At 37.4% G+C, this 72,089-nt stretch overlaps 2 protein-coding genes and 1 non-coding gene across 5 annotated transcripts; all 3 read left to right on the plus strand.

The window, feature by feature from the left end:
• Positions 1-1,613: 1,613 nt before the first annotated feature.
• On the plus strand, positions 1,614-23,542 carry LOC141719889 (protein PTST, chloroplastic). Of its 3 annotated transcripts, none has more exons than XM_074522250.1 (9): positions 1,614-1,748; positions 2,630-2,689; positions 3,363-3,633; positions 6,717-6,809; positions 7,835-7,903; positions 10,429-10,534; positions 22,619-22,707; positions 23,036-23,148; positions 23,237-23,542. In XM_074522250.1, the coding sequence occupies exons 2-9, from the start codon at positions 2,643-2,645 to the stop codon at positions 23,337-23,339; spliced, it is 891 nt and encodes a 296-aa protein (XP_074378351.1). In that variant the 5' UTR covers positions 1,614-1,748; positions 2,630-2,642; the 3' UTR covers positions 23,340-23,542. The 3 variants fall into 3 exon arrangements, with proteins under 3 accessions (XP_074378351.1, XP_074378353.1, XP_074378352.1); XM_074522252.1 differs by having other exon boundaries at positions 6,720-6,809; XM_074522251.1 differs by lacking the exon at positions 1,614-1,748 and adding an exon at positions 1,800-2,546.
• On the plus strand, positions 20,398-20,504 carry LOC141722686 (small nucleolar RNA R71). The gene has a single exon (XR_012575692.1). It is a non-coding gene; the product is annotated as a small nucleolar RNA R71 (small nucleolar RNA).
• Positions 23,543-29,770: 6,228 nt separating the features above from the next.
• LOC141718996 (uncharacterized) lies at positions 29,771-31,147 on the plus strand. The gene is made up of 3 exons (XM_074521373.1): positions 29,771-29,875; positions 30,029-30,604; positions 30,728-31,147. Exons 1-3 carry the CDS (start codon positions 29,771-29,773, stop codon positions 31,145-31,147), a joined length of 1,101 nt encoding a protein of 366 aa, XP_074377474.1.
• The last annotated feature ends 40,942 nt before the right edge of the window (positions 31,148-72,089 follow it).

Here is a 72,089-nt window from a genome sequence, read left to right on the forward strand (position 1 = left end):
AATTCTCATGCATTTGTACTTAATATTTTTGACATCATCAAATATCTGTTAAACTTGTATATTATGCTAATTTACAAGTCGGGGGAGATTGTTAGATATATTTGATAATGTCATGACTAATATGATTTATGTTTAGTTTTCAGATCTTACTTAAACATGACAAATCAGTACTTAACTGAAATCAACACTTATACTGAAATCAGAACTTAAGTCATCGGTACTTAAGGTTCAGGAGATATTTATCAGAAGATAATATCAGGACTTAAAGGAAACGTTCAGATAAGGAAGACGACTGATTAAAGGAAGAGAAGATCGAGACAAACGTAAGAAGAGATATGCATGAAGAAGGAATTCTATGAAGAATAGAATCAGGACTTAAAGGAAACGTTCAGATAAGGAAGACGGCTGATTAAAGTAAGAGAAGATCGAGACAAACGTAAGAAGAGATATGCATGAAGAAGGAATTCTATGAAGAATAGAATACTTGGAAGAAAAGATATCTGATTGATATATTTTAGGAAGCAGAATTATATTCCATATCAATTAGCGATTATCTTGTAACTGTGTAGTATATAAACACAGACAAAGGGTTTACACTATAAGTGTTATCATTATCGAGAATATTATTCATTGTAACCCTAGCAGCTCTCGTGATATTTGTTCGTCACTGAGAGAGGACACATCCGCATTGTAACAGAGTTTATTGATTTGAATAAAGTCTGTTTTTCTGTTACTTGTGTTATTAGAATTCGATTTGATTGTGCTATACACTGTATTCAACCCCCTTCTACAGTGTGTGTGACCTAACATGTTTTATGTTACTTGTGTTCTTTGAATTCGATTTGATTGTGCTATACACTGTATTCAACCCCCTTCTACTGTGTGTGTGACCTAACAATATGTATCTTTATAAATAATAATATAAATATTGTTGTTGACGGGATTCGAACCTGAGAACTTGTGTAGTGTAATTTTTTAGTATTTGGATTTAACGGCTTTGATTATTTGTCGAAGAAGATCCGACGGTTAAGATGGAAAAGAATAACTAAATTGAGGAAATAACCAAACTACAAATTATACCGCATTCCGGTTATTATAATATCATACATGAGTTGTTCCAAATGTTTAAGCTAAATTCATGAATAATCTATTAGCTAGTTTCAAACAATAGATAAAATAAATTATTGTGAAACGCCTGAACAAACACTCATTTTTCATAGTTTTATTTTATATATTGGGGCAATATACATACGATCTGAAGTTATAAATTGCAGTACTCCCTCCATCTTATAGATGTGTCATGTTTTGACTAGTCAACACTTAATTTATTTGAATTTTGACTGTAAATTATACTCAATATATAATTAAATAAATGTCAAAACTTATATCATTAGAAAATATATTTTATTCTCTTTAAAATGTATTTTTCAATTTATAAAAGTAATAGATAAATTTATCTTAATTATCGGTCAAAATATGGTCAACTTTACTATATAATACTTAAAAGAAGGTAATTTAGTAAAAAAAAAAAAAGATGGACAGACTAATAATAATGTGCATGGGCTATTTCATTGTGGGCTTAAGTGTAGCCCCAAGCTCATCAAATGGGCTACATGGGGTCCAAAATTCAGTCCAACGATATCTAGTGATTTGTGTTCCACGTGGCAGTATGTGACTCAAACTGGGTGAAAAGCACTAGTGTTGGCTCAACCACAACTAGCTCTGCAAGAACCATCTGCTCTGTGGTAGTAAGTGTTGATAGTATATTATGCATATACATATTCTGAGTTTTATCTGTTTCTCTCTGTTTAGTAGGTTTTATTGATTAACATTGTTTGTAGATTTACTTGGAGATGTTTATGTTTGTTGTTTGGTTAATTGTCTGTTTGAAATACATGAATTTGTTTGAGCAATTTAGTCCTCTAGAAAAGTTTTATTTTTATAAAGAAATCTTGTAAAGATAATATTACCTTGGGTCTTGGTGGCATTCTTCAGTCTGAATTTAGTTGAAATTGCTATCTTTTACGGGTTCCCATATTATTTTAAGAAGTAAATGCTTTGGAGTCTTTTGTAGTGTTATAGTCTCGACTTCAATACTCTGTTGCAGAATCGAGTTCGAATTGCCAGACTGGGAACAGTTTTGTTATAACTTTGAAGAAATTAATTATTCATTTATTAGCAGAATGCTTTAGGATGACTTCTTTGTAAAACAAACATACTGCTAGAGTTTTATGTAAATTAACGCATTGTCTAGTCTTAAATTGGGGGAGGGGTTGCCTTTTTTTGCCAATTTACCTTTCACTATAAATACCTAATGCCTCCTGTGAAGCTCTTTTCTCTATGTTAAATTAATATAGAACACATAATTACTATATATAGTATGCAATTGAATATGATTGCAGTGCGAACTGCGAACCTTGCGAAGAACTGTTTTTGCTCGAGCCTTCTATTTCACGACTGTTGTTTCTTGGGTTGTAGTTCAATTTGCCTGTGCATCAGTCATTTGGTTTTTGGTTATTTAATGTTTCCTATCTGCTGCTATATAGGTACTCTGGAACTTTTTTATTAAGATATGTGTCAGTCATTTTATTATTTGGAATCTGACGTAGAAATATTCTTTGTTTGGCAGTAAAACATATATCATGGATTGTCATACAGTTCCTCCGGCAAAAATTATATTTTTGTCAAGGTAATTTTTAACTTTTGGAGTGCATAAATCCAAAGAATTATGTCATCTATAGTGTATATGTTTCATGAATTTATCGATAGATTGTGTTTTAAATGGTGTACTTTATTCAGTATCTTAAAGAAGCACAATTTCCTTCTGCACTCTAATTTCGGTGGTTAATATTTTGTTCTTTATCGTATAGGACACTTATACTCTATTACTAATTTCCTCTGCCTGTAAAATTTCATTTTAAATAATTACATCGACTTTGCATGTTAAATTTTTTTGTGGAGAAACTGTTGAATTATGGTATGAATCTGTTTCCTTGAGTGCTTGGGGTTCTCCATGCATATTATGGGTTCAGTTGACTCGTGTACAATATAAATAGTCATCAGACTCTTTATGAGTAGAGAGATCATGAAGATTTAAGCAAAAAGAGAGAGGATGTATCTGGAGTTATAGAATTATGTTGGCTTCCAAACAAAAAATCTGTACTAAATTTCTACTTTGAGCTCTGTATACACAGGAAAAAATAATTCTCTTATTAATAATTATTCTATACATATTACTGGAGGCAATGTGATATAAATCTTCTTTAAGAGGCAATATGATCTTAATCTTCAGTAGGAAATATAAATTATAAGCTTTATGTCATCAATGTGGTTTTTATTATTTTCTATTTCACTTCATGCAGTCATTGTTCTAAAAAACGTGTACCATGGATTTTATGGCCATTGCGAAAGCTGGATCATGGATACATCGATAGACTTAAATATATGTGTTATAAATACCAGTATTCCAAAGGAAGACAGTCTATTCACCATATCTCTTGGCAAACATGCTGCACACAGTCTATTCCGGAAGAGGAATATTCATCTCCACAAGCTGCAAATAGTTCAAATCCGATGCATGTTGACGAGTTTGATATGGAAGAGGTTCTTTCACAACCACTAAGACGTGCTGAGGTGAGTACAATGTTAGCCTTCGTTACAAGTTTCTTAGAAGAAATGAAACTGATTATGCTTTGCTTTCTCTACGCCAACCTTAAATCCAGAGCTATAACACCCATGTGTATCATATCATCTTTCTCCCGCCTTTAAAGTTATTAAAGGTAAAAAGTGCAAAATTACTAGTCTTCTTAGGCATAAGAGACAAGTCAAGCCACATGACTGAAAGTAGACCCGGCCAAATGAGCGGTAGTGGTAGCCGTGAGTAGGCCAGCTGTGCCGGGTTGTGCCGAATCCGACATTTTTCAGCTCGTATACGGAACGCGGGGTTGGTGGGTTTGCGGTTTATATACAAATTTTTTCCATGATGATTTTTCAAGTGTTGGTCAATTGTACCGGTCCCCATTGTCTGAATAAAAGGGGCTTGTTGTCGACCATTTTGAATAAAAGCAAACAAAAAGTTTTAAATCGATTTTGATCTTCCAGTGCTTCTCTCGAAAAATAAGTCCAAATGTGTGTTAATGTCTCGTACTAGAACTACTTGCAAAATTGAAATATAAAACGATTAAATCGAATTTTTTAAAGGTAAAAGGAATATTTTAAAAAACATAAAAGCGAATGTTTCTATAAGTAACGAATATTTTTTTTTAAAAAAATATTTTTAAAAACATGAAAAAGAAATGTTTTTATAAATACCGAATATTTTTAAACAGTAAACAAAATTAAAAATGCAATAAAAATGAAATTAAAAACGATTTAAGTACCGGGTTCCATAAATCGAGGTGGTGGCACCGAGGTTGCTAGCTTGAACTTTAAGATGGTAGTGTGCCACTTCTTCCATTTTCTTTACCTTTCACCGCCGGAATTTTTAGTTAAGAGACTAAGGAGAGAGTGAGTGACTATTAAAAAAAAAATAGAGACAGTAAAGACGAGTGAGTGAGAATGCGAGAGGAGAGTGAGATTTGAAAAGAGATATTAGAGATTGGAAAAGCGAGAGAGTGAGAGTAGAGAGAGAGTCGAGAGTGAGAGACTATTTATTGGCAGACAGTCGACCATTGGAGACTTGAAGGGAGGTGGGAGACGTTGCTTGCAGTTGCCGGTGCAGCAGGTTTCCGTCGCTGTTGCAGGCTTGCAGACCGCTGCATGTCGACCGTTGTTGCTGAGCTGGCGAGTCACCACGTGCCAAACGAGACAGTCCGTGCTGGTTCTATGCGAGCTGGTGGGTTGGCGAGCTGGCGGGCCCGTTCTGGTTCCAAAAACGAGAACTCGTAAACGCCTCGTTATTTGTAACGGTTTGTGCCGGTTCGGACCCGGCCCGGTTCGAGCCGATTTCAGCAGTTTTTTTGGCAAGCTGAGGCGAGTCGGTTCCTGCCCTTCCGTCCCACTCGTTTGGCCATCTCTAACTGAAAGGGATGACTACATTTGAAAGTATGCATGCATACATATACACACTATATTTATAACACTTTCTATTAGGTTGGAAAAAATGGATTGAAAATATGTTAAGGAAACCTTAAGGTGAAAAAGAAGGATGGAATAGAGGAGCGTATGGAAAATGAGGGGTAATTTTCCTTTTATAAGGTTGGTTAAGGTGTGAGCATTTGAATTGGTGGCATTGACCTCTACTTTAGATTTGTGTGTATTGGATGGAGAATGGAATGAAAATTATATATAAATGCCCAAGTAGGCAAGTAGTTCAAAATTATGAATTCACTAAAAATGTCCTTTTCAACCGATCAGAGCATATAAGAAGTTTAACAAGCGGATATAATTTGGTTGGTTAACACCTTCCTAAAATGTTTGGTAGCACGAAAAGTAATATAACAAATATGGATTAATTTATTAAAGATTAATTCATTATGCATCACACAAAATTACAAACTCTATTTATTATAATGCAATTAGAAGCTATACAACTTACACTCAACTTCTTTCTAAACTCTAATATTCAAAGTTAAACTCTTCCAAATTTATAAATTATCACAAATCTATACTATTTACATTCAACTTCTTCCTAAACTCTTATTTTAGTTTTTAATCTTGGCATTTTTTTATTTATTATAAATTATTTTATGAAGTCAATTTTATCTTCAAACTAATTTTGGTAAACCGTAGAGCTTAACCCTAATTTAAACGTAGACCCTAAATTTAAACATTTTTTTATTAATTTAGTGTTCAATAATTCCCTATTTGGGTTTTAGAAATAATACAAAAATTATGGGCAAAACACCACATAAAGTAGTGTTTTCCCTAAAAAACTACTTCATCTACCGCTTTAGCCCATAAACTCGGCTTCAAGTAGCATTTTGAACCTACAAATTTAAAAAATAAAAAATAAAATTGGTGCAATATAGGGCCAACCTCCGAATACCTGAAATTTATTCATAGAAAACTTCAATAGCTAATTCCTGCTGTATGTCACATAAGGAACTGGTAGTTGATTATATTAGCCATTAAAACGTTGTGCTATAGTCGGGCTTCTATTATACCCTCTTATGTGGTATACCAAACGTCATTGAGCGTGGAAAAGATCTACAGGTGTAGGGAGTTACTGATGCAAGATCTAGATTGAAAGAACTAAAATTAATAAAGATAGTAAGTCAAGACGTTAAAAATATTGTGTAGATCAATTATAAAGACTTCTTTACAGCAGTAAAAAGAAAAGTTCATAGTTGCTAATTGAAGATTAATAATGAGAGGGAACATCTTTTTCAAAATTTATCAAATTACAAGTTTATCCTATATGTAATGATTAGATGTGTTTTTAAGGATAAAGGAGACTTGGGTCGCCTGGAAACTTTGTAAATATCAATTTGCAAACTTCCTAGACAAAATCTTAAAAAGAAAAAATCCTTATGATATGGTCCTGCCAATTAATGCTCAGATTAATAATGTACATCAAATATTACCATTACATATGTAAATAAATCTCAATTATGAGTAGAAAAGAATGTTTTTGTCATTGGCCGGGTTCCGAATCATTGATGTTCTTGCTTCATTCTCTGGACATGTCGTTCTTTTTTATTTTATTAAGTCTTTATCTGGCTAATGGATGGTTTGCATTTTTTTCTTAGTTTTGAGCTAATAATTCCAGATCCTAGCAGTTAAAATCATTGATGGCTGATTCGGAGAGAGCAAAGCTTATCTCTAAGCTAAGTGAAGCCAATCGAAATAATCGTTTTTTGAAGCGACAGGTATGCAATACCAACTAGTATAGTATCCTTGAATTTAAAGAGATTTGTTTGTATTTTAATATTTATACATTTTTTGAACCACAAAAGAATCTGATGAACTAGTTTAACTTAATATGTCCATGTGTCCAATCAGTCTCCACGACCCTCGTTCCCCTCCCATTCCAAACACCTACATTTCCTTCCTAGAATCAATTTGGCCAATACTAACAAGTAAATATGTTTTAATTCTATCAAGTAAATATGTTCACTTCTTCATGTTTGCTCTAATTCTGGGGAAAACAGAAACAACACATCTAGACAAGCTTTGTATGTCAGGGAAGAGGTAGATACAGCCTGAAAGGGGAATATTCCAGATTGTAAGGGCTCTCAGCCAAATGGATAGTTCAATGTCCTCATCAATTATATATTGCAGTCAACGAACCAGGATACCAATCCCTCAGATTGTAGCCTAGCAGATACCCCTCCCTCTTGGTAATTACAGGGTCAGGGATAGAACTTTAGTGGAGGTAGGATGTGTGAGTATTTATATTTCTGTAATTGACCATTACCGAAAAACAACAAAAGTATGCAATATATATGCAGAGATTACAGTGTCTTAAATTATGATCCTAAAGTTTGCAAGGTTGCAGATTTTTTGGTGTCAACGTTCTTCGGTCCATCACGGAATCTCGATATGTGTATCTGCAATCAAGTAACTGACCTTAAATATGGTCACTCTGACCCATTCCTTCTTTTTCCCTTTTTTAAAAAATTGAATGCAGTCGCCTAGAGGCAAATCCAAGTTTGCAAAGTTATCCTTTTTATTTAAGTAATTTTTTTATTTGATTGCAGAAGTACCCAAATATTGGGTTCTACTTACAGAACATGTATGGTATGAAATATATATACTAAATAATAAAAAGAAGAACTGGCATCTGATAATGGAATGCCAAAAAAACTAGGAGTAGGCAAAGAAGGGTTCCTAATCCTGTTTCACTTATGAAAAATTCAAAGCAGGTGCTAAAGTCTCATCTTGTTACATACAGTTGCAAGAAAAGGACAATGAATTGGTAAACTTCAAAAGGGATCTTGCTGCATTGGACTATGAAATTCAGGTTTGATACTGTCTGAGATTAATTCTATATTTATGTATCTATTATTACAACATATATACATATAACCTCTATGATAAATATTCCCACAGAATATGTCCTATCCCCGCCCAGTTTCTCCAAGTCCCAATGGTTTTAGAAATTATCTTGGAATCTTTAACATGCTAAAACATACTTCCCAGGATTTGTACTTTATTTTTAGGTTACTTGTACATTTAGGTCATGACCACATAATCTTTGATTGATGAAACTTAATGTAATTTTCTTCTGCTAATTAACTTAAAGGGTTTTTACATGCACCAACCATAAATATTGTGCTTATTTGGTTTGGAAGGAGCAGAAGTTTGAGTTGAATGAAAGTGAAGGTCATGAAAGGAGACGAGAGTGTCACAGTGAAGAAAATGATAGGTGGTCATTAAGAGATAATAATATATGTAAGTGTAAAAGCATCTCCAAAAGACTCTTTAGTGAATCCTTAGTGAAATATAGAATTGATCATTAATTTTTATTTAGAGTTCATCCCATACCATTGAAGCAAACCAAATGCAGCCTAACAAGTCTTCTCGAATCGTGAAGGAGGGCTATAGTAATGAAGAATAGATGTAGAACAGAACAACCAGTGTTGGGTAATAACTAACACTACGCGCAACAAGGGCATCAGGATTACACGAAGGCAAAACATCAAGATATAGTCAGTAACTGAATTGAAAAAGAGAGGAAAGAAGACTTAGCTCTAACAAAAGTTTTAACAAATATGAAAGAACCAATAATAGCTGAGTCGCCTAGCATTAGACTGTTCTTGAAGAGATTATTTCCCCACTTACGCCGTGTTGGGCTGCGGCAATATCACTTTCAGAATAAAACAACATAGAACACTCCGTTGACAGTCACGTAATGCTCAACAACGACCTGTACCTCAGTTCGCCCAGAATACCTATGCAAAGATATGTATAATGTGGTGGAGAAAAAGAGAGAAAAAGCATCTAGGGTTTTCACAAGTCTGTGATGTGAGTATATATTTCTGAAACGTTCAGTTCTGTATATAACACATAACAAAACGTAACTGAAAATATTCATTAATTAAAATAAATATTCTGACTTAATATCCATTTAATAGAATATATCTCAGAATCGGAAACGTAAAAGTCAGTATCAGTGTTTGTCAAATCCTGATACAGATCGCTCAGCCCATCAATATTTATCAACAGCAAATCATGATCCAGGCATCAGGATTTATTCAACCTCAGCAAATCCTGATCCAGGCGTCGGGATTTATTCAAATCAGTATTTATTCCAGCCATATCCGAGTTTGTAAATCTTGATCAACAAATACTGATATTCCCTTTTACACGGACTCAATATTCATATTAAAACAATATACAATATACTCGGCATCTCCTGATCCAGGCGTTAGGATTCATCCAAATCAGTATTTATTCCAGCAATATCAGAGTTTGTAAATCCTGATCAACAAATACGTATATTCCCAGTTACACAGACTCAATATTCATATCAACTCCAAATCCAGACGTTAGGATTTATTCAAATCAGTATTTATTCCAGCCATCTCAGAGTTTGTAAATCTTGATCAACATATACGGATATTCCCTGTTACTCAGACTCAATATTTATAATAAAACAATATACTCAGCAAATCATGATCCAGGCATCAGGATTTATTCAAATCAGTGCATATCAGAGTTTGTAAATCCTGATCAACAAATACTAATATTCCCATATACTAAGTCAGTAATTAGTTTAATTAAACAAGCAGTAAAATTCATCGCCTAGGTCGCCTCGCGTACTTGACTCGTGTCGTGTCGTGTCAAGACGGCACACAATTACACCATGCACACCCACATGCCTTAGTAGTTGTACACTGCCTTAGTAGTTGTACACTGCACTTGCACATGGTACTAAATAAAGTACTCAAACTCTCTTTACCTTATCAACACTAACATTTTCAAGTTACAAACTTCAACTCAATTTCTATATGGATTAGACTAAGAAAATGACTTCGATCTAATCATGAAAGTTTAAGTCCTCGTTATAAGGAATAACCTCCAACAATTAGGAAATTACATCAAGAACATATCTAAAACATGCCTCAGACTTTCCATTTTCCAACAACCAGTTCAGAATTGTAACTAGCAAGAACCTTGGACAATGCTTAGCTACAAATTTGATAGCAAGATTTGATATAAATTTTGTTATGCATAGTTTTCTGACATTTTTACATGAAACGACATCAACATACTATGTTCTTTAAAGCGAATTTGCTCAAATGTGTCCAAGTGTTTAAAGAAACTTATTTTACTGAATACACACGTGGACACATGCATGTTCGACAATTCTACCATATATGTGGATTGTACTGAACTTGATTTCTCTTTTCCAAACCCACATGCTAGAAGAAATTTGTTCATATTTACTATCAAGTATCAAGTAGTTAAAGTGTACTAGTTTTAGTTAAAATTCTGAAATATATTATTTTATAAATGAGATATAATTGGTTTTCATTGATGCAGACATTAGTGCCATTGGCCGAAGAAATTTCCAAATCTCCCATTCCACAAGGTTCAAGAAAGATTAACGGAAAATACATTCAGTCTCACCTAGTCTTACAGTTACGAGGTACAATAACTTATGCTTTTTAAAATTGCTAGATTTTTGTTTATTTGCTTGTTCGAACCTTTGTGGCTGACTCTAGGCCTTTATTTTCATAATAAGGTAAGCTTTCAAAGTTCTTTCCCTTTTCTTCCTCTAATGAGATTCGAAACCTAAACCTCTTGTTACTATGAGATAACGGTATCTAATATGCTACAGTGGTAGAGTCTAGCTTATTTCTTCAGCCGAGTGTGCTTAATTTCGCCGTTGGTCATAAATTATAAGGAGTATTGAATATATTGAAGTGTACTAAAGATTGTACGACAACAATAGACTATGTAGTTGCTATCTGTAAAGTTAATAATATAGAATTATAATGCATTTTCTTTTTTCCTTGGTCATAATGGAAGATAGTTCTGTTCTTTAGCTGCCCATGTAATTCTCCTTATTTTATATTTTGATAAGGTGATTTGCTAGTTGAATTTCTATAATTTATAATATGATCTTTTATTTATTTAATTTGTTGGACGAGAAGCTAGTAAGGTCTGAGGGTGCATACTTCGATTTCAATGCACTTGTGGTTTTGTTTGCCTCTGATGTGACTTATAAATCGCCTAAACCTTTTTTTGTTTGATAAGATGTGTCACATTAATCTTGTTGCCTGCTCTTATTCAACTATTGATTTTCCCTCTTTAACTAGAGGTTTTTAGCCTCTAATTAGTAAGGCATATTTAGATATTAGGTTTCAGGCAGGCAGCATCTGTGAATGTTTTTATCATGTTACTTGGAACATCAATTGTTGTGATTAAAAGTTTATATGCAACTTTTAGATGGAAATGATACTGATAGGCACAAAACACGCACTAATAATTCACGTAAGTATACGCGTTCGCAAGTAATATAGAGTAATTTCTAGTTCGTTCCACAGAGACTCAGACTAATTATGTTCAATTAACACTTACTAACCAATTTATGATTATTTCTCAATGTCAAGACAATAACACTTAGATTTGATTAACTAATTATTAACTATAATTAACTACGAGAATTAACACTTAATTGATACTTGAATTAACAATATTAAACACACATGAGAGCATAACTTCATTACTACTTCCTTCAATAATTATTGTTATTACCCTTAACATGTAACGATGATGATATTAATCAAACACGAAACTGATAAAAGCCAACTTTCGTTGTACCAATATTATTCTACCAAACATCCAAAATTAAGATATAAGTTGAATATGCATGAATTATGTTGAGACCCTATATGTCTACAGAATTTGACAACATAACGATTTAATCACAAGTTATTCCTTATGATTACACAGGGCAAGTAAAACGGTTAGAGTTACCCACTAATCATGTATACACATACATGAACCTATGCTAGCATGACAAGTTCTAAACCTCAAGATCCACTGTCGCTTCACAAGAGATTAACACTCTATCTTATATGTTCGCGACGCACATAAGACGAATAAGCGCAACCTATGCTAGATATCATACAACATCACACACTAAGGTATTAAACAACTAACTAAAGAATTCCATAGTAAATCCGTTACAAACCCATGATCACGATTAGCCCATGATAGAACTCATCGTCACCATGGGTTCATATGAAAACATGATAATAACACACAAGATAAACTAATAAAAATACTTATTAAAACCAGAGTACGTCACAAGAGTAATAAGGTTCAAAGTAAAGAAAACTAGCATCCACTGATACAACGAATAAAAGAATCACAAGAAAACGTATGCTTCCACTTCTTCGTTGCGATGTGCTAAAACGGTGTTCTTCCTTCTGTCCTTGCTCCTTGATTGATACCACGATTCATATGTGAAATGTCTCTGAAACTACTTATATAGAAGCCCCACAAGACCCAGCCATCTCAGAAGTCAGAAGTCCAACAGAATAAGAACTCTAAAAATCAGTATTAAAAATTACGCCCCTGAGCGGCCGCCCAGCAATCCGGAGCGGGCGCCCAGCTTCCTGAGCGGCCGCCCAGCTAGGCTGAGCGGGCGCCTAGCTGCTTACTGGAAAATTCTTCAATCTGCTCCCGTTTTCTGCCGCGTTCTGCTCCTAACTTCCCACATCCAATGCCAAGCACTCCCCTAGGCTTATTCCTAATGAAATCTCCCCACAAACGCAAGTTATACCCTGAAATGCACAAACACTAGAAAAACACATCAAATAAACAAAATACTTGATTTCAAGACATCAATTCAAGCCATTATAAGACGTTCTAAGTGGTATAAAATGCCACTTATCACACCCCCAAACTTAAATCGATGCTTGTCCTCAAGCGTCACAGACTCAAAAACAAAACAAAAACATGCATGAATGCAATCTACATGAAATGCAGCGATCCCCCTTACAATGACTAAACCAACCAACTCATGACACCTCAACAAATGCAATTAGGCGGATAAAGATCAATCAAATCATGCACACTAACATACAACTAGAAACGTGGTGTGTGCGGATGCTTAACAGATATGCTTCAAAACTAGATCAATTATCATAACTCGACTATCCTCAAGGCAATCACATGATTATACGAAGAATAAATCTTAGGCACAAAATGACTTATAACACTTCAAGATTACTGGAGCTTATTACGGAATCATGCTTTTATTCGATACAACAACAAATGCTTATTTGACCGTGCAATGAGTGAGGTCCACAAAAGACTTATGCAATGACATCCATTTAGCAAGCGTTAGGTTAGTGGATCCCAGACTATAAAAGCCTTAGGTCACTAGGCACAAAGTCCCCTAATAACTTAATAACTCGAATACCAAAGAGCCCACTCGTGATCAATTAAGCATTAACTCTTTTTACCTTTTTTTTCTAATTTTTTTTTCTATTTTTTTTTATCTTTTTATTTTTTATTTTCTTTTTTCTGAGCAAGTGCGTTTCGCTCCATCTTGCTCAACCCTAGATTACTCGCATAAAAATACGAGCCGACTACTAGCCATTTGACGCCTAACCACAATTAGCAATGAATTCCAATTTTTACTCCATTTTTTTTTCTTTTCATGCCTTTTATCATTAAGAGCATATTATAAATTCTAAGCATAATCAATAGATTAACCTCAAAAACCATTAAACCATGACAACCATCTAGTCCTTAAGCATACTCTAAGACTTAGTGAAATTACAAGTGTTTCTAGCATGCATGTTAACCTACAAGACTCAATCATCACTCTAACGTTATCACTACACTTGCGTCAATATCACAAATCAATCGGTAAAGCAACGCAAAAGGGATCATGGTATATGCATGAGCTAAATGACATGATAAATAAAGCTATAAAATAAAATAAAAAAACTATATATGGCTAAAATATGCAATTATATGAACTAAACTATCATGAATATGCAACTACATGACACACACACAAAAATATTCCTTAACTACCACTCCCAAACTTAAAATCTTCACTGTCCCCAGTGAAGGTAATAGAAAGGAACACAGGGTATACCTACTCGGAGAAATCATCATCATCACCCTCAGAGGGTGGAGTATCAGGAGGCGGATAAGCAGAGTCCTCACCAAAAACGGGCCACTGGATGTCAGCTCCAAGGCCTCTGAAAGCAGTCCAAGCGCAAGGGTGAGCTCCTGAGCAAACCTACTCTGTGACTCATAAATCGCATCCATCCTCCTTGACAGCCTCCTATGCTGGGCATCAGCCATCCCAGCACCTTCCTGAGCTCTAGAAGAGCCTGCCTCATCACGACCCTGACTGGGCCTAGCCATGGTAGCGCCAGCTGCTGGACGTCCTCCTAGAAGACGATAACCCAACCCATGCTCCTCGGGCTCTCCACCCGTCCACTCCTGCATCGCATTCAGAGTCGCTGAGTCAATAGGAGCGGCCGACATCTGCAGCTGCTCGTAAGAAGGCCAATGGACTCCCACTGCTCTGCACAGCTTCGTGACAGTAGATGCATAAGGGATGTTCATGTGCTTTGCTCCCCTCAAAAAATTCAAAATCCCTTGGTAGATAAACTCACCAAGGTCCACAAAATACTCCTCATTCAAGATCCCCCATAACAACCTTGCTCTCTCGACTGTAACCTCATGTGCATGTGAAGTAGGCAAAATATTAGCACAAATAAAGGCATTCCATGCACGGGCATACCTATTCATCGCAATCGCCGGAGAAAAACGATACTCGTTAGATCCAGTCTTGAACCTCCACACCGTGCCCGGCTGACAGAGAGTAGCACAAATCAAATCCAAATCAAAGTCCTCGGGGGTTTTCTCATTCCAATTCTCCTCCGTGGGCTTCCGCTGTCGCTGTCCAATCACACGGCGAATCGCCTCCGGATGATAATCCACAGTAAGCCCACGAACAACAGTAAACCCATTCTTTTTAGCCTTTGCGTTCGCATAAAACTCGCGAACCACGCTCATCGGAACCGCCTCCGGCGACTCACAAAAGAAATCCACCCCTTTTCAGCAATCATCGACAACAACTCACCATCCCTCCCCGAAAATTAAGAATCCCCTCTCCTTCAAAATCGGCTTAGCCAGAAGCCTAGTATACTCCTCCTCAGCAGCCCTATCAAACAAACGAGATCTCGCAGCAGTTCCCCTTGAAGAATCAGCAGTAGGAACGGTGCTGCTGCTATCAATAGTTCGGGATCTTTTAGGTGCCATTGAATTGAGAAAAAGTGTTTAAGAGTTGTGTTTTGAGTGTAGGATAGAATTTTGAAGTTGAAAGTATATGGGAGTGTATATGGAGGAGTTGTGTGTATATATAGGCTAGGAACTATGGTTAAACTTTGAATAGGAGTGGGGTTTGAGGGAGATAAAACGTGGGTAGTGGAAAAGAAATCGTGGGTTGAGGGTTTATATTTTGATTTTGTGTTTTTCTAATTTTTTTGGATTTTTTAGAAGACAATTTTTTTTTCTAAAAGTCGGGTCCTGAGCGGCCGCTCAGCAAAGCTGCGCGGGCGCCCAACATCCTGAGCGGCTGCCCAGCAAAGCTGCGCGGGCGCCCAGAGGGTCTCTGGAAATTTTTTTTCTTGCCCAAATTTTTCTGATTTTTTTGTGGTTTTGGATAGGTTACTAACTTCTAAGGGTTCCTATAGTCACAAATCTTGGGTTGCCTCCCAAGAAGCGCTTCTTTTACGTCATTAGCTTGACGTAGAGTACTCCGATCAAGTTGACAATAAAACGACACTAACCACTTCCCGGGTTGTCGTGTCCCCATAGTAATGTTTCAATCGCTGACCATTAACCTTGAATGCTTGGCCCGGATCATTCTCAAAAATCTCCACCGCTCCATGTGGAAACACAGTTTTGACAATAAAAGGTCCAGACCACCTTGATTTCAACTTTCCAGGAAAAAGTCGGAGACGAGAGTTGAATAAAAGAACTTGTTGTCCCGGCACGAATGACTTAAGAGATAGCTTCCTGTCGTGCCACCTTATCACTTTTTCCTTGTACATTTTGTTGTTCTCATACGCTTAAAGTCGAAATTCATCAAGTTCATTTAACTGAAGCATTCGCTTCTTCCCAGCTGCATCTAGATCAAGGTTCAACTTCTTCAACGCCTAATAAGCCTTATGCTCAAGCTCCGCAAGTAAATGACATCACTTACCAAAAACATGTTGAAACGGGGACATCCCAAGTGGAGTCTTGTATGCTGTTCTATAAGCCCAAACAGCTTCATCGAGCTTTAAAGACCAATCCTTCCTTGACGGACAAACAACTTTCTCTAGAATGCGCTTGATCTCTCTATTAGACACTTCAACTTGACCATTCGTTTGCGGATGATAGGCAGTAGCAACACGATGATTCACATTGTAGCGTTGCATCATAGAAGTGAACTTACGATTGCAGAAACGCGACCCTTCATCACTTATGATTACTTGTGGCATTCCAAACCTTGTGAAAATCTGCTTACGAAGAAAATTCAACACTACCTTTGCATCATTCGTCGGTAGAGCCTTGACTTCTACCCATTTTGAAAGATAATCGACTACCAGCAAGATGTACTGATTATTGCAGGACGAGACAAATGGTCCCATTAAATCGATTCCCCAAACATCAAAGACCTCGACTTCAAGCATCACATTTAAGGGCATCTCATCCTTCCTCGTAAGATTCCCCACTCTTTGACAACGATCACACCTTAAAACGAACTGATGTGCATCCTTAAACAAAGTAGGCCAGAAAAAACCTGCTTGCAGAATACGAGCTGCTGTCTTTTCACCACCATAATGTCCACCATAAACTGTGGAATGGCAGTCTCGAAATATCCCCTCCGTCTCACAGAATGGGATACATCTCCTGATGATCTGGTCAGCTGTCATGTACCACTTCACCTCATGCAGAAACTTCTTCTTTTGAACTGCATTCATATTAGGAGGCATTATATTGCTGACAAAATAGTTCACAATATCGGCGAACCATGGTTCTTCCTCCTGAACTGCGAACAACTGCTCATCCGGAAAAGATTCGTTGATCAATGTCGTATCATGTGAAGTAGAATCGGGATTCTCCAATCTAGAGAGATGGTCAGCTACTTGATTCTCAGTACCTTTTCGATCTTTGATTCCAAACTCAAATTCCTGTAGCAAGAGCACCCAACGAATAAGTTTAGGCTTCGAATCCTTCTTTGAGACTAGATAGCGAATGACAACATGATCAGTGAATACTGTCACCTTGGTCCCAAACAGATAAGATCGAAATTTTTCAAAACCAAAGACAATAGCCAAGAGCTCATTCTCAGTAGTGGTGTAGTTCATTTGAGCTCCATTTAGAGTCTTACTAGCATAGTAGATAACATGAAAAAGATTATTCTTGCGCTGCCCAAGAACTGCTCCTACTGCATAATCACTCGCATCACACATCATCTCAAAAGGTTCTTTCCAATCAGGTGCCGTAATAACTGGTGCAGTTATCAAAATCTTCTTGAGAGTCTCGAATGCCGCCAAGCATTCATCATCAAATTTGAAAGGCACATCTTTCTCGAGCAAGTTGCACAATGGCTTAGATATCTTCGAGAAGTCCTTGATGAAACGCCAATAAAAACCCGCATGACCAAGAAAACTACGGATTCCTTTCACAAAAATAGGTGGTGGAAGATTTTCAATGACTCCTACCTTGGCTTTGTCCACCTCAAGACCCTTGCTAGAGACCTTATGCCCAAGAATAATGCCTTCACGCACCATAAAGTGACATTTTTTCCAATTGAGCACCAAATTAGTTTCCACACACCTTTTGAGCACCGAACGAAGATTATTCAAACATTCATCATACGAATTTCCAAAGACGGAGAAGTCGTCCATGAACACTTCGACATTGTTTCCAATCATATTAGAGAATATAGCCATCATACATCTCTGAAAAGTGGCTGGTGCACCACATAAGCCAAACGATACTCTGCGAAAAGCAAACGTGCCGAATGGACCAGTGAAGGTAGTCTTTTCTTGATCTTCTGGTGCAATGCAAATCTGATTATACCCCGAATAGCCATCCAGAAGACAATAATACTCATGACCAGCCAACCTGTCAACCATCTAATTAATAAATTGAAGAGGGAAGTGATCCTTCCTTGTGGCTTTGTTCAACTTTCTGTAATCCATGCAAACCCTCCATCCTGTGACTGTTCGAGTGGGGATGAGCTCGTTCTTCTCATTTGCTACCACAATTATACCTCCTTTCTTAGGTACACATTGCACGGGGCTCACCCAAAAACTGTCAGAAATAGGATATCTAATTCGTGCATCCAGCCACTTCAGAATTTTTTTCTTCACCACTTCTTTCATGATAGGATTAAGTCGTCGCTGTTGCTCAACAGTCAGCTTACTACCCTCCTCTAGCAGAATTTTATGCACGCAGTACGAAGGGCTGATCCCTTTGATATCTGTTATAGTCCATCCGATAGCCGATTTGAATTCTCTCAAGATCCTCAAGAGCTTGTCCTCCTCACTACCTGAAAGGTCAGATGCAATAATAACAGGTAAAGTAGATGCATCACCTAAAAAAGCATACCTCAAGTGTTCAGGCAATGGTTTAAGCTCCAAAGTAGGTGCTTCCTAAATAGATGGTTTGAGCTTTCATTCAGCATTCTTGAGATCAAAAGTACCAAGAGATTCAAATGGCATGTCTAGCTTTCGCCTCCAAGGAGAAGCATTTAGATATTGTAGTTGCTCATTGCCATCCTCATCGTCACTATCAAACTCCCCCATTAAGGCTTTCCCTAAAGCGTCAGACATTAGCATATGATCAAGTTCTGAAGTTACCGCAAAATCAATCAAATCCACCTTTAAGCACTCCTCGTCTTCTGTAGGGAATTTCATCGCCTTGAATACATTGAATGTCACATCCTGATCCCGCACCCTCATAGTAAGTTCACCTTTATGCACATCTATCAAGGTACGACCTGTAGCCAAGAAAGGTCTTCCCAAGATTATGAGAATCTTCTTATCTTCCTCGAAATCCAAAATGACAAAGTCTGCAGGGAAGAAGAGCTTATCCACCTTTACTAACACATCTTCCACTATGCCTCGTGGGTATATAATAGAACGATCAGCCAATTGTAGAGACATATAGGTGGGTTTTGGATCAGGCAAATTCAACTTTTTGAAGATAGACAATGACATTAGATTGATGCTTGCTCCCAAATCGCACAGGCATTTGTCAAAAGACAACTTGCCAATGGTGCAAGGAATGGTGAAGCTACCTGGATCTTTAAGCTTTGGAGGTAGTTTTTGTTGCAGCACAACACTGCACTCTTCCGTTAAAGCAACGGTCTCAAGGTCATCCAGTTTCACCTTCCTTGAAAGAATACTCTTCATGAATTTTGCATAACTAGGCATTTGCTCCAGAGCCTCAGCGAAAGGTATGTTAATGTGAAGTTTCTTGAACATCTCCAGAAACTTACCGAACTGCTTATCCAGCTTTTGTTGTTGCAATCTCTTAGGGAAAGGTGGTGGAGGATAGAGTTGTTTCTCCCCTGTATTACCCTTAGGCAGAGTGTGTTCAATAGTAGTCTTCCTTGGTTCCGCCGCTTTCTCCTTTTGCTTCTCTTCTTCATCAACAACTTCAGCTTCTCCATCTTTCGCTTTGTTAGCATCAGCAACTTTTCCAGTCCTTAAGGTAATAGCTTTGACTTGCTCTTTAGCTTCCTTCCTGCCTGGCACTTCAGTATCGTTGGGAAGTGTGCCAGGTTGACGGTTGAGCACTGCATTGGCTATTTGACCAATTTGATTTTCCAAGGTCTTGATAGAAACAGCCTGACTTTTGCACAACAGCTTGAGCTCCTCGAAATCAACACTAGAAGGTGGAGCAGCACCTCCTTGTTGAGGATATGATTGCCTTTGAGCGTAATGCTGTGGTTGCTGGAATCAAGGTGGATTAAACTATTTACTTACGCCTTGCTGATATGATTGTTGAATAGCATTCTGATTATTTCTCCAGCTGAAATTGGGATGATTTCTGTTGTTAGGATGATAAGTAGCTGGCACAGGCTGCTGCGGTCACTGATAATTGTTCACATACTGAACAGATTCATTCACAAGAGAACACTGATCCGTAGCATGAGAACCTCACAAAGCTCACATACCATAGCTATCGGATTGACTCCATAGGTGGCTAAAGAATCGACCTTCAAAGACGGCGCTTGGAGCTGCGCTGCAATAGCTATAGCTGCATCAAACTTCCAGAATACCTGCTACCTTCCCAGGCATCATCCTTTAAGTTGGGTTTTGATGCTCATTTGCAGTCATAGTTTCAATAAGATTATAAGTCTCAGTATAGCTTTTGGCCCACAAGGCGCCTCTAGCTGCTGCATCGAGCATGGACCGAGATTGGGCCCCCAAACCATTATAGAAACCAGTGATCACCATCCAGTCAGGCATACCATGATGTGGACACTTTCTCAACATCTCCTTGTAGCGCTCCCAAGCTTCGCACATAGATTCTGTTGGTTGCTGCGCAAACTGAGTAAGAGCACTCCTCATAGCTGCAATCTTCGCCATTGGATATAACTTCACTAGAAACTTTTGCGCAAGATCTTGCCAAGTAGTGATGGACCCAGCTGGTTCAGAATGTAACCAATCCTTAGCTTCATCCCTCAGAGAGAATGGGAAAAGCCTCAGCTTGATAGCCTCATCAGTCACACCATTATATTTGAAAGTACTACAGATCTCGACAAAATTCCTGATGTGCATGTTGGGGTCTTCAGTCGCAGCATCTCCGAAAGAAACAGAATTCTGCACCATCTGAATAGTGCCCGGCTTGATTTCAAAAGTGTTGGCCTGAATAACCGGATGAAGGATGCTTGATTGAATGTCATCAATTTTAGGCCGAGAAAAGTCCATAAGAGCTGGATCTGCCGGAACTATACGATCACCCATGATTATTGGTTTTTTCTGCTCACTCCCTTTATCCGAATCTTCAAAATCTATCTTCTCCGGAATATCAAGAACTGAGTCTGTCTCCTCAGCCGTATCTAAAGTCCTCTTGCGAGTACGAGAACGTGTTTGCATAAATGCTCGCTAAAGTACCTGAAACACAACTGGAAACAATAAGTAACACGTCTTAATTAATGAGTCCTAATGACCACTGATGTTAAGTACATAAACTAAACAAATACACCGAGTCCCCGGCAGCGGCGCCAAAAACTTCTTAGGCACAAAACACGCGCTAATAATTCACGCAAATATACGCGTTCGCAAGTAATATAGAATAATTTCTAGTTCGTTCCCACAGAGACTCAGACTAATTATGTTTAATTAACACTTACTCACCAATGTATGATTACTTCTCAATGTCAAGACAATAACACTTAGATTTGAATAACTAATTATTAACTATAATTAACTACGAGAATTAACACTTAATTGATACTTGAATTAACAATATTAAACACACATGAGAGCATAACTTCATTATTACTTCCTTCAATAATTATTGTTATTACCCTTAACATGTAACGATGATGATATTAATCGAACAACACGAAACTGATAAAAGCCAACTTTCGTTGTACCAATATTATTCTACCAAACATCCACAATTAAGATAGAAGTTGAATAGGCATCAATTATGTTGAGACCCTATATGTCTACAGAATTTGACAACATAACGATTTAAGCACAAGTTATTCCTTATGATTACACAGGGCAAGTAAAACGGTTAGAGTTACCCACTAATCATGCATACACATATATGAACCTATGCTAGCATGGCAAGTTCTAAAGCTCAAGATCCACTGTTGCTTCACAAGAGATTAACACCCTATCTTATATGTTCGCGACGCACATAAGACGAATAAGCGCAACCTATGCTAGATATCATACAATCATTACACACTACGGTATTAAACAACTAACTAAAGAATTCCACAGTAAATCCGTTACGACCCCATGATCGCGATTAGCCCATGATAGAACTCATCGTCACCATTGGTTCATATGAAAACATGATAATAACACACAAGATAAACTAATAAAAATACTTATTAAAACGAGAGGACGTCACAAGAATAATAAGGTTCAAAGTAAAGAAAACTAGCATCCACTGATACAACGAATAAAAGAATCACAAGAAAACGTATGCTTCCTCTTATTCGTTGCGATGTGCTAAAACGGTCTTCTTCCTTCTCTCCGTGCTCCTTGATTGATACCACGATTCATATGTGAAACGTCTCTGAAACTACTTATATAGAAGCCCCATAAGACCCAGCCATCTGAGAAGTCAGAAGTCCAACAGAATAAGAACTCTAAAAATCAGTATTAAAAATTACGCCCCTGAGCGGGCGCCCAGCTTCCTGAGCGGCGCCGGTTGAGCGGGCGCCCAGCTGCTCACTGAAAAATTCTTCAATCTGCTCCCGTTTTCTGTTGCGTTCTGCTCCTAACTTCCCACATTCAATGCCAAGCACTCCCCAAGGCTTATTCCTAATGAAATCTCCCCACAAACGCAAGTTATACCCTGAAATGCACAAACACTAGAAAAACGCATCAAATACACAAAATACTTGATTTCAAGACATCAAGCCATTATAAGACGTTCTAAGTGGTATAAAATGCCACTTATCAGATACTCGCTGACTGTCTTTCTGTTTGATTTTTTAAAGCTGTAAACAAGAAAATGAAGCAACAAATAACAGGTGTGGATGATGTACAATCAAAAGAGGTGCATTTGTTTTGGAGTGGCATGGCAGAGGTGAGTTAGTAAGTGCAGTTTATAAACTTTTAGCAACCTATCTATAAATCTTGGTTTTTTGTTGATGTAAATTATGTAGATGTAAAGTGCTGACAGTTCAGCATTTGTTCCAACTGTTCCGTCTATTTTCTGGATGAACTGCTTAATAGATCTTGTTTATTACACTAGTGTTCATATTTTCTCCAAAACTTCTACTGGTTCAACAGAGCATGAAAAACTACACTACTCCATTCAATGGTATAAACAAGATATGGGGATATCCGAGTGCTCCATGCTCTTTTCTCGTACATTTGTACATAATATAATGAAGTATCCTCTTTGGTGCCAGAGTGTTCAAGTTATGGGCAGTTTTGATGGTTGGAGTCAAGGAGAGCACTTGTCACCCGAGTTTACTGGCTCATACATGAAGTTTCAGACAACATTGATGCTAAGACCTGGGAGGTAACTTCTGCTAAAACCAAGAATCTCTTTACTAGTGTATGCTTATAAGCTATTAACCAGTCGATCCCGCTGTTGTAATGGAATGAAGGTATGAAATCAAATTCTTGGTGGATGGAGAATGGTACTTATCACCAGAATTCCCTACTGTGGGTGTGGGTTCACTAGAAAACAACCTGTTGATTGTACAATAATTTACAATTGCTGGAGGCTGGAGCCATCATATCAAGAGATGCTTGAAAATTCATAACCTTTTGTGTTTCATCAGGGGTAAAAGACTTTAAATGCGCCCTACTAATTAATCAGTAGTGTATCCATAACTAGGTTGTATCAATCCTACATGGGATTTTCATTTATTATTTAAATATATATAGAGTGAGTTAGTGTCTTCCGTTAATGGTGTTATATGAATATTGGAGTCCTAGGGACCTCATTACTTGTTTCGATTGAAGTGTGCCGATACATTATTGAGCAGAATCTATAATTTTGGTAGAGATTGAAACTCCTGGTCTTGTAAGGCTTAAAATAGAAGAATCATATTCTGGGTACGTACTGTGTACTGAGGAATAAAATTAGAATCTTTTGAGGGAAGCTATGGCTAGCTGTTTCAGATGTCAGATACCTAATTAAGTTCATAAGCATTTAATGAGTGGTGCTTAATAACTCTTACTGCATGAGTATCGGAAACCATGTCATTGGCTGCAAACAAAAGATTAAACATACTGTCATCTGATTACTCTTGGTAATCTTATCTTAATAGCATTTTTTGTCGCTCAGCGTTAGTTGTTGGGCTTATTTTTCATTCATACAGTCGCATTGATCCTAAGATCAGTCAGTCATTGAAGAAGTTTGAAAAATGTAAACATATACAAAAACAGCTAGTTTGCTGCTAAAGTTTCTCTATACACACATATATACACACACACACACACACACACACACACATATATATATATATATATATATATACTTTCCATTAGACCATCACACCATGCAACTTCTCCGAGTGTTCTATCTCCTTACGGTGGTATCAGTTTACAAGCAATTATATTTTTTTATTCTGATCAACCTTGTTATCGACAAGAAATGATTCTCAGAATTATTTCGGAGAAATTAATGCTGCTTGGTAAGAACCAAAAAGAAAAGAAAATTAGCGAAGAAAGAAACACAATTAACAGAAGTGCAGTCCACGGGAAGAGAAATCAGTTCTTGATCATTGTGAACGTATTAGGGGGTTCTGGTCCTATCAAGTTCGTGGTGAAGGGGGATGATAGCGTTGCAGCTGTGATCGGTACTGCACTAAAGCTGTATGCCCGAGAGGAGCGCCTCCCTGTTCTTGGTTATGATGTGAACCAATGCCTTCTTTATCCCTCCAATGGTGAAGAAGATGGTACTACTATCCTTTATTCCTCCAAAAACATTAAAAATGTGATCTAGGTTTCTGCAGATATTCATATGTGTGTGTTCATTTTGATTAAGTTTACATTGTCACCATTTTTATTATTTTTGTCAGCAGCTCTAAGTCCAAGTGAAATGATAGCAGCAGGCGGAGGAAGGAATTTTTTGCTTTGCAAGAAGCAGAGTCACCAAGAAATGGCAGATGATGCCCTGTGGTCGCCGAAGACTAAATGTTGGAAAACATTTCTTATTAAACCATTACCAAATATTAAAGAATTTCTACGTACTAGATATTAGCTTGATAGCTAATATGACGTACATTATGGGAAAATGATAGATAAACCGAACTAGTTACCAAAATCATTTGAAATCATTCTCAAATTATTACGTGTAATGTGTATACTCGAAATTTTCTAATAACAAAATTTGACCACATGTGTGTGCCTCTATCTTTATTGGGTGGAAACCATTTGATATGGAAAACCGCGGATAATTATTTATTCTATTATAAAATCTCATCATAAATTGTAAAATTTTATTTCAAAAAATATAAAATTCGATATTAATCTAGAATAATAATTATTTTTGAATATAACAAAAAATTTAACAATTAAAATTTGACAAATTACTTGATTTTAAATTTGATTTTACAATGAAATAATTTTTAAAGTGTTGTGATTCTACTATATAACCAATTTAAACTTTTTCATTAATTTCAATGATTTTTTAAATAAAAAAATTGTGTAACTTCGATTTTTAACTTGATAATTAAAATATATAACTATACATGATGAAAAATAAAATAAAATTATATATATCTTAAATAATGATTCTCCACAATTATTTATATAACAGGGTACTTTACCCATATATATATACTATATTATAATAGACGAAACATGAAAAATTTGGTAATCGGTTGGTCGGTACTTGGTGGAATTACTTAATTACCCTTACCTAATTATTTCAATTCTAATTATTGGGTCGATCAATTCTAATTCTAATTGATATTGAAGTCAACTTTTTATATTGCTTTACCAATCTATACTTCTATACTATATTATAATAGACGAAACATTAAAAATTTGGTAGTCGGTCGGTCGGTACTTGCTGAAATTACTTAATTATCCCTACTTAATTATTTCAATTATAATTTTTTTATCGTAGTTAATCCGCAGCCGCTACCCTTCGGGTGCACACTGCGTAAACCCTGCGGGCTCACACAATAGCCTGCAAACCACGTGAATCAAGGTAAAGCGCATTTAACCAACAACGTCCGGCTCAGGAGACATAATTATAAATTCTCCTCCCGTGGGATTCAAACATGTGACCAAAATGATAATTATCCCCTTTTAACCTAGTGAGCCAACCCTTGCGGGCTCAATGGGTCGAACAATTCTAATTCTAATTGATATTAAGTCAACTTACTTTATTACTTTACCAATTTCAATACTATTTTATATCGAACTCTATATCATTATAATTTAAATTAAATTCAACTTTTTCTACCAATTATATTTTAATTCATATCGAGTTCTATATTATTCTAATTTGTTACTTCGGGTTAAATAAATAACCAAACTAAATATAATTATTAAAATTTAGTTGATATGTCATGTGAATCGGGCTAAGATAAAATAATAATACTATCAGTCCTCCTAAAAAAAGTATACAAATGAATTTGGATAAACAAAATAATATATTTTATTTATTCAGGATAAAAAAATACATTATACAATTGATTCAGACTAACATAAAACTAAAATAAAAATACAATTCGACCAACAAAAATAAAATAATATATGCTAATTATTTAGTCTAAAATAAAATTATTTTATTGATCCACACTTACAAAAAATTAAAATTAAACTAAAAATAATTAGTTTGATTTGGTAGGTATATTGGGCATCGAGCTAAAATAAAATAATATAAATTACTGATCCGAGATAAATCAAATTAATATTAGATTAAGTATAATTCGTATCCTATTGATGTGAACTAAAAATCAAATTTGAATTAAAACATAAATATTATTTTTTTAAAAATACACATAGAATTATCAATAAAACTATATCGTTTAATCAGTAATATTATTTTTTTTTCAAATATCTTTTATAGAATTACAGTTAATCGATTAAGTAATCAACATGCTAAAATAATATTTCTTAAGGTACCAACATAATGAAAATATTTTATTTTTACCCTCAATAAAATAATAATTTCGTTATAATAACATTTTCCTCCTTACCAATGCTATCACTTTAAATAAGTTTAAATGTTCTAAAAAGTTATGAACATATACGTCTACTAATAGAATTATTATAAAGTCATATCATTTAAAGTTTTAAATGAACAAAATTCAAAATTGAATTCAAAATTTTAAAAAAAATTATATAGTATTAAAAAATATATGTGCTATCCATGCATTGCACGGATTTTAAGTTAGTATATATATATATATATATATATATATATATATATATATATATATATATATATATATATATATACACGTACATGAATTAAAACACGTCAAATATTATATCAAATTATTCGAAAAATATATTAAAAATTAATTCAAAGTAGCCGAGGAGCACTCATCATGTTAATATTCACATAATCTGGACTTGAACTTTTTGAAGTATTTAGCTAGTGAACTGATCATAAATGATGTAGTATTATGACAATATGTAATTTATAAAATATTAATACTGTTTCTATGTTTTATGGTGTGGGTATATAATAAGGACAAATTTTGATTGATCTCTTTTAATTAATTATAATGAATTCCGCCTAAAAATTTAAGCCAATAAAAATTAATCAATTCATCAAAAAATTATTATTAGAGTGTATACATGAGCACTAGACAAACCCATATTAATAATCATAAAAGTGATCCCAATTGTCCGAGACATTTTTCCGGATTTGATCTATACTATATCTTGTTTTAGGTTAAGCTGTAATTTCGAGCCTTTTAAGAGCAGAAAGTAAATGAATTTGGTAAACTAAATTACTAGCTAGATATAAGTTTATTTTACAATATTTTTCTTATCCAATTAGCCACCAAGTGCAAATTGATAGTATATTTCTTATTACACGAACAAAACTCGAAACAAGTTATTAGATTCATTAAACTTCATGTTTAATTAAATATATTCATAAACCTATCTTATCTTCTGAACAAGTCTGAACAAGTGATCTCTAGATTATGTTATACCCAAAATTTGGTATTGGATCAACACGAGTCAAACGCGGATTAATTAGAGTCAAACTCGGCGTTGTGTTTCAAAGGAGGGAAATAGGACGCGCCCACGGTTTGTGAGGACGCGTCCACTGCTGTTGAAGTGTTCGCTGGGAATGGCCCTTTAGCGGGGAAGTTTGAAGAACGCGCCTAGGGGTAGGACGCGTCCTGTCTATGTGGAATGTCATGAGAGGTAGTTGCTGGAGAAAAAGTACAGGCTTCATAAAGGTCAGGACGCGCCCGGTGTTCTAGGACGCGCCCGGTGTTCTAGGACGTGCCCGGTGTTTTGGGAAATGCATTTTCAAGGGTGAGCTTAGAACAAGGCACGCATGGAAATGAGCAATGGAGGGTTATTTCCACTAACATATTTTTTGCAAGTACTCTGAAGAATTCCCTCCTGGAGACGGTCAAGGAGGGGGATGTCCGTAAAAAGTTTGAAGGCCTTCAGGGTATACCTGATGATTGAAGGCCTCCTCCTGTATTTAACGGGTGTCCTCGTTGGGGATGCGGGGTTTTACTTGGTGTGTGCTATGGGAACTTTGTTCTTATATTCAACAGGTGTCCTTATTGGAGAACTTTAGAGTCATCCTGCACTTTGCACCCAAGAGCTTGGGATCACGTGTCCTGCTATCTGGTGGGTTATCCTCATTCGGGGGACAGGGATGCATCCGGCATTTAGGGTGAACCGTGGCTATACCTGCGTCCGTAAATCAAGGGAGATAGCTGTAAAGGAGTGTTATCCTTGTGCAGGGAGATGCATTATCCGTGAAGTCCTACGATTACGGGCGAGTCTTGGGCCTTTGCGGTTGGGCCTCATAGTTGGACATTCCTAAAGCTAGCGGAAGATGGATTCTGGATGGGTTTCTACTGGGCCTAGGAATAAGAAGTCTAAGCCCATTAGATTTCTTGTTCCCCAAGAACTACATCAGGCTTGATCCCTATATAATGGGTAGGTAGGCATATTGAGAGGGGTAAGAAGTTGAGAGCTGAAAAGGAGCCACCACTTGCCCTAATCAATCTCAGCCACTAATTAACATACAACCACCACACACCGCTTGATTTTCAGGCGGAGAACCACCTTCATAGATCTTAATTCTAGCGAGAAACCTCAAATTTTGTTGTTTCCCAAATTCCTCCGTCAACAAATTGGCGCTAGAAGGAGGGCTGCTGATTAAGATCATAGTCTTGGGAGGAAAATATGTCTTACAATAATGATGAAAGTTCTTATGATGGAAGTGATATCATATCTGAAAGAGAAGTCAAGGGAGGCTACACTCGCCATGAACCCTACGTGCCTAGAAACAGAGTAGATCTTCCGAGAGCTCAAGATGTGGGAGGATAACCTTCAGTTCTCATTAGCAACGTTGATATCTTGGAGCAGTTGTATCGCATGGGGGACACTCTGAACAATTTTCACTCGAGGCTGATCATGGTGGAGTGTCGCAAAACGAGGAGGGGTCGTCGTTTACCCCGCCGTGGCCACGTTTTGGGGAAAGCACCCGTAGTTGAGGGAGATGCCCAAGATGCCTGTGGTCAGGCCAGTGGAGGAAACCCGCGAATCACTCCACGGCGCTTGGAATCAACTGATGATGTGGATCCTATTGTGGAGCTTATCGATGAGGATTCTGACGGAAGAGAAAGGCCTCACCTCGACAATCAAGTTGTTCTACACCCACAGAGGTCTGGACGTACGATGGACGAGCGTCGTCGTGCGGAAAATATTCAGAATCAAGATGAGGAAAAAAGGGTTCTTTCAAATCTAAAGAGGAGGCTTGACATAAGGTTGGAAGACGATGATTTGAGAATGTTGCTGCTAGAATGGAAAAAGGAAGGAAACGGTGGAGAAGCGATGCCCCGTGATACAACGCGTGTGCCCCTACATATACAAGGGATGATAGGGTACGGCACCGCGAGCATGAGCGTGCCCCTCCACGAGGAAGGTTTGGAAATTACGGCCACGGCTATCAGAGGAATGGACGAGGAATGATGGGATACCAATATGGAAGGGCGCAGTATAATAGGAGACGAGAGGGCGCGCCCTCCACTGATGAAGTGCATATCGTTGTTCTCGTGACTTCTCATAGTGCTACAGTCAATGGATCCAGGACGCATCCTCATGACCAGGACGACTTCCGAATTCAAGAAAGGATGCAAAACAATAATGAAATTCCGAGGCGCGGCCAGGAAGAACCTCGTGCACCAGGGAATGTTCAAAATCAAGATGGAAATATACCATAACCGCAGCCTCAGGGCGAGGGGCGGCAAGATCCACCGGCCCACCCGGGGGGTAATCAAGGGGAACAGCAACAAGTTACGGAGCAACCCCAACAACTTAACGTTCAAACCATTCCTGGAGTAGGGAAATTTATTTTGAATGATCTTAAGAGGCTGCTCAACAATCTCGAAGGAGGTAGGGTAACAACAACTGCTCAAGCCCCATCCCCTTTCTTGGCTGTTGTAAGGGAATCGCAGCTGCCTGCGGGATACAGGAACACGATCAATGACTTGCGCTTTCATGGAAATTTTGACCCCGTGGAATTCTTGGGATGTTTCAACATTGAGATGGATGTACATCAGGTACCTGACTTGGAGCGATGCCGTCTTTTGGCGGCCACCTTTAGAGAAGGTGCTCAACAGTGGTTCCAAAAACTTGGTCCAGGAGTTATCACATCTTGGGAACAAATGCAAACCTTGTTTCTGACTCAGTTTCAAGCCGCGGTGAAGTATACTCCGCCTGTTACCACACTGGCCAGTGTGAAACAGAAGGAAGGGGAAAGCTTGACTTCATATTTCAAGAGATTCAATGCAGAGTCTACCTTGGTGAGAGGCGCAACTGACGAAACACTGAAAATACTTCTTATAGCAGGACTGCGCGTGGGAACAGATTTATGAAAACATTTACAAGGAAAAGACCCTGTGTCATTGGCCGATGTACTTGCGCAGGCTGAGTCCTTCAAAGCGATAGAGAAATCATATTCCGAGACAAAGAAGAATGATAATACCCACAGTTCGAAGGGGCGAGCTAAGAGGAGGGACACGTCCGCGAGTTCAGATTATCGGCGAAATACTCGGAGCCCTAATAGGGTGAATGTCGTGAACGTGCGGAGAGAGTGGAGTCCACCGCCGAACTATGAAAAGAGGGTGAGCAATTACACTCTGTTGGCAGCATCCATTGATCACATCTTTGAGGTAAATAAGGAGAGAGTAATCTTCAAGAAACCAGACCGTTTGACGTCATGGAAGAGTAGAGACAAGAAAAAAGATTGCGAGTACCATGAGTCTACCGGTCACGATACCCACGAATGTCGTCACCTAAAGGATGAGATTGAAGAGTTGATAAAAGCTGGATATCTGGGAGAATAGATTGACAAGGTGAAGCGACACAGAGGAAATGATGATAAGGGGAAATGAAAGACACCCCCCACAGGCAGACGTCGATGAAAAGCTGACCGAAGTCAAGTTCCAAAGAGCTGGAAGTATTAGGGCAATTTTCGAAGGACATTCATTTGTCGGATATAGTAATCGGGCTCCGGAGAAAAATGTAGAGAGGCACGACATCTACCACTCACCAACATGCATAGCTTGGAAGATAGACCTCCAAAAATATTCAAGGGGGAATCTACTGATATTATTTTCAGGGAAAGATAGTCAAGATGGGTACATCATCCATATAATGACTCTTTGGTAATAACTATGCTCATTTGAACGATGAACGTGCATCGGGTCTTCTTGGATAACGGAAGCTCTGCTAACATCTTGTATTACAGCACGTACAAGAAATTGGGTTTCCCACACAGTGACATGAATTTTGAAGATGCACACGTCTACGACTATACTGGAGAAGCGGTGAGAGTTATGGGTTCGATTAGACTTCCTGTCATGCTTGGGGAAGGAATTCTATCTGTTACCCAGATGATAGACTTCAAAGTGCTGGATTAGGATTCCGTGCATAATATGCTGGTGGGCAGACCTTGGTTGCGAGTGTTCAGAGTGGTAATGTGGCGCCCTCCAAACCCAGGTCAGAAGTTTGGGGTCCACACACACACACACCTTATTTATAACCTGCTTATAACAATAATAAAGATAATAATAATATATGCAGTGACCCTACTTACCAACCACCACGGACCGCAATAGGTTAAAGTATGCACACAAGCCACACACACTAATATATTACAAACCGTTCAAATCTCAACTATTTCAAACTCAAACTGAATATTAAACATTATTACAAACTTTTACAAACTTAAATTATCCCAAAAGAAGCCTACTAGCTCAGCTTTCTCAACCTGAACCCCTAGCTCTCGCGCTGGACTGGGGATCCTCGCTACCAACTGGTTCTTTTTTAACTGGAAAGAATATAAACAACATCGCACAAATGAGCTAACTAGCTCAGCAAGTCACAATGACAAAACTGAGAATAATGATCATCAGGTGAATATGATTATGATATCAAGTGAACATTGGATTATGATTTAGAATTGGATATTATACTTTTAATTTAAAAACCAAGGTTAGGCTGCTGATCAGTCACGCACTAACCCCGAGCAAGGCACACAGCATTGCTCTAACTACTGGATCCAAGGCACACATTGGCCTAACTTGACCATTATATGGTCTGACCACGAATCTGGTCCACAATTTTATAAAAACAATCCAATTCTAACATAATAACAGAATATGTAATAATAAACAATAACCAGAATCATTAACAACAATGAGTGTTTAACATTGAAAGGATTTCAATCCTTGTAAGGATCAATAAGGTAATTTAAAAGCTTGGGTGCTGGGTAATGAAAGAATTGGATAACAAAGAAATCAACATTTCAGGGTTTCAAATATTTGGGCTTTCAATGCATAGGATACAATGATTGAATGTACAAGTAATTCAGTTCAGTGTTTGGGATTTTGTTTGCATGTATTTGTGGAGTAGTATCGTATACTTGAGGTTCGTGTTTGGGTATACAACAATCAATTGTCTAGAAAGAATAAGGTTCATGGCTCAAGAACAATAACTGAAATCAGGGTTTAGGTTTCAATGCTTCAAAGCACTTGCAATATCAACAAGACTATCACGTATTACAATATTTCGAGAAAGTTCGGAATACTTGCCTGATATTAGCTTACTACACTGCACTCGCTTCCAATCACAAGCGTCTTACTCCTCAACTATCTGTTTCCCTTTCCTACGTCTTACCTCTTCTGCTCACATATCATAAGCATCTATCAATAATTTACTCATGGAATTCTATTCAACACATACTTCTATCTACCCTTCGTTTTACCCAAATCCGATTAACAGATTGAAAGTTATGCAATAATCAAGTAAACACAGAATATATAGACCGATAGTCAATTAACAAGTCACATATAGCATATAATACATCACGTAATCAATGATATATCATTTATAAAGAAGTCTCGGGTCATAAATAGGCTTTCTGGTATTTAAAATGATTTTTAAAACATTTTTCGGAATTAAAACGGGTCGTTGGATCAATTTCGGGTTAATAAACAGGGTTCAGTTGGCCAATTCTGGCTCCGAAATAATTTTAGAATAATTATCGAGCCTTGAAAATAATTTAGAATAATATTTTAAAGCTCGAAACTATTTTTCAGAATTTTTAAATCATTTTTAAATAATTAAATGTAATTAAATAATTAATTAAAATCAATTAATAATTAATTAAATCAATTAATCAATTAATTTTCGAATTAATTGACCAATTAATCAATTAGAAATTAACTGAAATTAATTAACTAATTAATTTAGATTTATTTATGAATTAAAAATAATTTTCAGAATTAAAATAATAATTTTTAGAATTTTCAGAAATTAAAAACGAATTTTTATAATAAAAATAAATAGGAAATATGATTTTTAAATATTTTTAAAACAGAAATCCAATTTTTGTAAAGTCTGGAAACTACAGGGACCAAACTGCATCGTTTTCAAAACTATAGATACTAAACTGTAATTTTCCAGGGGGTCGTCGGAAAACAGTCGGGGATGGCCGGAGAACACGTTCCAGGGATGCTCAGGCCACCATCACCTCCAGATCACATCTACACAACACCAGGAACACAACCATGTAATCAATTCATCCTAACAATCCCTGAGTTGGCCAGAATTTGGCCGTGAAATTTTCCAGTTTCCGGCGAACATCGGAAAACTTCAAAACGCAACTCCCTTCTCTACAGACCTCGTTGGTTCATGAAACTTATACGACTAGATTGCAAATTTCATAGAGAACACAACCCACTATAACACAACATCAATCTATCACATAATAAGAAACCCCCAAATTTCAATTAAGAACATTCATACGGGTTATAAACCCTAATTTTAAAATTCGAAAATCAAACTCAAATTTGAACATTTTATTGAACTCCAAATCAGACGTATGACATATGAAAATCATCAGGAAAACAAGTCTACAACATGCAATCATCAAATCATACAAACAATCATCCGAACAAAAATTCATATTTTTAATAAAATAAATTCGAAAATAAATAAATTTTTAGAAAAATAACCTTGATTTCTGCAGGTGTATGGATTACAGAATCTGGTAGAGCTCTTCAAGACCTTCAGATTGGTTACTCGAGCTGTCCAAACCGAATTCAATAACACCTCCAAATGCTTGTTTGATTTTTAGAACAGTTTTAGGAAATTAGGGTTTTTCTCTGAAAATTATATAATTATCTGTCTGCAAATGATTTTGATACGAAATAAATTACGGTAAAAGGCTATCTATAATTACAGAAAATTAGTATCCCGTTGGATCATTCCGGATATAAAACGGTACGTTTATTTGTAAAAACTGATCCAAACGGTATCGGTTTTCGGGATAATTATCCAAATCAGTACAATTTGTACTGCGGTCTTGGTCTCAACGCCTGGTTACACGTATTACGAAGTGATAATTGTGATAGTTTAATAAAAAGCTCCCGTTTATCGAAAATACGGGTTTTATTGATTTACCGAAACGAATATTGTATCGAAAATGTTTCGCCGGGACCCGCGCAGGACAAACCGTACGCCGGATCGAAAAAATCGAAACATGGAATATGCTCGGAATATTACAATTAGGTTAGGAAGGAGTTCTCGAAAGAGTTTCGGGTTCCAAAAACGTAACAACGGTTGACGTCGGTTGGTTCCCGTTTTTATAAAATAGATTTTAATTACCCGGAAAAATATTTTAGAAATTTCATATGATTCTTATAAATCCATAAACCAACATAAAAATAATTAGGAAGATATGGCAATTATCTATATTTTATTTTGGACATATAAAAATTAAAATACTCAATTAATATTATTTTTGAATATTCAAGTACATATAACACTTAACAATCAACTCACAGAATAGATACTGAACACACATAATAATTATATAATAGCAAAAATAATTACACGATATATCCCGGATATTACATCCTTCCCCCCTTAAAAGGATTCTGTCCTCAGAATCTCTAAGAAAACAAATGAGGGTACTTTTCTCTCATATCACTTTCTAACTCCCAGGTTGACTCTTCAACCTTTGGGTTTCTCCACAATACTCTTACTAACTTTACCACTTTATTTCTCAATACTTTCTCTCTTTCCTCTAGAATCTCTATCGGACTCTCTACATATGACAAATCTGCTTGAAGCTCTATTGGCTCATATTCTATTACATGCCTGGAGTCTGGATTATATTTCTTAAGCATTGATATGTGAAAAATATTGTGAATGTGCTCCATGTGCGGAGGTAACGCCAACTCGTAAGCTACTTTGCCAATACGCTTTAGGATTTCAAAAGGTCCGACATATCTTGGGTTTAGCTTCCCTTTCTTCCCAAACCTCGTTAGTCCTTTCCACGGTGATACTTTCATAATACCAAGCTTCCTTCTTCAAATTCCATGTCTTTTCTTGACTGGTCTGCATATTTCCTTTGACGATCTTGTGCGGCTATTAATCTTTTCCGGATAATTTCAACAACTTCCTTTGTCTGCTGCACCAATTCGGGTCCGAGTATTTTGCGTTCTCCTACTTCGTCCCAATATACTGGAGATCTACACTTGCGTCCATAAAGGGCTTCATAAGGTGGCATTCCAATGCTGGCGTGATAACTGTTGTTATAGGCAAACTCTACCAGGGGTAAATGCTCGTCCCAACTTCCTTTGAAATCAATAGCACAAACACGTAGCATGTCCTCGATTGTCTGGATCGTTCTTTCACTTTGGCCATCCGTTTGGGGGTGATAGGCCGTACTCATATTCAATCTTGTTCCCAAACATTCTTGAAAACTCTTCCAGAATCTTGAATTAAACCTTGGATCTCTATCAGATACGATAGACACTGGAATTCCATGACGAACTACGATCTTTTTCAAGTACATATGAACTAACTTGTCGAGCGAAAATCTTTCATTTATAGGCAGAAAATGAGCTGACTTGGTAAGTCTATCTACTATAACCCAAATGGTATCATGATTAGCCCTTGTCCTTGGTAATCCAACTATGAAATCCATGGTAATATGTTCCCACTTCCACTCTGGAATCTCCAATGGCTGTAGCAATCTGCTTGGTCTCTGATGCTCTGCTTTAACTCTCTGACAGGTATAACATTTGCTAACTCATTCCGCAATTTCCCTCTTCATATCTGGCCACCAATAATTCTTCTTTAAATCTCTGTACATTTTGGTACTCCCTGGATGGATGGAATATCTTGAACTATGTGCCTCTTGTAAAATTTCATTTTTCTGCTCCGTTACTGGTGGAATCCAAATTCTTGAAGAAAACCTAAGAATACCTTGATCATCTTGTTGCGTGCATAATTCCTCACCTACCAAACTATTTATATCTTGATCCATTACCTCTTTCTGGCATTTCTTTATTTTCTCCAATAACTCCGGTCGAAAAATCATACTGTACACTTTTGCTTCCTCAGGCTTGTAAATTCTAATCTCCAATTCCAAATTTTGAAATTCTTTATATATCTCTTCAGGTACGGATAACACATTTAACCTTTCTTTTCGACTTAACGCATCTGCTACAACGTTCGCCTTACCGGGATGATAATTAATCGAGTAATCATAATCCTTGATCAATTCTAACCATCTTCTTTGTCTCATATTAAGTTCCTTCTGGGTAAATATATATTTCAAACTTTTATGATCCGTGAAAATCTCACACTTTTCTCCATACAAATAATGTCTCCAAATCTTCAAAGCGAAAACTATAGCTGCTAACTCCAAATCATGAGTAGGGTACTTCTATTCGTGTGGTTTCAATTGCCTTGACGCATACGCAATCACCTTGTCATGCTGTATAAGAACACATCCTAATCCTTTGTAAGAAGCATCGCTATAAATTATGAAATTCCCTTGATCGTCTGGAAGTGACAAAACAGGTGCCGTGATTAATCTCCGCTTCAATTCCTGAAAACTTTCTTCGCACTTGTCATTCCATATAAACTTTTCATTCTTTCGTGTAAGCTTTGTCAATGGTGTTGCAATTCTTGAGAAATTCTGAACGAATCGTCGATAATATCCTGCCAATCCCAAGAAACTTCTTACCTCAGTGAGTGTTCTCGGTCTTTCCCAATTCGTAATTGCCTCGATCTTTGCCGGGTCCACTTTGATCCCTTCATTACTGACTATGTGTCCTAAGAACTGAACTTCCTGTAGCCAAAACTCACACTTCGACAATTTAGCATATAACTTCTTTTTCCTTAAAATCTCCAAAGTTGTCCTTAAATGTTCCGCATGATCCTCCTCCGTCTTTGAATAGATCAAAATATCGTCTATAAATACTATAACGAACTTGTCCAAATATTCCTTGAAAATTCTGTTCATCAGGTCCATAAACGCTGCTGGGGCGTTGGTCAATCCAAAAGACATCACTAAAAACTCGTAATGTCCATACCTTGTTCTGAAAGCTGTCTTGGTATATCTTCTGGTTTGATCTTCAGTTGATGATATCCCGATCTTAAATCAATTTTGGAGAAATACTTGGCTCCCTTCAATTGGTCAAACAAATCATCAATTCTGGGTAACAGATACTTATTCTTGATTGTCAACTTGTTGAGCTCCCTATAGTCGATGCACAGTCTCATGCTTCCATCCTTCTTCTTGACAAATAATACCGGGGCTCCCCACGGGATACGCTGGGTCTGATTACTCCTTTCTCTAACAGCTCTTGTAATTGCTTTGCTAACTCTTTCATCTCAACGGGCGCCATTCTATACGGGGCCTTGGATACTGGTTCGGTTCCAGGTGCTAAGTCGATTGCAAATTCAATTTCTCTATCTGGAGGAAGTCCTGGTAACTCGTCGGGAAACACGTCTGGAAATTCCTTCACAACTGGAATATCTTCAAGTTTTGCTGGCTCCTGACTTCTGTCGATCACATATGCTACGAGATGCTCACATCCTTGTCGTAGTAACTTCTTGGCTTGAATCATCGTTAAGAACTTCTTTACCTGCTTCTTTCCCTTGAACGTTACTATCCTTTCGTCTGGCATTTTTACCATTACTTTCTTATTTCGACAATCTATCTGAGCATCATGCTTGGATAATCAATCCATTCCTAATATAACGTCAAATTCTCCTAACTTAAACGGTATCAAATCTACACAAAACTTACTACCAGAAATCTCAATCTCACAATTCCCACAAACTTGGTTAACAGTTACACGTTCTTGATTTGCTAATTCCACAGTCATTATTTCATTTAAATATCCAACTGGACAATTTAACTTACTAACAAAATCTTGTGAAACAAATGATCGAGTTGTTCCCGAATCTATTAACACTTTGGCACATAAAGAATTCACATTAAGCGTACCTGCCACGACATCCGCATCCTGGATCGCATCCTTCACCGACATGTCAAAAACTCTAGCCCTCAGAGTCTCATTCACTGTTGGGGTAGATCCCATAATCCTCAATGCATTACTGACTGGGGCTGGTGTCTTGCAATCCCTGGCCATATGTCCTGGCTTCCCACATTTAAAGCATGTAAATCCAATGACTGGAACCTTCACTGCTGGATTCCGGATAGGTTGATCCTTATTTGCTGGCTCTCTTGCTGGCTGATTTCGACACTCCCTCGAGAAGTGCCCTTTCTGGTTGCATTTAAAACATACCACATTCAACTTGTTATAAACTCCTCCATGCTTCTTTCCACATACTTGACAATCTGGAAAAGTTAATCTCAACTGATTTGGCTGATTCACATTAGCTGGACGATTGCCCTGGCCTCCGCCTCCTGCATTTTGTCTCCTGAAATTAAAATTTCTCCCTGGCTGAAACTTGCCCTTCTTAAAATTTGGAAACTTCCCTGTTTGTGACTGACCCTCACTTCCCTCAACTTTCCTTTTCTTGCTTTCCTTTTCTTTCTGGAACATCTCACTCTCTGTCTCTGCGATCATAGCTTTCTGTACATCCCCGGCATAGGTATCCAATTCAAAAATAGCTACCTTCCCTCTGATCCATGGCTTCAAGCCTTGCTGGAATCTCTTAGCTTTCTTTCTATCAGTATCAACATACGACGGCACATACCTTGACAATTCCTCAAACTTCCCCTCATAATCTGTTACCGACATGTTCCCTTGCTTTAATTCTAAAAACTTCAGCTCCATTTGATCCTGAACAAACTGAGGAAAATACTTTTCTAAAAACAATTCCTTAAACCTTTCCCAAGTAATAACATCTGTGCTTTCCAATGTCTTCACCATCTCCCACCAATAGGTGGCCTCATTCTTCAGATAGTAACTTGCAAATTCAACCTTCAGCTCCTCTTTCACTTTTACCACGGCAAATGCCTTCTCTATTTCCTTTAACCACACATTTGCTTCAATTGGCTCTAAGGAACCCTTGAATTCTGGTGGGTTTACTGCCTGAAAAGTTTTGAAAGTTACCTGGGGATTGGTCTGTCTCTGCTATTGTTGTGCCAGGTGAACTGTTTGTTGGGCCAAGATTTGAAGAATCTGGGCTATTGTTGGGTCCATGGGTCCTGGGTTCACATTCTGGTTTGTATCATCTTGGTTGTTATTGTTGTTGTTGTTGATTTCTTCATTCTGGTTGTTGGTGCGGGTATTTCTTCTGGGAGGCATTTTCTGTAAAGAATCAATCAATTTATTTAGCTTTTGAATCAAATCTTTGTATAAAAGAAAGGTTTTGTAAAACAGGAATATCTCTTTTTGAAAACAGTTGTAACTAAGTAAATTGCATGCTTCTTTACAGAATATAAACAGTTATGGAAAACAGGGTACATGGTATCACAGGGTATACTGGTGCAATAAAGTAAATGACAGTGTTGGAAAGGAAAAAGGTACTGATATATATAGATCAAAAGTTTTAGGTAGTACAAGCGTAAAGACGCTTCGAAAGTAAAAGCAAAAAGGGTACAACAACCTACTCACTAGTCAGCATCGCTAGTCTATAAATACAACTCAAAAGTCTACTAATACACACTACACACTACTGTACATACTACATAATCATAACAACACTGCTCAGCATCTCCATCTCAGAAACTCTAACTCAGCTCCAAGGAAACTCTGGTCCTGCCAGCCTCTCAAAGTCCTCCATCACCTCAGTAGCCCAGCCCAGCAGTGCATCAGGGCCTCTGCCAGGTAGTGTAGCTCCATGTAGCCTAGCCTCAAGAACCCTCCGTGTCACATAAATCTCCTCTCGAAGCTCCCTCACACCACGATCAACATCTGTAGTCCTGATGATATGCTGTAACTCTCTAATCTGAGCCAACAAGAAATCACGCTCCAATAGAAGAGCCTCATACCGGTAATAAGGAACTGGGGGCAATGTAGACTGGAATAGGGCACTCGCTACTGAATGCCCAGTGGAATCTGAATTAGCTGGTGGGGGTCCTCTAACAGGTGGCCTCATGCCTGGAGGTGGAATAGTCTGCAATGGTACGGGCTGCAACACCGGTGAAGGTAGAATAGCCAATGCTGGTGGAATAATAGGACGTGGATCCGATGCTGGTGCTCCAACTGAAGGCTCTGAGTGATCAGCTGATACGGGAATGAAAGAGTTGACCATCTCTGCTATCTGAAATCATATCGTAATATAAGAATCTCGTACCACGATGCAAACTATACTAATACCGGTTATACCATAACACTCAGCCTCTCGATGTTCTATCATCCTATACCTTACTTCTAATCCTATCCCTCTACCCATTCCCGTCAACCTAGGCTTGTGTCAGTGACTTATAACCTGTAGCTCTGATACCAAACCTGTGGCGCCCTCCAAACCCGGGTCAGAAGTTTGGGGTCCACACACACACCTTATTTATAACCTGTTTATAACAATAATAAAGATAATAATAATATATGCAGTGACCCTACTTACCAACCACCACGGACCGCAACAGGTTAAAGTATGCACACAAGCCATACACACTAATATATTACAAACCGTTCAAATCCCAACTATTTCAAACTCAAACTGAGTATTAAACATTATTACAAACTTTTACAAACTTAAATTATCCCAAAAGAAGCCTACTAGCTCAGCTTTCTCAACCTGAACCCCTAGCTCTCGCGCTGGACTGGGGATCCTCGCTACCAACTGGTTCCTTTTTAACTGGAAAGAATATAAACAACATCGCACAAATGAGCTAACTAGCTCAGCAAGTCACAATGACAAAACTGAGAATAATGATCATCAGGTGAATATGATTATGATATCAAGTGAACATTGGATTATGATTTAGAATTGGATATTATACTTTTAATTTAAAAACCAAGATTAGGCTGCTGATCAGTCACGCACTAACCCCGAGCAAGGCACACATCATTGCTCTAACTACTGGATCCAAGGCACACATTGGCCTAACTTGACCATTATATGGTCTGACCACGAATCTGGTCCACAATTTTATAAAAATAATCCAATTCTAACATAATAACAGAATATGCAATAATAAACAATAACCAGAATCATTAACAACAATGAGTGTTTAACATTGAAAGGGTTTCAATCCTTGTAAGGATCAATAAGGTAATTTAAAAGCTTGGGTGCTGGGTAATGAAAGAATTGGACAACAAAGAAATCAACATTTCAGGGTTTCAAAGATTTGGGCTTTCAATGCATAGGATACAATGATTGAATGTACAAGTAATTCAGTTCAGTGTTTGGGATTTTGTTTGCATGTATTTGTGGAGTAGTATCGTATACTTGAGGTTCGTGTTTGGGTATACAACAATCAATGGTCTAGAAAGAATAAGGTTCATGGCTCAAGAACTATAACTGGAATCAGGGTTTAGGTTTCAGTGCTTCAAAGCACTTGCAATATCAACAAGACTATCACGTATTACAATATTTCGAGAAAGTTCGGAATACTTGCCTGATATTAGCTTACTACACTGCACTCGCTTCCAATCACAAGCGTCTTACTCCTCAACTATCTGTTTCCCTTTCCTACGTCTTGCCTCTTCTGCTCACATATCATAAGCATCTATCAATAATTTACTCATGGAATTCTATTCAACACATACTTCTATCTACCCTTCGTTTTACCCAAATCCGATTAACGGATTGAAAGTTATGCAATAATCAAGTAAACACAGAATATATAGACCGATAGTCAATTAACAAATCACATATAGCATATAATACATCATGTAATCAATGATATATCATTTATAAAGAAGTCTCGGGTCATAAATAGGCTTTCTGGTATTTAAAATGATTTTTAAAACATTTTTCAGAATTAAAACAGGTCGTTGGATCAATTTCGGGTTAATAAACAGGGTTCCGTTGCCCAATTCTGGCTCCGAAATAATTTTAGAATAATTATCGAGCCTTGGAAATAATTTAGAATAATATTTTAAAGCTCGAAACTATTTTTCAGAATTTTTAAATCATTTTTAAATAATTAATTGTAATTAAATAATTAATTAAAATCAATTAATAATTAATTAAATCAATTAATCAATTAATTTTCGAATTAATTGACCAATTAATCAATTAGAAATTAACTGAAATTAATTAACTAATTAATTTAGATTTATTTGTGAATTAAAAATAATTTTCAGAATTAAAATAATAATTTTTAGAATTTTCAGAAATTAAAAACGAATTTTTATAATAAAAATAAATAGGAAATATGATTTTTAAACATTTTTAAAACAGAAATCCAATTTTTGCAAAGTCTAGAAACTACAGGGACCAAACTGCATCGTTTTCAAAACTATAGGTACTAAACTGTAATTTTCCAGGGGGTCGCCGGAAAACAGTCGGGGATGGCCGGAGAACACGTTCCAGGGATGCTCAGGCCACCATCACCTCCAGATCACATCTACACAACACCAGGAACACAACCATGCAATCAATTCATCCTAACAATCCATGAGTGGGCCGGAATTTGGCCGTGAAATTTTCCAGTTTCCGGCGAACATCGGAAAACTTCAAAACACAACTCCCTTCTCTACAGACCTCGTTGGTTCATGAAACTTATACGACTAGATTGCAAATTTCATAGAGAACACAACCCACTATAACACAACATCAATCTATCACAGAATAAGAAACCCCCAAATTTCAATTAAGAACATTCATACGGGTTATAAACCCTAATTTTAAAATTCGAAAATCAAACTCAAATTTGAACATGTTATTGAACTCCAAATCAGACGTATGACATATGAAAATCATCAGGAAAACAAGCTCTACAACATGCAATCATCAAATCATACAAACAATCATCCGAACAAAAATTCATATTTTTAATAAAATAAATTCGAAAATAAATAAATTTTTAGAAAAATAACCATGATTTCTGCAGGTGTATGGATTACAGAATCTGGTAGAGCTCTTCAAGACCTTCAGATTGGTTACTCGAGCTTTCCAAACCGAATTGAATAACACCTCCAAATGCTTGTTTGATTCTTAGAACAATTTTAGGAAATTAGGGTTTTTCTCTGAAAATTATATAATTATCTGTCTGCAAATGATTTTGATACGAAATAAATTACGGTAAAAGGCTATTTATAATTACGGAAAATTAGTATCCCGTTGGATCATTCCGGATATAAAACGGTACGTTTATTTGTAAAAACTGATCCAAACAGTATCGGTTTTCGGGATAATTATCCAAATCAGTACAATTTGTACTGCGGTCTTGGTCTCAGCGCCTGGTTACACGTATTACGAAGTGATAATTGTGATAGTTTAATAAAAAGCTCCCGTTTATCGAAAATACGGGTTATTGATTTACCGAAACGAATATTGTATCGAAAATGTTGCACCGGGACCCGCGCAGGACAAACCGTACGCCGGATCGAAAAAGTCGAAACATGGAATATGCTCGGAATATTACAATTAGGTTAGGAAGGAGTTCTCGAAAGAGTTTCGGGTTCCTAAAATGTAAGAACGGTTGACGTCGGTTGGTTCCCGTTTTTATAAAATAGATTTTAATTACCCGGAAAAAGATTTTAGAAATTTCATATGATTCTTATAAATCCATAAACCAACATAAAAATAATTAGGAAGATATGACAATTATCTATATTTTATTTTGGACATATAAAAATTAAAATACTCAATTAATATTATTTTTGAATATTCAAGTACAGATAACACTTAACAATTAACTCACAGAATAGATATTGAACACACATAATAATTATATAATAGCAAAAATAATTACACGATATATCCCGGATATTACAGGTAACCTCGATACATCATCTAATAATAAAGTTTCCAACACCTAACGGAGTGGGCAGTCTGAGGGGGTCACAATATGAATCACGTGACTGCTATCACAAGCCTGTTGAAGAATTTTTCAAGAGAAGGTATGAAGGAAAAGGTCTTCCCTTTGAAGATGCGGCGGACATTCAGTTGAAAATGAATGGAGAGGTTCATTCCCATTATTTTGTGGAACACCCAGAGGAAGAAGAAACTCATATAACCAACACTCCCGCTTTGATACTGGGGAATATTTTGAGAATTCGTAGTGTGGAGGAGGTCATAGTGAATCATGAAGAAGATATTATACGAAAGGAAATTAATAGAGAAGAGTTGGAAGGAATGAGAGATATTTTACGAAGTCTAAAAAGTGACCCCAAGGTAGACGCTCCTCAAAGACTAGACACGCCCTTGGAGAGAGAAAATGAACATGAGGTTGATGCTCCTCAAAAGAGGGACACACCCTCACTGTTTGTAAAGGATAATGCTCCTCTAACCGAGGACGCGTCCTCCACACCTGCGATGCATGAAACTATGCCTTGTCCCGAGGTGGATGCTCCTAGCTATAAGGACACGCCCTCAGGTGCCAGGTAGGAAGTGGAAGATTCCCGAGACTTTTATTTCGATCTGGATCCTAGGATCCCTATGCCTGCTGAGAAAACGGGACCAGCTGAGTACATAATATCTGTTCCAATTGATAAAGATGTTCCAATCAAGAATTTGAAAGTTGGATCTCAGTTAAGTCATAAATTATAGAGAGGCTCACCCGTTTTTTGATCAAAAATCTCGAAGTCTTTGCATGGAGTTATTCAGAAATGGTTGGGATCGACCCGGGAGTAATGTGTCATCGATTGAACATTTTCCCTAACTGCAAGGGCATTCGACAGAAGCGTCGCCCGGTGAGTGGAGAAAGAGCGATAACATTAAAAGAGGAGGTGGGTCGACTATTGGAAGTTGGGTTGATTAAGGAATCCTTCTACCCCGAGTGGCTTGCGAATCCGGTGCTTGTAAGAAAACTGAATGGAAAGTGGAGGACGTGTGTAGATTTCACATATCTCAATAAAGCTTGCCCAAAAGATAGTTTTCTACTCCCACGAATTGACCAGTTGGTCGACACGATGGCGGTGCATGCCTTGTTAAGCTTTATGGATGCATACTCCGATTACAATCAAATTCCCATATACAGCCCTGATCAGGAGCATACATCCTTCATTACTGATAGAGGGCTATACTGTTACATAGGGATTCCGTTTGGATTGATCAACGCAGGCACGACCTACCAACGGTTGGTGAACATGATGTTCAAGAGTCAGATTGGAAGAACCATGGAGGTGTATGTGGATGACATGTTGGTGAAATCAAAGGGCACAAATGATCATATCAAGCACCTGATGGAATGTTTAACATTCTAAGGAGGTTTTGCATGAAGTTGAATCCGCAGAAGTGCATGTTCGGTGTGGAGTCAAGAAAGTTTCTTGGGTTCAATGTCAACCATAGAGGAATTGAAGCTAACCTTTCAAAGATCAAGGACTGCTAGACATGAAGTCTCCCACCAGTGTGAAGCAGGTGCACAGCTTAACTGGAAGGATCGCCACGCTGAACCGATTTATTTCTAAATCATCTGACAGATGCAAGGAATTATTTAAGGTGATTAAGGTGGCAGGGAAAGACTATGTATGAACACCAGAATGTGAGGAAGCTTTCAGGAGGAACAAGGAGCAACTGGGGAACCCTCCTATGTTGTTGAAACCATTGGACGGGGAGTCTCTGATCCTATACTTTGTAGTTTTAGAGTATTTAATCAGCGCAGTGCTGGTGAGAGAAGAGGATGTACAATAGTTACCAGTGTATTATGTGAGAAAATGCCTGCATGATGCTGAAACTCGCTATACCAGCATGGAAAAGCTGGTTTATGCCTTAATCCTCGCATCAAGAATGCTGCGCCCATATTTCCAAGCACATAGAATTGAAGTCCGTACAACATATCCTCAGCGGCAAGTCCTTCACAAGCCAGAATTATCGGGAAGGATGTTAAAATGAGCTGTGGAGTTGAGACAGTTTGACTTGGAATATATGCCCCGTACAGCAATCAAAGGGCAGGCCCTAGTTGATTTCTTGTTGGAGTTTAATTCTGAGGTTGATGATAAGGCTTTGGTGTTGTTGCATCCATCTCATACTAAGGAGGTTTTAGAGGAGTTTTGTTAGTCCCAAAGTATCATAGAAGGGGGGGTTGAATACGATACCTACAATCTTTTCGATTCGTTTCAAATTCTTCGTTAAAATTACGAAATCAAAAATAACACAAAATAATTCAAGGAATATATATTGTTTTATTAATATAAACCTTGAGGTTGCTATAATTTAATCAATGTATTGACTAGCTACAATAAATTCAGCAGCATAACAGTATATTTACAAAGATATAAATGTGAAGCTTTAATGGAGCTCTCGCAAACTTTCTGTGTTTGCTGAAGAAGATAACTAACTGAATGAATTATATTCAATTGCTTCTTTGCAGTCTTTTCAAATTCAATGGACAGGTGGCCAATTCTTGTCCACTCATTTCATTAAATTTGCTGCACATTAAATCAGTAAATAACACATCTATGGCGACAGCTCTGTGGCGATAGCATCACTTGTACCTTCTTTGTGGCGACAACTCTGTGGCGACAGAGTTGCCCTGATCATATCCCTGTGGTTACAGCTTTTGTGGAGACAGCTCTATGGCGACATGGTTGCCTTGTTCATATCCCTGTGGTGACAGCTTCTGTGGCGACAGCTCTATGGCGATAGGGTTGCCTTGAGCATATCCCTGTGGTGACAGCTTCTATGGCGACAACTCTATGGCGACAGGTAGAGATAGCTGTCATGACTTAGAGTATTTTGGATCTTTGTCAAACCATTCTTCAATGTATCAATCAATTTTTTTCTGTGAATTGAATCAAAATACTTTCTTGAATGCTGATGTTTGGTGCACTGGTCTGGTTCACAAACAACTAGCATTGTGAGGATCCTAATTCAATTTGTCTTGTGTTTCTGAGTTGATACAGACTAATGTTTATCTATTGCTTCTTTCACTGAACCCTTGATCTGTAACACTTGAAATCAATACATGCAACTGATGTTTAAAGCCCCTTGATGTCTTACTCTTCATGGCTGCTTGAACATAACAATAAACTTCTTCCCATGATCTGTTAGAGGACTTAATGAATCAATCACATCATTTGGTTCTTTGTGTTTATATTGTCTTCATCTGAAGGGTTCCTGTGCTTCATAGTTTAATATTGTTTATTTGTTTTTGTTTTCATGTTGAGTTATAAATCCTCGATTACATGTTACATTACATTATGCTTTACAATCTCCCCCTATTTGATTGTTAGAGTTCGACAAGCAAATCCCTAAGGATAACTCAACTGATAATAAGAAAAAGTACGAACTATAAAACAAATAAAGATATTAAATATATTCTGGATTACGTATTCATTTCCAGATTTCTTAAGATACAAATTACAAAGAAGTGTTCCTCTAGCCTAAACATATACTCTATGTCTTCTTTATCTTTGTCTTCTTCTGCTTCTTGTTTCCTTCTTCTTCTTGAGGCTGATCGGATTTTCTCTTATAGACTTTCTTCTTAGGACCTGAAGGTTTTGGAGGAGACTCTTTCAGCTCATTCAATCTAGCTTGTACACAATCATGAGCTTCTATCTCAAGTGCATTGACTGGAGGTGGATTATTCAGTTCATGAAGCATTATCTCAAGATATTTGACTTTAGAGCATTTAGGAAAAAGATCAAATAATAGTGAGGATTTTCTGGACATGACGAAGACTGTTATCCTTTTTGGATGTCCTCTTACTCTTCTAGTGTCATTGATTGACTCTTCTTCCATTACTTCATCAAGTATCTTAATGATAGGGATCAAAGCAACCTTGTCTTCTTTACATGTGGATAGTTTGACATCCGTCAAGGCTTGCTGTATTGAGCCTGATTCACTTGTCCTGAAGTCTTTGATTCTGATCCTTCATTTGTCGATTCTAAAGACTAGCTCCCCTTCACTATCAGTGCTGATTATGGGTTCAGTATCTTTCAGAAGATTAATTTTTGCTTCTCCATTGATGAACACCATCTCATGATATTCTCTTGTGATGGCCTTCATATCCTTCTTCGAGTCTCTGATCATCTTGTCATTGAGCCTATAAGCATATAGAATTTTAGCAGCTTTGACATCTGCTTCTGATCTTTTAACACCTGGAGCTTCCAGTTTAGCTCTTTTTCTCCTTAGTTGACTTTCCAGAATGGTAAGTTATAGATAACGAATGGTTCTTATGTGTTGGTCAGACATGGTGATGTTCTGCATTCTACCACCTGCAAATAGTTTAATCACGAATGGATACATAAATACTTGAGGAGATACATCCATCATCATTCTCCAAAATCTGTCTCTGAAATATTCATTTTCATTCGATTTCAACCATGGTATTTTTTAGGCTAAGACGAACAGTTCAACAATGTTCAACTTCTTCAGTACACTGGTAGATACTTTCATCTGTAGACCATCTCTGTGATTGATAGTGATCTTCCGTCCATTCTTCAGAATGTTCATAGTAGTTCTAGTAATTACTTTACTGAACTGATCATATAACTCATGGATGTTTACATATGTCTCTCTGTAGTGCTCCACCAGTTCTCAACAGATTAGAGTTTTCAGGGTCTGAATAGTGATATGTTTCTGGTTTGTCCATTTTCTTCTTTATTTCTTCCCATTTGCTTCCTTTCCTATTAGCTCGAAGATATGCTTCTCTCTCTTCTCTGTTCCTTCTTCTTTGAATAGCTCTTTGAATTCTTGCTCTAGATCTTTCTATTTCTTCTTGAATCTCTAAATAAGAGCGATTGATTTTCTCTGTGATTCCATATGATAGACAATCGTCTGAGAAAGCATCTTCGTCTTTAAATTCTTCATCCTCAGAGATGATCCTTCTTTCTTCCGTAGCCACTTTCTCGAATCTTGGCTCACACCCAATCGGAACATCACTTTCATCTATTTCGCCATCTTCTAGTTCCTCTTCAGAAAATAAGGGTCTTGGAGCATATATCTGAGATAACAGATTTCTCTGAGTTGTAATGATTTGGCTCAGATGTCCTGATTGCTCCCCCTGAGATGTTGCACTCTCCTTAGAGAATCTTTCCTTAAGGAGCACCCTTTCATCAATTCTCTCTTCTAGCTCTTCCTTCATCTTATCTTCAAATTCATCATACGTACCAGTATTCTGAAAGGCATCTTGAAGTAGATTAACAGCAGTGTCTACTTTTTCTTGTTCTACTACCCTTTTCTCCCCCTCAGTTGGGTTATCCTTCAGAGCTGGTGTTAATTGAGCATGTAAGGTCGAGACAGGGATCTCAAGAGAAGCAGGCAGTTGCTTGCTGACTGAGGTCATTGGCCCAGTACTGGAAAGAGCTACTTCAGATGAGACCGGGATCGACGCTTGCTTGCTAACTGAGATCTTTGGCTCGGTTTTGGCAGTTGCTCTTCCTTTTCCTGTATGAGAGAGATCGCTCAATGAATTCCTGTAAACTGGAGAATGCTTCTTGCTGATGTTCAAGCTGATTGGAAAGACTGGCGATCTGATGATCTCTGAGAGTTAGTTATGTCTGAAAGTGTTGATCTTTAAGAGCCAGTTGTTCCTTGAGATAGCTGTCTTTGAAAGGTAGCTGCTCTTTAAGATAATCTTTAGTGACATAGTTTGATAGATCTATAGGTGTAGTGTGGATGGTAGGTGTCTCACAGGCTTCTCGCAGTGTATTGCTCAGCACTCTATCACTCGGTTTTGGGTCATGTGTGTCACTCATTCTCACAAGTTCACTCCTCTCAAAGCTCCGAGTTCCAAGTGTACCTGCAGAAGACACTAGAGCCATCCTTAAGGAGGTCAGCAGTGGTGCAATGAGAGTTCGCAATTCCTGATCCTTGTCTGAGACAAGTTGCCTGTCATCAGGAGATGACTCATCCAGAGTTAGAATCTCTGGGGGGCACTGGGGCCTTCATATTTGGCATCTGATCCCTAGCTTCCCCTTGTATATGTGAAGATATATTCCCTGCAGGCTCACCAGTTAAATCTGGTTCATCGCCAATGGGTTGCCGATCCGCGCCTACGTCGGATCCACTATCTGCAGATGCATCCAGGTTTATTAGTCTTGGGGAGGTAAGTGATGTGCTAGGTTTGGCAGCGATTACATCACTCTCTCCTAACACCTGTGAAGGCAGTTGATCCATTGAAGGACCTTGAACATGATATTCTAACCGTAAAATGGTTGAATTCCCTGTTTCCATCAATATTTGCTGCATCTAGTGTAGTTTCTCCCTCTATTTGCATGGGATCCTTATACTCCAGGGTTGGAGCTAGGAGAGTTGACGGTGTTTGGTTGGGCTCTAGAGGGTGGTTATGAATTTGTGGCATGCCAAATTCACTCCCTAGCCTATCTACTTGTTCAATAAGTAGCTGTGTGTGTTGAGAATCAAGGTGTAATTGATCTATGCTAATGAAATCAGAGCATGCTTTAAAAGTATTACTCACAGCAGAAGTACCCATACCTGAAAAACTGGTCTGTAAAAAGATGTATTAGAATGAGTAGACTCAGCAACTTGATGGGGTGGACTAGCAGCTTCAGGTTGAGGTTGTGGAGAATCTTCAGGTTCAGCTTCTTGTTCTTGTTCAACTTCAGCCTCAGGTTCTCTCAAAGTACCTTCCTTATTTGCTGCATCTAGTGTAGTTTCTCCCTCTATTTGCATGGGATCCTTATACTCCAGGGTTGGAGCTAGGAGAGTTGACGGTGTTTGGTTGGGCTCTAGAGGGTGGTTATGAATTTGTGGCATGCCAAATTCACTCCCTAGCCTATCTACTTGTTCAATAAGTAGCTGTGTGTGTTGAGAATCAAGGTGTAATTGATCTATGCTAATGAAATCAGAGCATGCTTTAAAAGTATTACTCACAGCGGAAGTACCCATACCTGAAAAACTGGTCTGTAAAAAGATGTATTAGAATGAGTAGACTCAGCAGCTTGATGGGGTGGACTAGCAGCTTCAGGTTGAGGTTGTGGAGAATCTTCAGGTTCAGCTTCTTGTTCTTGTTCAACTTCAGCCTCTGCTTGATCACCATGCTCAGGATCAGGTTGATCTTCTTCTGCATGCACATTTTCTTCAGGTTCATGATCAATGTTTTCCTGTGGATCATTTTCAGCTTGAGGTTCATCTTCAGCTCCAGGTGCATCTTCAACTTCAGGTGCATCTTCAGCTTCTTCTTCTTCTTCATATTGAGCATTGATAGTGGCAAAGACATCTATCATGTGGTCTGTTAGGAAAGCAACCTCTGAATTTGGATAGTTTCCTTTCTTGTGTAACTTAGTCACTAATAGTTGAGACAAGACAGGAGGATCTTCTAAGATGTCACTGTGAGTTGATATCTTTTGGGCTTCTGACAGTTTTCCATTGAGCACTATCTGAAGAAACCTTGCGTATAGGATAAAGTTCTGACGATTCGATTGGTTCTCCAAAATGTGCTTCATGAATAACCGTCCAAAGTTGATGCTAAGATTATTCACGACAGCAACCCCAACAACTTGATTGAAGATAATTAGTCCGTGGAATCCAGCCGTCTTGGGAGCCAAGCAGTGAGATAGTATATTGAAGAATAGATTCCATTCCTTTGGAATATGACTTTTATGGAAGTGCCTTGGTAAGTCATCATTCACTGTCATTGTGCTCCTTATTGCTCTGAAGAAACTGAGTAATTCCCAATCTTCTGAAGTGTCATCAAAATTATCACGAGGTAACTGGAGATGTTCATTGAAGTCGTCCTCTGTAATTCTGATTGTATCATCACCAATATCAAAGGAAAAAGCTAAATTTGCATCTTCAGAAGAATCTATAGCTGTTGTATGTACATGCCTGAGAAGCTCAACATTCAATTTCACATTGGTAGTTAATGCGAAGCGCACAATGGAGTGTTCGTTTAGAAAACGAATCCAAGTCTCAAAGTGTACCATTTTCACTAGATCACGTTCAATAATAGAAACAAAATTGGTTTTTAGAATCTGAATATTATTCGCCATTTAATTAAAATGAAAGATCAAAATGAACTACTAACACACACTTAATTAATTAACCAAACACAGCCTTAAGTAAGAAATTAGGTTAATAATCAAATCAATTAAAAACAGCCAAACAAAGCCTAAAACACACTAGAACAAATGTAAATCGATTTCAACAAATAACCGGTGGAATTGGTTGAAATTGATCTTAAAATGATCCTTATGCAATGGGCTTACAAAATCTATAAAAATATAAAATTTTACCAGAGTTCTGTTACTGATTTGATCAAGGTTAAATTTCTTCCCTCTCCCGTTTTTTGTTGTGCGTATATGAATGAAAAAGAATGAATTGCATGTATATATACTCGCAACAGCAAAAAAAAATACACCAAGTGCTGTGTGGCGACAGTTCTCTGTGGCGACCACAGAGCACAGTGGTGTCTTTGGGGTTACTTCTGTGGCGACACAGATGAGATATACTTAGAATATTTCTAAGTTAATCTCTCTGTTGCGACCCCGTGCTCAATATATATTTTAAACACCTTTTTAAAAAAATCCTTTGAAAAGGATGTTTAAAATAAATAATAATTCATAATTATATTTCACTACTTTTACAGATATTATCATTTAATTGAGAACACTATAGTTTTGTGAAAAATAATTATGCTGCAATATATTTAACATTAATTTCAATGAACCCCTTTAAATATTAATTACTTAAAGTCCACTGAGATTAAATTAAATAGCTTTATCAATATGAATGTGCTCAACCATATATATAAATTGTATATAAGCACAAAAATGATTGAATTACGAGAAATAATTAATGGCATGTAAATTCAGATGTCCTTAAGATATTGAATTTAAACAACAAGTGAATTTAACCAGAATAAATTGCAGTTATTGACTTCCAAAATTAATTAGAAATATATAACATCCCAAGTTCACTAACCAACTTAGAGAAAGTGTTTTCATCAAGTGGTTTGGTGAAGATGTCTGCAATTTGATCCTCTCTGGGTATAAAGTGTAATTCCACAGTGCCATTTGTGACATGCTCTCTGATAAAGTGATACTTGATATCAATATGCTTTGTTCTCGAGTGCTGAACTGGATTGTTTGAGATTGCTATTGCACTTGTATTGTCACAGAATATTGGGATCTTTGACACCAACAGACCATAATCCTGGAGTTGGTTCCTCATCCATAAGATTTGAGCATAACAGCTTCTAGCATCTATGTATTCAGCTTCAGCAGTTGATGTGGATACTGAGTGCTGATTCTTGCTATGCCAGGATACCAATCTTCTTCTAAGAAACTGAAAGCTTCCTTATGCACTTTTCCAGTCAATCTTACAACCTGCAAAATCTGAATCCGTATAGCCAACTAGGTCAAAACCTGTACCTTTAGGGTACCAAATTCCAAGATTTGGAGTTCCCTTAAGGTACCCAAATATTCTTTTAACAACTATTAGATGAGATTCTTTTAGTTCAGCTTAAAATCTAGCACATAAGCATGTTGCAAACATGATATCTGGTCTACTTGCTGTGAGGTAAAGTAATGAGCCTGTCATACCTCTGTAGCTTGTGATGTCAACTTTCTTACCAGTTTTGTCCTGATCAAGCTTGGAGGCTGTTGGCATGAGAGTCTTTGCTGGAGTTGAATCTTCCAGATTATACTTCTTAAGAAGTTCTTTGATATATTTGGATTGACAAATGAATATTCCATCTTTCCCTTGACTCACTTGTAAACCAAGAAAGTAGTTCAACTCTCCTATCATACTCATCTCGTACTTACTCTGCATTAGCTTAGAGAATCTCTTGCAAAGATCATCATTAGTAAAACCAAATATAATATCGTCAACATATACTTGAACTACTATCATATCAGATTTATGCATTTTATGAAACAGAGTCTTATCTATGACACCTCTAGTAAAACCATTTTCAAGTAAAAACTCAGAGAGAGTGTCATACCATGTCCTTGGATCTTGCTTAAGACCGTAGAGAGCTTTGAATAGAAAGTATACAAAATCAGCCAGATTTGGATCTTCAAAACCTGGTGGTTGTTCCACATACACTTCTTCTTCTAGCTCCCCATTCAGGAATGCACTCTTCACGTCCATTTGATAAACTTTGAATTCTGAATGTGCTGCGAATGCCAGAAACATCCTGATTGCCTCTAGTCTAGCTACTGGTGCATAGGTTTCATCATAATCTATATCCTCTTCTTGAGAGTAACCTTTAGCTACCAGTCTGGCTTTTTTTTCTCGTTACAATGTCATCTTCATCTAGCTTGTTCCTGAATACCCATTTAGTACCTATCACTGACTTGTTCTTTGGTCAAGGTACCAGCTTCCATACCTTCTGCCTCTCAAACTGATTGAGTTCTTCTTGCATAACAATAACCCAATCTGGATCTTCCAGTGCCTCATCCACTTTCTTAGGTTCCATTTCTGAAAGAAACCCTGAAAAGTTGCATTCATTCTGAGTGGCATGTCTAGTTCTTACTCCTGTGTCAGGATCACCAATGATCAATTCAAAGGGATGGTCTATGTTCCAAACTCTTTGATGAGGCAGATAAGATCTTGATAATTCCCCTTGTTCAGCCTGATGTTGAGTGTGAACTGCAGATCCTCTTCCTGCTCCCCCTGAGTTGCTGTCACCATGAATGGATGATTCTGATCTGTTTGTAGTGGTTCTTGATGGGGTTCTTGAATGATTATCATGATCATTGTTTCCAACATTATCACCACTTAATCCTGAATCAGCATTGCCCTGAACTACAGGCATAGTTCTAGCAATCTCAGGTTCTATTATATCCAAAGGATCATCTGATAGATTCTCAAATTCCACAGATTCATAATCCTTTCCTCTCTGCAGGCTTGCCAACTTGGTGTTGTCGAATGTTGCATTAAGGCTTTCAATCACCTTCTGATCAGAAATCATATAAACCCTGTAAGCTTTAGATTCCAGAGAGTAGCCAAGAAATATGCCTTCTTCTGCTTTAGCATCAAACTTTCCTAGATGTTCATTTCCTTCCTTTAGCACAAAATATTTAGCACCAAACATATGAAAGTATTTCAGTGTTGGTTTCTTGTCAGCCATAATCTCATAAGGAGTCTTGTCATAATCTTTGTTAATCAGGGTATAATTTTGAGTGTAACACGCTGTGTTGACAACTTCATCCCAGAAGTAGGTAGGAAGTCTTGATTCACTTAGCATAGTCCTTGCTGCTTCAACCAAGGTACGATTCTTCCTTTCTACTACCCCATTTTGTTGTGAAGTCCTTGGAGCTGAGTACTATCTCGAAATACCTTTCTCCGTACAAAATTCATTTAGAAATGCATTCTTGAATTCTGTCCCATTATCTGATCTGATCTTTCTAACAGGTAGTTTCGCTTCCATCTCAATCTTCTTTATATGATCCACTATCAGCTGAGGTGCTTCATCCTTGGATTGTAAAAATAACACCCATGTGTATTTGGAGAAATCATCGACCATCACTAAAGCAGATCTTTTCCTTGATAGTGACAATACGTTCACTGGACCAAATAAATCCATGTGAATCAACTGAAGAGGTTCAGTTATACTTGTCATCTCCTTGCTTCTGTGTGATGCTTTCTTTGATTTCCCTTTTTCACATGCTTCACAGAGTCCTTCTTGACAGAATTCCATCTGTGGTAGTCCTCTCACTAGTTCTCTCCTGATCAGAGAGTTCATTGTCTTGAAGTTCAAGTGCCAGAGCTTCTTGTGCCATAGCCAACTTAGTTCTGATGAAGGTTTGCTGTAGAAACATCTGCTTACTCCATCATAGGTAGACTTCAAGTCAACTACGTACAGATTACCTTTCCTTACTCCCTGTAAAGCAAGCTTCTCATCTTTCCTGTGAGAGATCAAACATCATTCTGTTCTGAAATCAATATTGTATCCCCTGTCACAAAACTGGCTTATGCTCAAAAGATTATGCTTTAATCCTTCCACAAGAGAGATGTTTTCAATGATGACATTGCTAATTTTTAAATTGCCATATCCCTTAGTAAATCCTTTGTTGTCATCTCCAAAGGTAACTATAGGGCCAGCTTTCTCAACCACACCTGTGAGCAGGGACTTTTCTCCTGTCATGTGCCTAGAACACCCACTTTCCAGAATCCACATGATTTTTTCTTTTCTTACCTTACCCTGCAAACACAGATTGATTAAGAAGATTTTGGTACCCAAGCTTTCTTGGGTCCTGAAGGTTTAGGAGTAGAAACGGAATCAATAATTGAAACCTTAATAGGCTTAGCTTTCACTTTGACTGGCTCATTCTCATTGTTAGTCTCAATAGAGTTGTAAGACTTAGAAATAGGAGTAACAGACTTGTCTTGTGTGTGCTTATTACTTATGCTTGTCTTAGTATTGATGCAAGTGCTAGCAGTTGTATGAAAAGCTTTAAAATAATCATATATGGTAACAAATGCACATGGCATACATCCAACTATACCACAAGGTTCATGAAAACTAGGCATATTAGGCATGGCAGGCATACTGGAAGTTGTAATAGATTCTACTTTACCTTTAGTGCATGCATGTGTTGAAAGGAATATGTCCTAAGTCCAATCATGTATTAGGATTTAGGAATAACTTCCTGTGTAATCTGTTTTGATTTCATTGATATTAATAAAAGACTAGTTTTGTTTTTATTATGGGCTTTATCTATTTAAGTGTTTAAATAAGATATACCACAGTTTAGAGTAAAGCTTTTTATGGATTATGATGAGATCATAATAGTGAGACCTAAAAGATGATGACTCTAAACTTAAATAGTTCCTGGTCATAGAATTACTAACTGGTAATTAATAATCCGTAAAGATCGGTACATACTATGCTTGCTTCATTATGAAGGATGTCTGTTCTCATAGACATTTGTGTGGTGACACTATAGCTAGTATGTAGGTGCTTATTATAGAATAAGTTCACTGAACATGACTCGCCCAGCTGAACAACTGATGGAGTTCACTCACGTGTCAGCAGTTGTTCACATAGTGATAGTTGTACAAGTATCCTTAGACTTGAGATCTTCATAGTCATCTTGTGTACACTGAACTATACTTTGGTTTAGTTCTTAGTCTCCAGGGACAATTATTAGGGCTCTACTGGGTATAGGAATTTGTACACGAAGATAGTGTATGATCAATAAAGGATCTACCCCTTCCAGTGAAGGAAGCGAATGTTCAAGGCTGATCCACTTATGCTAGTTCAGGAATCTCTGGCCAGAGTGAATGAAATTAGAAAGGAGTTTCTAATTTGCATAGAACTAAACATAGTAAATGGTAAGCAAGTGATTAAATTAGATAGGCTTGACACGAGATCCATGCCTTATATTTAATCGGGACATTGTAGAGTAGAAGGAGTTTATTGTACGGTAACTATTCACTGAATAGGTTCTTGGTATTCTAAGCAGTGAATTCATATTATCCGGATAGTCGCGATATGCTGAGAAGTATCCCTCACGATGTAGAATAAATGTGATTAATTAATTAATCATATTTAATAAATTAGAGAATTTATATAAATAATGATAAAATAGTTTTATTATTATTTATTTCTACTACCGGCTTAATATTGAACCTACAGGGTCACACCATAAAAAGAGAATGATTTAATGGTGGAGGAATTAATTAATAATGGCTAATAATTATTTATTTGTAAAATAAATAATTAGTTGGCAAATTTAATAATTGATTAAATGAGATTTAATTGATTATAAATTAATTAAGAAAAGTTCTTAATATTATTAATTAAGGATTTAATTTTTTGGAAATTAAATCAAGAGAGAGAATTATTTCTAAAGTATTTAGAAAAAGGATTAATAATTAAAAGGTGTTTTAATTATTAATGAGAATAATAAATGGGATAATAATAATAATATTTATGGGAAAATTTCAGCTGAAAATTTTGCCTATAAATATACTATTATAAACCCCATTTTTATTATAACCCCAAAAATTTTATAAAACCTAATTCTCTCCACCTCCTTCTCCTCCTTAACGTCGTTTTCTTGGTGGATACCGGTGGAGTGCTTCACATTTGAGGAGCAGCTGCTAAGGATCTCCGATCGTTGCCTTTTGGATCGCTATTAAAGGTTAGTAATCGATCCATATGTTTTTACCATGATTTATATGCTTTTATTTGGATTTTGTATGTGTAAAAGTGCTTTTACATGCTTCCGCTGCGATTAAAATCCAACAATGTTATCAGAGCATAGGTTGTATGCATATAGATCTGTGGTAAAAATTTCAGAATTTTATGTGCTTGTATGAATTAATTATGATTTTTACAAGTTATATCATGAATTAATTTTGTGTGATGAGAAATCGTTTCTCAGAATAATTTTGAATGTTGATCTGGGTTCTACAAGTGTTGTAGATCATCTGGGTATTTTTTCATAATTTTAGGATGTATAGATTTTTTATTATGAATTTTTGAAGTTGTTGCAATTAAATTCGTAATTAAATAATTATATATATATAAATTGTAAGTATGTATATATATTTGTACATCTGCTTGTCTGCATAATCTGTGATGCATGGAGAAAGGAAGAAGACACAGAAAAGGTACGGCGCACGGAATTCCGTGCGAAAGTTGTCAGGCGGCGGCGACTGTCACAGAGGGGAAGGACCGCGCGTCGACCACGCGCGCGTGGGGCTCACGCGCTGGCGTGCCACGCACGGCGCGTGGTAGACACGCGTTGGTGACATCATGCTGACATCATGCTGACATCATCAGATGACGTCATGCTGGCGTCAGCATAGGGGTTAGGGCGCGTGGAGCGCGTGTGGCGCGTGGGGTGCGTGGAGGAAAGTCAGACACGCGCTTTCAGGCGCGTGTGCGCGTGGCCGTGCGTGGGGAAGCTTCTTTTGGCGCGTGAGGGTGCGTGGGAGCTCAGAATTGGGTGATTTTGGTGCCGTTGGATTCGTCTTTTCGAGACGCTTCTAATGGTATATTATATGATATTTTATGAAATTGTTTCGAACTGTTATAGCTGACAGAAGTGTTTTTAAGCTATTTTTGACCGTTTGAATTGCTTTTAAGTGCTTCATGTGATACATAGAGATGTATATTGCTTAGACTAATATACTAGATGATGTAATATGCCTACCTTGACGTTTATTCATGTTTATATATATGATATATACTTAGTTTATCATGCGATGATAGATTTAGGTGAACTTAAATGAACATAAGGCGCTTGTTAGACAATCTAGTATAATGAAATTGTTTCATAACCTTAAGAATAATATTATGAATACAATCATGAGATTCTTGTGTTTATGAAATACGTAATTGAATATGAATTTTCAATATGAGAGAAAGGATGATTCTGTCAACAACAGATTTTTATCTGTAAGAAAGGGTTATTAAGTGACGCCTCTTGACAATGCTTCACCCGATCTGGGAATCATCTGATTATTGATTATTGATTTGAAATATTTAATTTAAAAGGAAGAATCTCTTTATAATATGATTATGATTGTAACGTAATATAATCCCTCTAAAATTAAATAATATCAAGTAGTAATTGGCCAATGACACAACGGCCTTGTGTCGGTCATAGCCTTCCAACATGATAGAAAAGTAGTTCTTATTTTTGAATCATTGTCGGTTCGTGCTACAGCTGAGGGCTTTGATTTCGAAATAAGAAATACTTGTCTATTACATAGAGATGTGTACATTGAATAAGAATCTAAAGGTCGGTACGTGCCACAGCCGTGGGCCTTTGGGGACTGATTCAATTGTACGGAATGTTGGGTTAGACTTGACTTAGAATATTGAGTTTGTCGTGCCACAGCCGTGACTCAATTATTAAATAGGCTAAAGTTTGATTAGGGAATAACATTAGATGTAATTGATAAGAGTTGTCTGCCTATTGAACATTACATGGCGGTTCGTGCCACAGCCGGGGTTGTGTAATGGAATGTAGGATCCCTATTCCCACTAGCATTATGAATGCTTAATTTTTCACGTAGGGGGTTGAATAAATTAGATAAACTAGTGGGAGCCACTTATGAATAAAGACCCGATTCATATAGTGTTTTAAAATGAAATCGAATATTTGCTAAGTGTTGTTATGTGTTTATCATTTACAGATTTACTTTGTACGTCATGTCTTCTGCACTATCACTCAGGAGCATACTAGATGCTCACAAGTTCACTGGTCCTAATTATGCTGACTGGCTTCGAAACTTGAGAATTATTCTCAGGATTGAGAAGCTGGAATACGTGATTGACTTACCGAAGCCTACTGAACCTGCTAGCGATGCACATAATGATGAACATGTTGTGTATCGTAAGTGGATAGATGATGCAAATGTTGCTCAATGCATCATGCTAGCTTCCATGAACATTGAGCTACAGAAGCAACATGAGCATATGGATGCTCACACTATCCTCATGCATCTACAAGAGTTTTATGATGTGGCGGGGAGGACAGCTCGATATGAGATACCGAAGGAGCTGTTCGGTTTTAGGATGTCTGAGGGATCATCTGGAATGACCATGTACTTAAGATGATCAATTTGATTGAACATCTTGGATAACTTGGTTTTGCCATGGATGGGGAGCTGAGCCAAGACTTGGTCTTGCAATCGCTTCCGAGTTCGTTCTCGCAGTTTATTGTGAACTTTCACATGAATAAGTTGGATGTCAGCCTGCCTGAACTCCACAACATGTTGAAGACTGCGGAATCGAATTTTCCCCCTAAGAAGAGTTCTGTTCTTCTAATTGGTGAAGGTTCCAATCCTAAGAAAAGGAAGAAGAACCCTTCCAAGAAGAAGAAAGTAGGTGAGAAAACGCCGGTTCCACCAAAAGCTGAAGACCCCAAGAGCAAAGTTGTTTGCTTTCACTGTAACAAGGTGGGGCACTGGAAGAGGAACTGCAAGGTTTACCTTGCAGAATTGAAGAAGAAGAAGGGTAGTGAGACTATCGCTTCTGATTCAGGTATGTTCATGATAGAAGTGAATATGTCATTAAGCCAAATTTCTACTTGGGTATTAGATACCGCCTATGGTTCTGACATCTGCAATTCGTTGCAGGGACTAAGGAGAAGTAGGACTCTTGAAGAAGAGGAGGTGATTCAACTGATGGGAAATGGAGCAAGAGTTACTGCTGTAGATGTAGAATCATTTCATTTACATATGCCTACGGGCAAGACTATTGTTTTAAATAATTGTTATTTTGTTCCCTCGATTGTGAGGAATATTATTCCCATGTTAGACTTGGCTGGATTTTCATTTATTATTGAGAATAATGAATGTTCTATTCTTAGAGATAATATTCTTTATGGATGTGGTGCTTTAAATAATGGTCTGTATATATGTGACATAATTTACTTCAGATTGAACAAACTAATAAAAGAAAAGGGATGATGAAAATCTCACTTTATTGTGGCACTGCAGTCTCCATTTAGTAGACATGGAAACAGGACTGCAAATTTGCTAGGAATGGTACACACAAATGTATGTGGACCAATGTCTAAGCAAGCCATGGGTGGATTTTCATACTTCATTACTTTCATGGATAATAGATCTAGATTCGGATATGTGTTTGATGAAACACAAGTCTGAAGCCTTTGAAAAGTTCAAAGAGTATAAGTATGAAGTGGAGAAACAACCAAACATAGTATTATAACTCTTCGATCAGATCGAGCTGGTGAATACTTTAAAGGAGTGTTTCTAGATTATCTCAAAGTAAATGGTATAGTCTCCCAGTGGACTCCTCCAGATTGGTATCTGAAAGGAGAAATCAAACTTTGTTAGACATAGTTCGGTCCATGATGAGCTATGAGAATCTTCCAGTATTCCTATGAGGTTATGCATTGGAAACCTCAGCATACTTACTGAATAAGGTGCCTTCAAAATCTGTTCCTCAAACTCCGTATGAGATATGGAAAGAAAGGAAACCGAGTCTTAAACATGTTAAGATTTGGGGATGTCCAACTTATGTCAAGTAAGTTGACCCAGATAAGCTGGAATATCGATCTGTAAAATGTAGTTTTGTGGGATATCCTAAAGAGACTTTAGGGTATTACTTTTACACCGATCATCAGGTGTTTGTCTCCAGACATGCTACCTTCTTGGAAAAGGAGTTTATCCTTGAAGGAAACAGTGGGAGCAAAATTGAACTTGATGAAGTTCGAGAAGCACAAACTACTACGGATCAAGTAGAAACACCTGTTCTGACTGAACAACCTTTTGTGGAACAGCCCATTCATAGGTCAGGGAGAGTGTCTCGCCAACCTGAGAGGTAATATGGCCTTGTCATTGAGAATGATAATGAGTTGTCGATGATTGATGATGACGACCCTGTGACCTATAATGAGGCTATGAGTAGTGTTGACTCAGAGAAATGGCATAGTGCCATGAAATCCAGAATGAAATCTATGTATACGGGATACAAAAGAATGATTAGAGCAGATGGCCAGGTGGAGACCTTTAAGGCCAGGCTTTTGGGAAAAGGATTCAAACAAAGGCAATGGATTGACTTTGATGAAACCTTTTACCTATAGCCCTGTTAAAATCAGTTCGGATTTTGCTTGCGATTGCTGCTTACTACGACTATGAGATCTGGCAATTAGCCAGATGGTTTTCTTTCCAAGAGAAATGAAAACCTAGTGTGTAAGCTGCTGCGAACCATATGTGGTTTAAAGCAAGCTTCTCGTAGACGGAACATCCATTTTGATGAGACAATCAAAGAGTTTGATTTTATCAAAAACGTAGATGAACCATGCGTCTACAAAAGGGTTAGTGAGAGCGCGGTAACATTTCTTGTATTGTATTGAATTAGAGTTGACACACATAACAACATAGCAGACCCACTCACAAAGCTACTTTATAAAAGTCACTTTGATCGTCATAAAGACTAGATGGGTATTAGATACCAGGGTGATTGGCTTTAGTACAAGTGGGAGATTGAAAGGAATATGTCCTAAGTCCAATCATGTATTAGGATTTAGGAATAACTTCCTGTATAATCTGTTTTGATTTCATTGATATTAATAAAATACTAGTTTTGTTTTTATTACGGGCTTTATCTATTTAAGTGTTTAAATAAGATATACCATAGTTTAGAGTAAAGCTTTTTATGGATTATGATGAGATCATAATAGTGAGACCTAAAAGATGATAACTCTAAACTTAAATAGTTCCTGGTCATAGGATTACTAACTGGTAATTAATAATCCGCAAAGATCGGTACATACTATGCTTGCTTCATTATGAAGGATGTCTGTTCTCATAGACATTTGTGTGGTGACACTATAGCTAGTATGTAGGTGCTTATTATAGAATAAGTTCACTGAACATAACTCGCCCAGCTGAACAACAGATGGAGTTCACTCACGTGTCAGCAGTTATTCACATAGTGATAGTTGTACAAGTATCCTTAGACTTGAGGTCTTCATAGTCATCTTGTGTACACTGAACTATACTTTGGTTTAGTTCTTAGTCTCCAGGGACAATTATCAGGGCTCTACTGGGTATAGGAATTTATACACGAAGATAGTGTATGATCAATAAAGGATCTACCCCTTCCAGTGAAGGAAGCGAATGTTCAAGGCTGATCCACTTATGCTAGTTCAGGAATCTCTGGCCAGAGTGAATGAAATTAGAAAGGAGTTTCTAATTTGCATAGAACTAAGCATAGTAAATGGTAAGCAAGTAATTAAATTAGACAGGCTTGACACGAGATCCATGCCTTGTATTTAATCAGGACATTGTAGGGTAGAAGGAGTTTATTTTACGGTAACTATTCACTGAATAGGTTCTTGGTATTCTAACCAGTGAATTCATATTATCCGGATAGTCGCGATATGCTGAGAAGTATCCCTCACGATGTAGAATAAATGTGATTAATTAATTAATCATATTTAATAAATTAGAGAATTTATATAAATAATGATAAAATAGTTTTATTATTATTTATTTCTACTACCGGCTTAATATTGAACCTACAGGGTCACAGCATAAAAAGAGAATGATTTAATGGTGGAGGAATTAATTAATAATGGCTAATAATTATTTATTTGTGAAATAAATAATTAATTGGCAAATTTAATAATTGATTAAATGAGATTTAATTGATTATAAATTAATTAAGAAAAGTTCTTAATATTATTAATTAAGGATTTAATTTTTTGGAAATTAAATCAAGAGAGAGAATTATTTCTAAAGTGTTTAGAAAAAGGATTAATAATTAAAAGTTGTTTTAATTATTAATGAGAATAATAAATGGGATAATAATAATAATATTTATGGGAAAATTTCAGCTAAAAATTTTGCCTATAAATATACTATTATAAACCCTATTTTTATTCTAACCCCAAAATTTTTATAAAACCTAATTCTCTCCACCTCCTTCTCCTCCTTAACGTCGTTTTTTTGGTGGATACCGGTGGAGTGCTTCACGTTTGAGGAGCAGCTGCTAAGGATCTCCGATCGTTGCCTTTTGGATCGCTATTAAAGGTTAGTAATCGATCCATATGTTTTTACCACGATTTATATGCTTTTATTTGGATTTTGTATGTGTAAAAGTGCTTTTACATGCTTCCGCTGCGATTAAAATCCAACATGTGTAAGATGTGCAGCAGAATTACAATTATTACAAAGCTTCCTAGATGCAGATGAGGAAGATGCAAAATCAGATTTCTTATTAACACCTACCATGCCATTCCTGTTCTTCTTAGTCTTAACCTTAGCACTCTCACCAGTCTTAGGGTTGACTATTGGTTATGGTTTCTTAGGTGTTTCAGGTTCCTTTCTATCCACCTTAGTGCCTAGGTCAGCTATGGATTTGGCTTTCATAGCTGGAGCCTTAGGAGTCTTAGGGGATTCCTCTTCCTTCTCTTTATCCTCAGCAATCAATTCCTCATTGATTAGCAAACTTACTTCATCCAAAGGTTCTGAAACAGACTCAGTGAATAGCGACAACATCCTTAATAACATATGGAACCTATTCTGAGACAAACATGTTTATCTCTGATGTACCACTATGTTTCTTTTTGTTCAGCTTAGAATAGTCAAGTCATATTGAAGTCTTAGATTTAAATCTTTGACTATCTATTATCTCCTTATGAGTCAGAGCTGCATTCTTAAATGCCTGTAACTTCTTTTCTAAGTCAGCAATTTGGGTTATAAGAATGGCCTATATGTCTACATTGCACTTAACATTATTCCCTAGATACTAATTCTTTTGTTTAAGGTCTTCTAGTCCAACTACAAGAAATTCTAGTTCTTCATTCCTAGAGGTTGAACTCTCAGATTTAAGAACTAACTTATCATTTTCCATTTTATATGCAAGCATGCTTGTATGAACATTATACAATTCTAAAGTAAGTTCATGCACGGTAGATTAATATTTAGATACATACATATCTATAGTGGTAAGTTCAGGAACCTGAGATGATTGTGGTGATTCCTCTGTAGAGTCTGCCATAAGGGCCAGATTTACATACTCTTCCTCTTTATCTGAATCAGTATCATCCCAGCTTTTTCCTTCAGCAATGTACGCTCTTCCTTTTTCCTTTTCAACTTCCATTTCAGCTTCTCATTCTTCCTTTTCAGATCTTCACAAGTTTCCTTATTTTCATAGGAATCATTTAATTTTAACTGCCTTGGGCTTTCTACAATTAAATGCAAAGTGCCCTAACTCATTGCAGTTGTAGCATCTGGTTTTGCTCTTGTCAATCCAACTTGACTTGTAGGTTCCTCTGGAGCTTGACCCTGACGAGTAGCTTCCTTTCTAAAATCTCCCTGATGAACCCCTTGGTTTGTAGTTGGGCTTTTTTCTGAATCTAACATGACTAAATTTTGCAGCCATGTATGCCATAGATTTGTCCTCCGACTGTTCAAGTTCCTCTTGAGTATAGAACTCACTTTCATCCTCTGGCTCACCATGAGTAATTTCAGCTACGACAATTTCTTTAATTGTTGAGGAGGGTGCAACCTTATTTTCTTGAGATTCTGGTTCACAAACTACAAGTGCAGTGGTTTTTGCAAGTGTCGTACTCTTACTGTCAATAGAACCAAGTCTACAGATAATGGCTCTTTGCTCTTGCTCCAACTCATGTGTTCTTAACTTACCATAGATCACATCCAGGGACATAGTGATAAAATCTACTCTTTCCCTGATTGATGTGTTCTTTTATTCCAGCTGAACTGGGAGTGTCAGCATAAACTTTCCGTTAGACTCTCGTATGGGGTAGACTTTCCCTTGTAGCTTTAATTCACATAACAGTCTTGTATATCTCTCAATGAGTGAAGACAGTGCTTCTCCGGGTTGAAGTTTGAATGCCTCATACCGAGTCATCATAATATCCATCTTTTTTTCTTTGACTTCCTCTGTTCCTTCCATCAAAAGCTCAATGGTATCCCACATATCTTTTGCACTGTTACTTCCTAGAAGTTGATGGCTCATATCATTATCGGTCGATCCCACAATTATGAGTTGAAGGCTTGTGTCCAGATTTATCAACTCCTTATCGGTTTTCGTATATTTAGACGGATCCCTGGGAGTGGATGAGGAAGGAATTCTCACACCAGTTGCGGTTGTGGATTCAACAATTACTTCCATTGGAACATAAGGTCCATTCAATAATATCCTAATATAAAGTGGATTCGAAGCTTTCATAAATAACATCATCTTTTTCTTCCATAGGTTGTAATTATCTCTGTCAAATGGGGGAACCTTTATACTTCCAATTCTTTGGTTATTCATTATCTTGGCGGAATTAAATTATTTAAAATTCAAAAATTTCAAGAAATGAGAATTTTTAAAAAATAAAAATTCAAGAATTTTGCAAGAACTTGTTTCTTTCTCCGGATCTTGATTTGTATGTCAATCAACAAGCTCTGATACCAATTGTTAGTCCCAAAGTATCGTAGAAGGGGGGGGTTGAATACGATACTTACAATCTTTTCGATTCGTTTCAAGTTCTTCGTTAAAAGTACGGAATCAAAAACAACACAAAACAATTCGAGGAATATATTATTTTATTAATATAAACCTTGACGTTGCTACAATCTAATCAATGTATTGATTAGCTACAATAAATTCAGCAGCATAACAGTATGTTTACAAAGGTATAAATGTGAAGCTTTAATGGAGCTCTCGTAAACTTTTTATGTTTGCTGAAGAAGATAACTAACCAAATGAATTACATTCAATTGCTGTTTTGTAGTCTATTGAAATTCAATGGACATGTGGCCAATTCTTGTTCACTCATTTCATTAATTTTGCTGCACATTAAATCAGTGAACAACACATCTATGGCGAAAGCTCCGTGGCGGCAACATCACGTGTACCTTCTCTGTGGTGACAGAGTTTCCCTGAGCATATCCCTGTGGTGACAGTTTATGTGGCAACAGCTCTATGGCGACAGGGTTTCCTTGATCATATCCCTGTGGTGACAGCTTCTGTGGCGACAGCTCTATGGCGACAGGGTTGCTTTGAACATATCCCTGTGGTGACAGCTTCTGTGGTGGAAACTCTATGGAGACAGGTAGAGATACTTGTCATGACTTAGAGTATTTTAGATCTTTGTCAAACCATTCTTCAATGTATCAATCATTTTTCTTCTGTTAATTGAATCAAAATAATTACTTGAATGCTGATGTTTGGTGCACTGGTCTGGTTCACAAACAGCTAGCATTATGAGGATCCTAATTCAATTTGTCTTGTATTTCTGAGTTGATATAGACTGATGTTTATCCATTGCTTCTTTCACTGAACCCTTGATCTGTGACACTTGAAATCAATACATGCAACTGATGTCTAAAGCCCCTTGATGTCTTATTCTTCATGGCTGCTTGAACATAACAATGAACTTCTTCCCATGATCTGTTAGAGGACTTAATGAATCAATCACATCATTTAGTTCTTTATGTTTATCCTGTCTTCATCTGAAGGGTTCCTGTGCTTCACAGTTTAATATTGTTTATCTGTTTCTGTTTTCATGTTGAGTTATAAATCCTCGATTACATGTTACATTACATTATTCTTTAGCAAAAATGGGATCCCAGCAGGAGGCCATGCTATTGTGATCTATACTCTTAAAAATCCAGGAGATTCGTAGTATCCCAGAAATAGAGGTGATGCAAGTAGATGAGGCTCCCAGGGAAACATGGATGACGCCCATTCTTGCCTATATTCACAAGAGAACACTTCCTGAGGATAAGTTCAAGGCTCGACGACTCCGCTACCAGGCTGTAAGGTATGTGGTATATGATGAAGTTTTATATAAGAGAGGTTTCAATAAACCGCTGCTCAGATGTGTTGATGAAGAAGAGGGAAATTACATCTTAAGGGAGGTACATGAAGGAATTTGTGGTAATCACTCGGGGGGTAACTCATTGGCGATGAAAGTTTTACGCAAAGGTTATTATTCGTCTACGATGAAGGAGGATGCCGCGAACTATGTTAGAGCGTGCAATCGCTGCCAACGCTTTGCAAATTACTCATCTATACCAGCAACGCTCTTGACGCCTATGATGAGCCCATGGCCATTTCTCATGTTGGGGAATTGATCTTATTGGAGAGTTACCCAAGGCTAAAGGAGATGTCAAGTATGTAGTGGTTGTGGTTGATTACTTTACTAATTGGGCACAAGCTATGCCGTTGGAGACTATCACCGCGAAGAAAATCAAAGATTTTATCTTCAACTCCATTATGTGTAGGTTTGGAATTCCTTACAAACTTGTTTCTGACAACGGAAATCAGTTCGATAGCAAGGAGTTGCGACAGTTTTGTGAGGATTTGAAAATTAAGAAGGAATTTGCAGTGATCTATCATCCTCAGAGTAATGGACAAACGGAGGCCGTAAATAAAATAAAAAAACATACCCTCAAGACCAAACTGGAGGAGCGCAAAGGGAATTGGCCCGAGGAACTCCAGAAAGTGTTGTGGTCTTACAACACTACTCCAAGATCTACTACGGGAGAATCTCCGTTTATGCTCACTTACGGGTATATAGCTATGGTTCCCGTGGAAGTTGGCTCAGGATCGCTTCGCAGAGATCGTTACACGGATGAAGATGCAAAATTTAACCAAAGGCTTCATTTGGAACTTTTGAAGAAACAAGGGAAAACTCCCAGCTAAGGCTCGCGGCATACCAACAGCGTGCTGCAAGGTACTACAACAAGAAGGTAAAGGGACAACTGCTGAAGGTAGGGGATCTGGTGCTCAGGAAGGTAATGCCAAACACCAAGAATCCTCAGCATGAGGTATTTGGAGCTAACTGGAAGGGGACTTATCACCTTGAGGACTTGGAAGGGAAGTGGGTTACGCGAGCATGGAATATGGAGCATCTCCGAAAGTATTATCAGTAAGGCGCGACTTTGACCCCTTACATATCATGTTTGCATTTTCCGTTATATACTTACGGCCGTTCCCAAATCATAGACTAGAAATAATAAAATTCCTCCTAGCCTAGGGGGTAGTGCATGTACTATCTACCTTAGAACTAGTTGAAGGATCATGTTTTCGAGTAAAATTCCCCACAGAGCATAATAGCCGTGGGACCGGTGCACTTTTGACTCTGGAGTGCATTATGCAATAAAAAACTTTGAACATTTAAAACTTTGTCATTTGAAAAAACAAACAATTAAGACGCGCCCTATGATAAAGACGCGTCCACATCTACACAAAGTTGTAAGATAGAAAAAAGTGAGGTTGATGCTCATGTTAGTAGGACGCGCCCTCCTAAATCAATGCTTCGCTTTAGTATTTCTTAAAGTGGGTTTAAATAAGGAAAGTTATAGTAATCTTTCAGAAAATAAGGTACGTCAACAAGGCAGGACACAATGTAATTTGCTTTTCAGGAAAAAGGTGGACACACCCTAGCTTAGGACGCGTCGAGACTAATATCAATCACTGTGTTATTTTGAGATATTTATCTAAGTTAAAGGAAGATGCGTCCTGACTGTGGAATTGTATAATGATTTATAAATTATAAGGATGCGCCTCCTGCTCAGGACGCGCCCTAATATTCCTGATAGTCTTGATAATAGTTTGTGACTTTTGGAATTAAAATGATAAGGTAGATACCTCCATATAGGACGCGCCTTTACAGTGTAATCTCTGGTTCACATAATTAAGGAAATGATAATAACATGGCTTACGTGGGGGAATTAAAAGATGCGTCCTGAAAAAAGGATGCGCCCGCCATATAACTTGTTAAAATGAGTTTCTAAAAGCAGAGTAACCAGTAAAGTAAAATACGCATTAAGATAATTCAAGGTATAAAACCTGGGCAACGTAATAGTAAGCAACATTCAAATATAACAAGCCATAAGTTTACAAATTGCACAGCTTAAAGGACCTGCACCCTTGAGATAATTCAGGAAAAAGTTCATAAATAGACATAAGACACGTCCTAGGCATGGGGTGCGTCCTGAGGTTTGTCCTGGTCTTTTGGAGAAGAAGGTGGAGGCTGGGCTTCAAGTGGAGAAGGTGCAAGGGACGCGTCATCCTCTTCCAGGCCTAGGATGATCCTTTTATTCTTGATTGAGTCTGCAACCCTGATTCTGAAATCATTTACTCACTTTTGGGTATCCTCATCAAACTTTGAAAAAGTGTATTCTCGGTCATTTTGATATACCAGCTTCTTCTCTTATTTCCAGCCGTGCAATCTGTCATCATTCAGAGTATCAACCTCCAATTGCATGGTGGAATTTAGAGTAACTATGCTTTCCATAGCCTTATCCACAGAGGTAACATTGCCTTCAAGTTGTGCCTTCTCACCCTCAAGACGCGCCTTGTCTTGCTTTAACTGAAGGATCTCAACATAGTTTTATTTAGTGAGCAGTGTAATGCTCTTTTCCAGATACTTGATTTTTATCTTCAGCTTGGCTTTTTGCAGTGTCAGTGACAGTATGACGCTCCCTAAGTCTGAAAGCCATGTTAGCATTTTTCCTTGCGTGCAAATGAAGCTCAGCTGCTACTCTCACCATAGCTTGCTCAGTGTGCTCTTCTGTCCTGAAGGTCCAGCCCCTCACCTCATCCTCAGTAAAAGTTCCAGATGGTGACGCGTCCATATATCTAAGGACAAAAGATTGATCATCAAGCACTGTCTACTAACACTATGAGGGTGCGTCTTCCTTATCTGTGATGTTCAGCACAGTGGTATCGATGATTTTTGGTGGGGGAGAAGGAGCCACAACAGGTGAAGGATCCTTGGTTTTTGAATCAGGTTTCACAGGAGTGTGCTTGGTCCTGGCTTTCAGCTTTCTGGTGGCCCCAATAGCAAACCCTTTGGGAAGAGAAGTCATATCTGTGACATAACATGGAAAACATCAGAAATGGATGTTCCGAGATATGAGGACGCGCCCGGTATGTTTTAACATAGCAATATTAAAATGACAAGTATTTTAGTGTGTGTGCCCTAGAGACAACACTATGATGTTTTAGTTAAAGATATTTAGATAATTAATGTTTATGTTCTATCGATTATTTCCTTTATAATTTATTAATTCTTAATTTACTGCGAT

The sequence above is a fragment of the Apium graveolens genome, chromosome 4 (assembly GCF_009905375.1).
Source record: "Apium graveolens cultivar Ventura chromosome 4, ASM990537v1, whole genome shotgun sequence".
NCBI classification, from domain to species: domain Eukaryota; kingdom Viridiplantae; phylum Streptophyta; class Magnoliopsida; order Apiales; family Apiaceae; genus Apium; species Apium graveolens.

What these genes read in the sequence shown, in the direction of transcription:
- LOC141718996 (XM_074521373.1), top strand. Translation starts at nt 29,771, where the DNA reads ATGGGATACCAATATGGAAGGGCGCAGTATAATAGGAGACGAGAGGGC. An exon ending in TGACTTCTCATAGTGCTACA is followed by an intron (nt 29,876 to 30,028) that starts GTCAATGGATCC and finishes CCATAACCGCAG; the next exon opens with CCTCAGGGCGAGGGGCGGCA. An exon ending in TCAATGCAGAGTCTACCTTG is followed by an intron (nt 30,605 to 30,727) that starts GTGAGAGGCGCA and finishes GTACTTGCGCAG; the next exon opens with GCTGAGTCCTTCAAAGCGAT.
- LOC141719889 (XM_074522250.1), top strand. Translation starts at nt 2,643, where the DNA reads ATGGATTGTCATACAGTTCCTCCGGCAAAAATTATATTTTTGTCAAG. An exon ending in AAAATTATATTTTTGTCAAG is followed by an intron (nt 2,690 to 3,362) that starts GTAATTTTTAAC and finishes CACTTCATGCAG; the next exon opens with TCATTGTTCTAAAAAACGTG. An exon ending in TTTGGAGTGGCATGGCAGAG is followed by an intron (nt 22,708 to 23,035) that starts GTGAGTTAGTAA and finishes CTTTGGTGCCAG; the next exon opens with AGTGTTCAAGTTATGGGCAG.